The 67,992-nt window shown below is 42.3% G+C and overlaps 1 protein-coding gene across 1 annotated transcript; it reads left to right on the top strand.

Annotated features, from left to right (window-relative positions):
• Positions 1 to 12,972: 12,972 nt before the first annotated feature.
• Positions 12,973 to 46,226, top strand: TMIE (transmembrane inner ear). Its single transcript, XM_088533282.1, has 4 exons — positions 12,973 to 13,083; positions 27,710 to 27,827; positions 41,420 to 41,569; positions 45,919 to 46,226. The coding sequence occupies exons 1-4, from the start codon at positions 12,985 to 12,987 to the stop codon at positions 46,224 to 46,226; spliced, it is 675 nt and encodes a 224-aa protein (XP_088389408.1). The 5' UTR covers positions 12,973 to 12,984.
• Positions 46,227 to 67,992: the final 21,766 nt, after the last annotated feature.

Here is a 67,992-nt window from a genome sequence, read left to right as displayed (position 1 = left end):
GAAGAGCTGGTCAGAAGCTCTGACAAAAGTGTTTCACAGAAAAATTCCTGTTTGTTGAGCCCGAAGTGCTTTGCATGAGCCTTCCTCAAGTCAACAAGAATGTAAACAATACCCTGCCAGGTCAGGCCTGTGATCCAGCTCGTCTGACAGCAGTAATAAGAGATGCTATTCACAAGAAGAACAGAAAATCGGCCACTTTCTGAGGTCCATTCCACTGTTGCATTAAGAGATGTCAAACGCTGCAACAGTAGATACTTCTAGTATCTGTCTATGGACCTATCACCCCCAAATTTATTTCATCCCTTTTTAACTTACACCATTTGCTCCCAAAATGTATCACCAAATAGAACACAGGGTTTCAACAGACAATTCTGCCTTATTTCTTTACGTCTTATATCTGAAAAGCAATCCTCAAAAATCTTATATTGCAGCGAACTGTGAATTAAGTAATTGCAAAAGCAGTAAAGAAACCACCAAGGTCAGAAAGCAATGAGAAGGACCAGGAAGCTTCCGAGTCAGGAAATTTCCACAGACAAAGAGCGTCAGCTTTGGTGCCCGTCCAAGTTAAACTTAGCTGAAGTTTTAAAACAACAATTGATTCCATGAGCTACAATTCCTCCTTCTCTGTCAGGCTCTAATCACATAGCAGTTTGCTAATTTTTAAAGGTCTTAAGCATGCTACTGTTCCCTTATAATTGTGCCTGGGATCCAGGCTTTTCAGCGAGCAACACAGCCACTTGCCAGCCCTTGACCACATTCCTCCCTTGCAGAAACCCAGGAGAGCTTATCAACCTCTCTCCTCCCGACTAATCGGTATGAGTTTCTTTTACTCTATGTAACCCGTGCACGGTGGTTTCCCGCTTGCCTTTGCCAGGCTTGTGCTGCCAGGTGGGATGCGGGCTGAGGTTCTCTCCTTCCACCCAGGAGCACATCCCTGCACATGCCGACGGGCTCCGTACAGCAGCATCCTTGCACAGGAAAGGTAAAGAGGGAGCAGTGGAGGGTTTCACGGCATAGATGAGTGAGCCTGAACCGCGGTAGGAAATAAGACACCTTCAAACCTTCTCAATGCAGAGCCTAGGTGGAACATGGGGGTGGAAAACACCAGTGTGTTTTACACCGCAGGAAAACACTCACCTGCGCAGACAAAATTCCTTCCTGCAGCAAACCCTCCCAAATTTCACTCATACTTTGGAATGCGTTACTCATAACGCGTTGCCTTCAGCAGTCCCGCCAGCCTGCTGAGGGTCATCTTACACCCTTCCTCCAGTATAATAAACAAAACCGAGCCTGCCGAAAGTGTTTTGGGGGAAAAAAACGGTTAAAAAAAATAGAGAAATAACCAGCGTTTATAGCGACATACCTTACATAAGGGGGCCAATTAAAATGCCTCTGCGGGAACTGCTAGAGCAGCAGTTCCTCCGAGCTTCCGAGTCCTGAAATACTCCGGGTTTCCAGCGCCGCCGCTCACCCCACCCACCTCTCCCTCCCACATCCCGTCGCCTCCTTTGCCGAAACACAGATCCAGGCCTGTTCATTAGATGAGACACCCACAGGGCCCAGGGAGGCCGTTACGAAACTCTCGTAAATAGGGTTTCTAGAGCAATCGGTTATTGCTTGCTTTTCTGAGCGGACGTTTCTGGATTGACGCGAGCCATGGGTACTGCAGCACGTGCAGTGAGGATACATTAAAAATGCATATATAACTTGAGGAGGAAAATGACAGAACGCGATTTCTTTGTTAAATGTTCTCGGCTCTCATCCAGGCAATGTCCCTTTTCACCTAGAGAACATTTCCAGGGCCACTTGCCAGACACAGCTCCTGGACTTCTCCTTCCTTCTGCCAGTTGTCCCCGTGGCATGACTCCTGTGCTTGCTAAAATTCACAGGATCCAGACTGAAATCCTAGGAAATGGGACGTTTCCTGCTATTCAGAGCCTGCTGCAGACAGTGTATGACAGGCTGCATGCGAAGCGTGCAAAGCCTGTGCCCAACTCCAATATAAAAGCTTCAGCCACAATCCTCGCTCTGCTTTAAAGGCAAAATAAAATACAATAAAAAATAGAGTCCTTTCCATCTCATCTGTTGGAGCTCAGCCACCATCCCACCTCCTAAAGCTGGAGCACAAAAGCCCTGGATTTTTCCAATCAGCCTACAGTTTGCAAATTCCCACGAGTGCTTTGTCCAAGCGGGAGCAGCCACCGCACACGCACACTCTCCCACATCAAATAAAAAGGAAATATGCTCATGGACAAAAGCCCCACGCCATCCTCTTCTGCTTCAGAGCACACCGGAGAGCTGTAACAAAGCCCCATTCTTTCCCAGATGCTCCAGCATATTACGACTCAGACTCAACGGCTCTCCTCCTCCCCAGTGCTATGATTTCCAAGGACTTTTACAAGCTACTAAAACCCACTGTGACCCGATAGGATCAGGACAAGTTGGTTTAATAGAGAGAGGCCATAGCAGAAGACAGAGGAGGAGTCTGAGTCGTCTTTTGTTCGGAGAGGTTCTCTATTGTGGTGACTTCTTTCCCATTTTGCAGGACTCCCGGGGTCTTTTCAGAGCAGGATGTGCCTGTAACTCACACTCTACCTCAGTGCAATCAATGGTTTTTGCTACATGGGCAGGCAAAAAGCCTATCCATGCACACAGTGAGAAACAACCCAAGGGAAACACAGCCAAGAGAAGGGAAAAGCTGAGCAAGGTCCTTGTGAGCTCATGGCTGGCCTCCTACCTGCTCCTCAGACCCATGGAAAAGCAGAGGACTAGTGATCAGGGCTTAATTACAGCTAGAAACCTTTTGCTTTTTACCCCATGTTACTCTCCAACCCCATCTTTAAGGCTCAGTTCACACCAGTGCTGTTTTAAGCTTGAGAGCTCCAGGCTGGCTCTCGACTTCAACCCTGGTGGACAACAGCAGAAGTTCCAAGACCTGAAACCTGCCTCCTTGCACTTCACCACCACATCCTTCCTTGACGTAGACAAGGGAAGTCATCATCTGTGCAGTATGGGTCTTGGTACTCTCTTACTCATTTGTGGCTTTTCCTCTTCCCCCCAGCTCCAGTCACCTTCACTCCTAGGCACTTCAACAGCGGACTGGAGAGCCAGGATCCTCCTGTATCTTCTGCTGAAGAATTTCATATCCTTTTTCCCATACCTTTCTCCCTAAACATGGAGATCACAGAATCCCAGAATGGTTGAGGTTGGAAGGGACCTCTAGAAATCATCTAGTCCAACCCCCCTGCTCAAGCAAGGTCACTAGAGCACGTTGCATAGGAAAGATAAGGCTCCATCTTCTAGACTACAGTGTTGTGCTCACTCAGCTGACCTGTCCCCCAATCCACAGACACCTCCACTCATGGCATAGCCACCACTGGATCACCACAAGTTGCAGCCTGTAGGATGAAGAGAAATCAGCCTTGCTTTCCCTTAAAGAAATTTGCTGCTACTTAAACAACAACTGAGCCATCCCAGAGCCCAGAAAACTCAAGGGAGCCAAAGCACTCTGTGGTCATCTCCACATTGAGCCTTTAGGACCAGATGAGGCACAGACACGTATGTACACACACACACACAAATACATGTATTTTGGTAAAAAACACTTCCAATTGTTAAAAAAAATGAAGCAAACAAAAAGCAGACACACATCAATAACTGTCACTTTTCTCTTTTTTTTTTAAAAAAAAAAAAAAAAAAAAAAAAAAAAAAGGAAAGCCCTGAATTTGGTCAGAATTAAGCTGGTTGCAACAGTGTTTTTTTTTTTTTTTCCCCCCCCCCCCCCTTCAACGAAGTCAGTGGTTTCCCACAAAAGTCTGTAGAAATCTTCCCTCTCCACTCTGGTTGCCCTCGCATTATCTAACCAGATCTTTATGACCAAAATGGTCTCTAGCTATCTGCAACCACAGATCTTAAGTAGAGAAGACCTGACACCAGTTCTAGCCCAGAGCTTAGGGACCATCAGAAGCACTGAGCTGCCTTCAGCCAGTGAAGCTGCTAAAAGCAGGGTCCTGGGGGGTTTTATGCATCTCCCTCCCTGCTCAACCTCAATTTTAAGTCTGTATTTCCTAATATTTGCAAGTGGCACTCCAGGGAACATGGTTTAAGGCCAGGCTTATCACAGTTGCTAGAAATATGCACTCAAGGGATCAGGCAAAAAAAAAAAAAAAGTTTTGGTATTGTGTCTAAGCCCTTAAATTGACACACAACCACCTGAGGCAGTTCAAAGCATTTGCCCATTTAGAAATAAAAAAACAGGCTTGTAAAAAAAAAAAAAAAAAAAAAAAAAAAAAAAAAAAAAAAGAAACTTGTGAAGAGAGAGTTCACCCTGCTCATCCCACTCGGGATTCTTAGCTGTGAAAGCAGAATCCACCACCGAATCTTGCCCCAGTTTACATCCGTTCAGGAAATTACTCCTTTCCTCCAAATACTGCTTCTCTGAAAGAAGGGGCCATTTCCATGGAATTCACTGTCAAAGCTGGTTTACAGATCGAGTTCCTCTACCGAAAATAGGTCCCATGTATCACCTGTTTTTATAAGAACCGCCTATTCTAGGAAACCGTCATCGTATGACTCAGCTTGAAGAATATCCTGGTTGTGTCAGCTCCACTACAGGGTTACGGAAGCGTGCTCAAGAGCAGCAGAAAACAGCCAGTAGCCTCCCATTCCCACATATTTTATTCAGTGAATCCTCAGCTTTTGCCCACCCCTGCAGGTGTGAAATACTATTTTTGCAGGAAAAAAAAAAAAAAAAAAAAAAACTTCCTAGCAGCATAAATCCTAGTATTGCATAATTTTCTCTTCCCTCCAAAAGGGAGGGTCATAAAAAAAAAAAGTAGCTCCATTTACATCTGCAGATATCCCAAGAATCTCAGATAGACATCAACATCAAGTAACTCATCATGAAAGTTTTTACTCTATAACTCATGTGCCTAGCAAGACCAGAAGCATATTTGTGCATACCATTGGGAAACTGTGCATGGAAACAAGTGCTAAGTGTATAATTATTTATATCTCATGCAAAAGAAGTTTCACAACCTTCTTGATAATCAAACTCCTCCAGGTTCTTTTTACTGAGGCAACAGAAGCTTTTCCTTTAAAGGGTGAGAGCGACTTGCACAGCAGCAGTAATTAAACAGAAAGTACAAGCACAACATTGGCACACGTAATGTTTTTTTCTATATCTGAGCAAGCACTCAATAGGAAACCACTACCGAAAGCAAACACTTGCAGAAATTCTCCAGATTCAAGTCAGGATGCACAGAAGTCTTCAGATAATTTGAGCTGCAAAGAGTCATCTCAATGCATCTGTATTCCTGTCCATGGGAGCTGATCAGAGATGACCAGGGACACAATGTAACACCAGATTAGCTAAGAGCAGGAGGAACACAGAGCAAGTCAGGAGCATAAGGAGGGAAAGAATGGAAAAATCAACACAGTGTACTGCACATCAACACCTTTTCTTACCACACTGCAGTTACCTTGTGTAGACAAGTCCCAGATGGCATTGAGAGACTGACATTTCCCACGAGCTCCAGTCTCTGTGTTTGCTAGAGCAAGAGATCAGATGCACCTAAATATCACAGTATTTATCCTAGACAGGCTGTCAGCCTAAAGACAATCGCTGGAAGTTGGCATGGTCTAGAAATTTCAGCCTTGGTCTAGCTGCCAGATAAACACCCTGGGAAGTAGAATTTAGGACACTTGACCTTTGGCAAGACCATCATACCACCTCTTTGCTATTAGGGAGCAGCTGGCCCTGGTACTGTGTCTGAGGACACATCCAGTGAGAGACCCAGTTCTCGGCACCAGCGCTGCCTAAGGTCCACCACCAGCAGCGACTCACAGCCACTTCTTTAGCTAGTAGAAGCACAAGGTCATCCAAAAGGCATGGACAGACCAAGGACAGATGGCAGTTTTGGTAACTGAAACTTGGCAGGTAGCCTGCACCAGGTAACGCCTGGCTCTCTTTAGAGTAGGGAACAGCTGCAAATAGACAAAAAAAAACAAACAGTAGCACACCGAGGCAAGCCATTATCATAATGGACTGAATATCTGATCTAAGGACCAAAAGATGCCCACGAGCAGCACATCTCCCTGTGCCTGTTAGTCAAGCTGTACCAGTTCCCAGCCCGTCGGACAAACTCCAGCTGTAACAAGGTGGTGCTGAAACTGCATCAGGAGCTGCACCAACTGGTCCCACACTCTCCTGTCCCACTCAGCCTAGAAGATGAAGCTGCCAAGGCTGGAGAACGAGAAGGACATGATGGAGGGGATGGTCTTCAGCTGAATGTGCGCCCCTCAAAAGCAGAGAATGAACGTCCAACCACCTGGCCATAACTGCCCTCCATAGGTCAAGTTCCTGCCTTACTCTTAGGATCTTGGAAATTCCAGATGGTTCACAGACACTTTGGGAAACACTGGGCTCCTCTGCAGTTGCACCAAGTCCTACATCCTACCCCAAAGACACCAGCTCCAGTGTACCTGGGGACACATGGGACAACATGTGCTTACTGCGCAATAAGTGATTCTGAATCATATTCCACAGAAAAAACAGACCAGAAATATCAATCCTTAGAGCAGCTACTTTTTACAATACCAGCCAGCCAGGCCAGGAGAATCAGAGGGACTCTGAGGGTTACTCTTTCTGTAACAACTGAAAGAACAAAGGCTCCTTTAAATAAACATATGATGCCCACTTAGTTGTAAGAATGAAACATGACTCACTGCTCAAAACTATTCACCACTCTGTGGTAGCTGCTGTAACCACAGGCCTTGCTAAAGAGAAAAACAAACACCAGCCTCTGGCAGACAGCCCCAGTTCCATAGGAGCTGTTATGTGTGCAGAAAGCTGGAAAACAGAAAAAAAAAAAGACAAAAAAAAAGTTTTCCTATAGCAGTATCGAAGTCTCATTTTTCAGCTCAAAATAGCTTCTTGCTTTATAGAAAGGTATTTGAAACTGTGGGAGCTTTTAAGTAGTTAGCTTGCAACATGGATAAGTTTTCAGGAAGCTGTATGATACTAAAAAAAGAAAAAAAAACAGCTCTTTTGCTGTAGCGGAATGATTGCAAACCTTTAGGCTCTGAAAATAACAGGCAATTCATCTGATTAGGAGCAGAGAAGTGGCATCAGAGAGTTAAGTACTTAATTGAATGAATCTTTTGGGGCTGCAGGGGGGCAGTATGGGAGCCCCCAGTACTTGATGGCAGAGGGAGACAATGATTTTTTCTGGGTGTCTTTGGAAAGCTCTGAACAAGAGTGGCACAACCCCGGGTGCAATACTGGGACCTTCCTCCCACTCCGTGGCAAACTGTGTCGGATGCCTCCAGTCTGCGGATCAGAGAAATCCAATGGCCAGAGGCATCTGGCATGTGGGGACATGAAAGCAGAGCAAGGGTGCAGAGCTACAAATACATGAAATCCTTGCTGTGGGAGGGTGAACAGGAAAAATAAATAAATAAATAAATAAATAAAAAGATTTTCCAATTTTCTTTCCCCATGGAAAGTGGGGAAAGGAAAGCTCCATGGAGTGGAGCTTGTTAGTTTGTAGCCAAGACCTGTCAGCCAGCTGGATTTTTTTAAAGCTATCTCACAAGAAAGCTGCCTCTTAATTTGAGAGGGGCAGAAAAAAGCCCTCCTCACCTGCAAACACAGGCAGAACATGAGAAGATTACAAGGGACTACCCATCACATGAGCAACTCGGAAGAGTGGATTAAGTCTTGGTCCAGTCTCTCCCCAGCTCAGTTCCCAAATTCCTCCTCAAAACAGCAGGATAGACTAGACAGACACTCCATAAGGCACCTTTACGGCAAGAGCAAGTCCCTGGAGGCACCTCCACCTGCTATGTAACCTGCTGCTAAATTGGTAGACAAGGCGAAGAGCGACCCAAGACGAGGTGCATTTCCCACTGTTGCCACCCAAGACCCTCTCTCCTCAAGGGACCTTCCCAAGGCACCGCACCAGCTGGGTCTGACCTCCCATCAGGGAAATATGATCAATGGTTCAAACAGCTGCAAAACAGCTGGAAACCTCCCGGAACTGTGGGACGTTTCACTGTGCAATAGAGCCCGACCAACTGGGGACACAGAGCTGAAGATACATGGGCATCCTTGTCCAACACCGTTGCAGGGAATCGCACCATCATACCCCATCCCACAGCACGTGCCCCATCAGCATTTTGGCTCCATACACCTAAGAAACAGGCAGTCTTCCCATTTAACAGAGGCACCTGGAGTCTGCTGAGCTTAAAGCGTGTCTGATACCACGGGTCTTTCTTGTCTTAAATGTGACTATAACCTTTCCTAACCCTATCAAACACCCTTCCTGGGTGGAGACAGTGGCACACACTGAACTTCCCCCCCAGTTCCAGAGAAATAGTCCAGCAGCCTTCATCCCTGCACCAGAACCTTCTTGCAGGAGGACCAGGCTTAATCCCGTTGTATCCCCACTGGACCAGCAGCTCAGCAATATCTCCCACAAGACAAGCACCACCTGTGCGGGGAGCAAAATCCTGCCTTACCCTGGGTCGAGCTGTCAGCCCCGGCATGCAGCCATGCGGGTGGTGATGAAGACCGCCTGCTTCAACCCCTCAGCTGCTTTATTTACTCACTTTGTGGTGGGAAAAGGGAAAAAAATAGAATCAAGGAAGTAATGTTCCTCTCCCAAGGTGCACTGCAAAACATTCTTGGTAGACATGGAAACCCCGGGGCAGGCTGCCAGCCCTGGCAGGTGTCCACGTCTGTGTTTCAGCAAGCAACTAGATGCTCGAAGGGCTTTTAGGGAATTTAAAGGGAAACGACAGCCACAGGATGTGATGCAGCTCCAGCTCTCCATATACAGAGCTTTGAAGGGGAGGTTCTAAAAAGGACACGGCTGCAATGGGCACATGATTGTTTCTCCTCGGCACTGCATCTATGGTGAACACACCTTACTCTTCTACGGAAAGAGAAGAGCTGTGAACATCTGGAATTCAGTGCTCGAGGGCACGGAGGTTAATGGGGCTGATAAACGGAGTGAGGATCCCAGGCTCAGGCAGGAAAGCAGACCTTGCATCTTGCCTAAAATCCCACTTATTCAGAAATATGCATTCCAGGTTGGGCAGGGTCATTTTTTTCTGTCCAGACACTGCAAACCTGCAAGGTGCCCAATGCTGGGGCTTCCAGAGAGCTCAAAGGGAAGCGTGGTCACCTTGTGCAGCTGATGACGCAGCAGGGCTGTGACTTGCACAAAAAAGTCACCCAGATTTCTCCTAGCACCGCCCAAGAACAACTTCGTGACGTAGAAATGTGCACAAACCAGATGCACGACGGTGCTCCCCGAGACAGTCTCGCAAAATGCACTTGCATGAGGGATCTCTGCAAAGAAATCCCAGGTATTTTGCCAGAGATGGGTATCAGCAAAGCCCCAATGCAGCAAGCGGCTCACTTCCCTGGTCTTGTGCTCTCCTCGCATTTCCAGACCTGACATCTTTTTTTTTTTTCCCCTTATTTCTTGCAACTCTGCAGAAATGCAGCATTCTCCAAAACAGCATTACCACCTTCTGCAACAACACCAGCACCCCAGCAGTGGGCACAATGATATGCACAGCAAGCTCAACATTTCATTGATATCCCAAGAGGCTCCCAAAGATGCAAGCTAAAAATAAGGAGCTGACAACAAGCTCAGCAGTATCTGTGTTTTTACCAAGATGCTGGTGGTCATCTGTCCATCTGGGACTACATGAGAATTTTTGCTATCTGCTCTGTGATAAACCTCATCCAGCATGGGCTCACTGCTGGTGGGACGGTATTCAGGGAAAAGTCGTTTACTTCCCTTCTCTCTGCAAAGTCCAGTTCCTCCTGTTGCAAAATTCTCAAGTTTTGCAACACTTATTTTCTCTGCACTCCCCCCTCACACCCCACTTCTTCTATTTCCCCTCCCTTCTACAAAATACCCAGCTCCAGAGGACAGATTGCCAAATTAGAAGTACACAGTGTCTTACAGGGAGTTGGCTTGTCCCTTTTGTGAAGCAAAACTTCAGAAATTAAAAGCTCAAAGAAGAGATAGAAGGTCAATATGAAATTTAATCTTTTTAAAATGATTATATATATATATATATTCAATAGATTCAACCCTGTCCCATTCTGGGTATTTTCAGGGCAAGAAGCTGAAACAAGAACAAAGTTACTAAGTACTGCAGTAGGGTCCAGAGGCTGCAAAAAATATACATTTTTTTCCTCCTAAAAGCTAAAGCTATTCTGTTTCAGCAACTCATATTTTAAATAAGTAGTCTGGAGTTTGGAAAGAAAATATCACTGCAGGATTATTTGTGCTATTTTTGCTCCACTCTTGGCAGATGTTTGGTGGCAACATTTCAATGCCATGGCAGGCCTGGTTCATCACTACCCAGGAGGGAGGCACCTGCCTTCCAGCTGCTGGGAAGTTGCAGCCCGACTTCCTCAAATTTATTAAAGGAAAAACAAAACAAAACAAAACAAAACCACAAAACAAAACAAAACACATGAGGAAAAGAAAGAAAGCGGAGTTGAACGCCCAACACATTGGTGAGATGCTAAGAACAAGCTCTGCTTTGGAAATACCACCCCAGAGGTTTAGGCGGATGCGCTTGCTTGGCACAGAGGTGCATTTGCATGGACTTCTCCTTAGCAGACCAATGCTCAGACAATTTATTCTAAAATAAAGCAATCCTCTAAGCAGGAGGTTTAGCAGAGCTCGATTTCTCATGGATTTATGCCCTGTGGTTGGATTCTCTAATGTCTGGCAAGGTGCAGGCACAAAACAGCGCTTCCTATCCCTTGGCTCTACTTAATGCAGATTCTCCAGTGTCTAACATGAATTGCACTTGTGCATCTTATTGCTTTCTCGTGCACGGACAACAACCAATTTAACCTTTTACCCAACAGCATACTTTTTAAATGAAAAGCACAGAAATTTGATATCCGGGAAACCTTTATCTCTTGGACAATTTCTGCTAAAAAAAAAAAAAAAAAAAAAAAAAAAAAAAAAGAGCCAACAATTTACAAAGCCAGGGGAAGGAAGTGAAAGAAGAAACTATCAAGCCCAGAAGCCCAACTTACTTCCAAAGTAATGCTGAAAAGCATTAAAAACAGCTCAGCTTTCCTCTACTAGCTCCCAGGATCTCCAGACACCCAAACTGGATCTTGACAAGGCACCGTGAGACCAGCGTGTACAACATCTATGTGTGATTTTCCTGCCACCACACTGCCACCATCCGTCACGTTGCATAGAGGGAGGCCTTGCAACACGGCTCCCGCTTTTGAGGGCGATTTTCCGAGCACACCAATTTTCCCCATGTACCAGACGTGACGCGGAGCGGCGCAGCTGCCTCCTCCTCCTGTGCGAGCTGGCATCGTGCCACCTCCGTGTGATCCTCACAATCTCATCAGCCACATGGACCTTCCAGCTGGCTTGCCTATTTCAACTCATAAAACGTTAATTTGCTATGGAGCTATTTTTCCTTAATTTATACCTAGTTATTGTAAAGCACTGGAACACGTTTTGCAGGAGTGACTTGGAAAAGCTCAGCTTTCTCCCTGATCTCATTCTCTGTTCACTTACTCCAAATCCCAGGCTTCTCAGGTTAAAGAACACCACAAAAAAAGAGCTATTTTTAGCAAGGAAAGATAGACTTATTATATTTTGTAATAATCGAGATAATCCATGCTTTTTACAAGGCCTTTTATGGCTGAATCATGACATTTAGAAAGAAAATAAGCTTAGAATCTTTGATTCCTTTCTTTTGGGTTCTTGGCAACAAGGTGGAATAGATGCTAAATTTTTATGCTTTTCCATAAGCAGGAAGGCTGGAGAGTATTGGGAACAAATATCCCAACACTTTAAAAGGAATGAAAAAAATGAAAAGAGAAATAAATAAAAATAAAAAACTACACTTAAGTTTGCAGTTCTGACTTATCCATGCTGGAGGTAGTCCAGGAAACCTATAAGGGTAAAGCACATTAAAGCACATCAAAACTGAATGCTTCTTTTTTGTAATAGGATGTCCCATACTGGGAAAAGCTTCTCAGTCCCAGGATGATTTTATTTATTATTATTATATGAAACAAACAGCTGGGAAGCTCATAGTCATGTATTCAGGGCTTGGTCTTCTGTATCCTAAGATTATTAATTTATACATTTTTTCTAAATCAAGCAGAGCAGGCCTCCTCCTAGCCGTGTAGTGGAAGGCTTCATTCGCTTTTTAGATGGAGGGTAGTCCAGCTCGAGGTCTCTCAATCAACTCACACGCATTTCTTGGGCTTGCTTTCTCTAACCAACTCACCCTGACAGTTTTCTTCCCCACCTGCAGGTTGCTCCATGGGCCACAGAGCATTTCGGAGCAGCCCGAAGGATGCCCTGCAGTTTTAGCTGCTGCAATCTCCCTTGCAGATGCTCTTCCCCGTTGCCTCCGGCTCTGCGGAGAGCTCAGGACTTGCCGAGGCTGCAGACTGTAGCAGCACATCCACAAAGTCCTTCAGGGATGAAGGATGCTTCGAAATTCCCCAGGCATCACCTACTCATCTCCAGTAACACTGGCCTCTGCCAGCACAGGGCAGTTACGATGCTGATGATGCATCTGCTTGGCTTACAGCCCTCCTGCATTAGGAGAGACACTTCTCACACCAGGCCAGGAGAAAAAACAAGAGCAGAAGAGCTGGAATCGGGCAGGGAGCTGTAAAAACCCAGGGTCATCACAGGCAGCTTTGCTCCCTGGGGAAAGCAGGACTTCATTCCCAGCGCTCCCGCTCCGCAGAGCCCGGCCCGAGGAGCAGCTGAGCGCTCTGTAAGCGACACCAGCCTCATTAATTAATGACTTCTCTGCTCTGCAAGCGCCAGGCTCCGTAGGAAGGCAGCAAAGAAGGGATGGGGCAGCAGGCAGGCGCTGCCGGCAGACGCTGAGCGCTGCCGTTGTCCGTAAGCTCGGGATACGGCGCGGAGCGAGCCGGAGATACGGCGGGGAAGGAAGATGGCGTGGGATCTGCGCTTGCAGCATCCTCTCTCCTGGGTGAGGTGTTGCTCCCTCTTCGTGTCGTGCTCCAGAGCTGCCCTGGGACAGCTAATCGAGGTAAGGAGCATCTCATTCTGCAGGTCTGGGGCCTGGGATGCTTGGGAATCCTGTTTTTCTTTTTTTCCATGCAGAGTACCCAGGGAGGACAGGTATGGCAGAGAGCAGAGAATTTAAGGTGGCTCCAAGGAGTTAGAGGCTTCTTAGGAAAACACTTGTTGCTTTCTGACAGGCCTTATGCTAGGCCTCTCAGAAAGGCCACCTATAAAATGCAGCCACCTGTAAAATGCTGATAGCTGCTGCTGAAGATGGCAAGAAATTAAGGGCTGCTTTAATCCCCCAGAGAGGGTTTAATTCCCAAAGAGGCCGAAGTCACAGAGTCTTCTTGCACAGTACTGCATGTCCAACACTTGTTGGACACCAGAAATTTGGGAAAGAAGAGCAGGAACAGGCACATGCAGGTGGTCCTGGGCCTGCACCTGGATGTGCCCTTCCAGATTAAGCATTCAGGCTGCATTTCAACTCCTCTGCCTTGCTTCATTTCACCTCATCGAGTCAAACTTTGGCTTCTGAGGTGATGTTCCTCACGCAATTTCAGAACTCATCCCCATAGAACACCTACATATTCCTCTGTCCTGGCTCCCTCTGGCAAGGCCAGGCTGGACCAGAAGGGAAGGGGAGACTTAAACCTGCTGTTATTGCTCCAGGTCTGGAGCTCAGTGCAGAGGTACCATGGTTCTGAGGAGCAGCATAGTCTTACAGCAGAGCTTGTTTTGCTCAGTCCCCTTAGACTTAAGGATCCAACGTGCCCCAGCCTTGAGTATTCCAGAACCCCATCTCTACCTTATCTTCACACTGCTCCTCGTGTCACCATAACAAAACTCACTGTTATCCCTCCTTCTGCTTCTAAAAGAAGTATTGAGAGACCAACCCCAAAACAGAGACACATCTATAATCCACCCAAACAGACCTATAAATGATACATGTGCTGCAGAACAGGACAAGGGGAGACTGGCTAAAGAAACCAGAGACAAAAGCAGTTCCCTGAGCAGGACTGGGGCTACAAACCACCTGCCTGCAGCACGAGGTCGGCCACAGCAGCACCCTGCAAGGGAATTGAGTCAGATTGTAGCATCCACATTAACCAAGGAACCAGCAGGGACCTGAGAGAGGCTCCCATCAGGCCAGCTCTGATCCCTGCAGCTTTTGGTCTGCAGGTTTAAAGCAGCTCACCACCAACCCAAGAAGCAAGAACAGGCGTGTTGGTATCATACACCAGTCCCATGAACTAAATTCTGCCATCAACTCCCTGCCAGTTAAATCAATATCTTCAAATGGGCTACCAAGACATCCCATCTGACCTACACAGAACCAGATTCTCCTGATATAACCTCCCCCAGCAAAATCTATGAGCTTCTTTACAAATTCAGAGTGCTGCAGGGATTTTTTCCAAGCCATTCAGCCTACAAGAGCACTCAAGGTTACAAGCGAGGCAGAACTTTTTCTTACGGAGCACATTTGACAAAACACGCTCCACTGAAGCCAGGATGGTTTGCAGACACAGCGTCAGCCCCAACAAGAAGGGTTTTACTTTCTTGCTGTTTCCAAAACACCGAGACAGAAACCTGAATAAGCAACTTGACATTTTCAGTTTGAAGATAGATGTTCCCTATCATTATGTTTCACAGACACACAATTTGCAGGTTTTGTTTTCAAGCCAATGCAGAATAAAATGTCACAAGTAGGAAAATCATTACAGAACACGTGTAATTTTCTTGTCGGCTTTTCTTGCACCAAACTGCCTTGAAAACCCTGTCTGCTACTACTAACACTTAGGAAGAAGCAAATCTCATCTGAAAAGGCATGCTGCACAGCAGGTTAGCTAGCAGGTACCCCAAAATTAAATTAGATGAACAGACAGTTTCTGCATTAATGAGGGCAGATGAATTACAGTCTGTTCTGAAGCTCTGCAAGGACTTTTTGCTTTAAACAATCACAATGTAGTTATCCTGACTAATTAAATTTATGTTAAGCCAGCCTATCAAAACAAACACAGAGAAAGCTAAATGCACCATACATCGGAATATCTCAGTAAGCAACAAAATGCTTTTTTTCTAATAGCATTCAAAGGTTTCCTGCTGTGGAGATTTCAGTGTATTTTCCATCTAGGAGGGAAGGGCAATAAGAGCCTCTGAATAGTGAGTCTAATTACACTGACAAAAAGCATTGCTCTTTGATAAGGTCTTTAGATGAATATGTGGAGCCCCAGGGTGCAGGTTAATTTTCCAGGGATTTGCAAGCTACTCACTTACCGGGAAAACTTGCGATTAGATCCAGGGGCCACCCTAGAATCATGGGATCGTGGTTGGAATAGACCTAGGCACTTCCCCCTTAAGATGCATTGCAAAGAGACTTCCAGCATTCCACCTGGAGCTGGGGACTTCGCTGCAGGAGCCACACGTCCACATTCAGTTTTAGGGTGTGCAGGTTTGTGAAGACAAATGCCCTAGCAGCTGTATCTAGGTCTCTCTCAGTGCCTCTACACTCCACCTTTAAAACACATGCATGATTATAAAGCGCTTAGACATCACCAGGTGATGCACCTAGAAGTAAGGAAAAATGCTTTTTTTTTCTATTATTACACCAAGATTCTAGCACTAAGGACAAGACCAAATAGCATGAAGCACAGTTTTGTTTTTTGTTTGTTTGTTTTTTCTTGCACAAGATGATGCATGCAACTCCCATAAGATTATATCTTTTCAATGCAATGCACATGCACTGTTCCAGTCCCACCATTCTCCATCATCCCTCCAAGAATCCCAGCTAGGACAAGCTCTGCATTTCAAGAACAAGGCAGCTTACATGGGGAAGGAAGGATGAGGCAATAGGACGGTTCAGGCTGCTACTGCTTTTACCCATCAGACCTTTGATGACCAAGGACACTCTGGAAACAGAATTAGGATAAGTTAGGTAGGAAGGGACATCAACATTTCCTGTGCCTATGGAGTAAAAGTTTCTTCTCACAGATACTGATATAGAAGCTCTGTGATAATTTGAGATACTTTATTGATACCAAGACCTGATAAAACAGCTAGAACGGACCACATTTTCCCCAGTCATTCCCATGCCCTCATTGGTACAATTATCTTCTCATTCCTATCCCAATACTTTTCTTAGTCTTTATTTCTTTTACCTGAATTTTATCCTCTTCTATCTCCCTGTAGAGGCTCAAGAGAATCAGGCTACAAATAAACAGGAAACAACTATAAAGAACACTTAAAAAAAGAGTCTGAAAGCTCAAGCTCAGCACTCTCTATCATTTTGTATCAGGGTACCACCTCCTTTGGGTAGAGTTTAGGACCTTCAAGGTTATCATCAGCTTTAACCCCTTCCTCATAAAGAAAGGGGTTAAGGTGCACCTCCATCTGCTCTTAAGAGGCTTGGACTGAGTGGGAAACTAGAGGGTGGGATAAGAAAATGCATCAGGTGTTTGAGATGGAGCATTGGGTGTAATCAATTAGCCCTTATTGATCCGAATTCTCCTGTTGTCACTCCTTTATTAATCTTTTTCTCTCTATTGCTCTCTACTGCTGGAGAGAGTCCAGCGCAGGGCCACAAGGATGATCAGGGGCCTGGAACATCTGCCCTATGAGGAGAGGCTGAGGGAGCTGGGCCTGTTCAGCCTGGAGAAGAGAAGGCTGAGAGGGGATCTAATCAGTGTATATAAATACCTCAAGGGAGGGAGTGCAGAGGACGGTCATGGTATCTTTTCAGTGGTGGCCACTGATAGGACTAGAGGAAATGGCCGGAAACTGAAACATCAAAAATTCCATAGGAACTTAAGGAAAAATTTCTTAACAGTGAGGGTGACAGAGCACTGGAACAGGCTGCCCAGAGAGGTTGTGGAGTCTCCTTCTCTGGAGATCTTCAAAACCCGCTTGGATGCAGTCCTGTGCCACGTGCTTTAGGTGTCCCTGCGTATGCAGGGGGGTTGGACTAGATGATCTCTAGAGGTCCCTTCCAACCCTAAGCATTCTATGATTCTATGATTCTATGATTCTATGATTCTATTGGAGTTTGCATCTACTTAGTTAGGAGATAAACATCTGTCCTAGGAAACAACACAAGAGAAACACTTCGGAAGCTTTATCAGACCAGGAAATGTTGCATTCTTTTCAATTTCAGGACAATGAGAAAAATACAGAGGATCTAGTCTCCCCTAATTCTAGCTTGGACTCCATGCAAAAGCTGCAGTGCAGGCAGCTTTTTTTTTTTTTTTTTTTTTTTTGAGAATAGAGGAAGAAAATCCTAACCTTCTCTGCTTGTGTTGAAAAGCTTCAGTAAATTGAAGGCTATTAATTATAAATAAATTAATTAAAAATTAAAATAAAAAAGGACAGGTGATAATTAAATGCTCTCAGGTGTTCTGCAAGTTCTTCCACTTTCTAGTTGCCATAGCGTCTTCCAGATCAAACATAGGCAGAGTTCAGTTTATATTATGCTTATCTAGGCATTGTTGGGCATCCTCATTTGTATCCTCCAAGTGAATGCGACAGACATGATGTTAAGTGCAGTAGTCTAAATATGTTTAGATGTGATTTCAAATGAAGGCAGGCAAAATCACCAGGTTGTTCTTGTGGACTCCTGAGGTTGCTTTCCCTATGTGAATGCATGGTTTAACTCAATAGCTGATAATAAAAAGAGCAAATAGCAATATAATATCAAGAGATGAACATGCGGAAGCAATACATAATATTTGGAGGGGTAAGTATTAGTTTTTTTAAGAGGGCATCCTTAAGGAAGGTGTAGATACCGTGATCCAGACTAGATTAAAAAAAAAAAAAGAGAAAATTACAAAGCCTTTTCCTGACAAATTCCACATCACAGTCTAAGAGGGACTCAGAGAGAGGGAGAGAGACTGCAGAGTGTGCAAAGTCACTGGACCCGAAGAAACAAAAATATTGGGAAAAAAAATGGAAATGCTCTCTGCACATCTCACTTCTCTGCAGAGAAATAACTGTTATAAATTATGATCAAATTATGATCTATCTCTTCCTTTAAGCCCATCCCTGTATTATAGCGAGGCCTCTACCTATGGATTCAAATATCTATTATCAGCACAGCTGCTTTTTGGACCTGGTAGCTGGACCTTGCCAGGGATTTCCCACCACCACAGGGGTTTTTGTTGGCAACACGAGGCAGTTTTGCCTGCAGGGAGGTGCTTGTCAGACCGACCCTCTCCTTCCTGCTGCTTGGGAGCTTGTCTGTCCATTTAAAACTCAGCCTGCCAGAACCATCTGTGGCCTTTAGATATGTGCAATCAAATGAAATTAGGAATAAACATGGTTAAGATTTTTTTTTTACCCAAAGCTCAGCCATTCTGCAGGCAAAGCAGCCACACCAGTCAAGACTAATTAGAAGGGACATTTTAAAGAGGCCTCAAGAACTGGTGCCTTTTACAATTTTGATTCAGCTGTTGCTTAATGAAGCGACTAAAGCTTCTGTGTCTGGCAGATATCACCTCTTCCACTGGGGCTGGTACTTCCACAAAACATCACAGTTGACAGTTTGTCTGATTGGAAATAAAGAGCACATAATTATTTTGTTATTAAAAAAAAATCAAGTGTCAAGTTGTTCTGACCTAAAAATGCAACTTGCCTGGAAGCGATTTAGTGTTTTGAGGTTTGGTTAATGTTTTACAGCACTCATGTCCAATGCCGGGTTAGGTTTTGCCTTTTCCTTGCCCTTGGATGAGCAGTAAAGGAAACACCTGTAGGCAACACAGAGATCACTCATTGGGTGCCTGAGAGAGCTCAAAACCCCCTCATCTCCCTTCCCTGCTCCAGGAGTCAAGCAAAGAATTGATTGTCAAGGGCAGGATTTACTTTCTTTAAGCCGGACATCTAAAATTTAAACTCCACCACCTGAGAGAGTCTCCACAGGCTCCCCTTGTGATTGAATCATTTATTCATCAATCTAGATCTGAGTCATTTGCCTTAGACTGGGTTGAGCACCCCTCTAGGGACATGCTGTGTCTTAGCCCTCACAAAACCTTGCAGTAACTAGCTCAGTCTTCACTAGCATCTTCTTAAATAAGCTAAGAGGAAATGCATCTGTCTAACTCAAGGAAACAATACAGCCTGCAGGTGAAAATGTTTAAATATCCATGTCTGGAGCTGGTAAGTGACCTGGGTGACTTGTCTCCTGTCTCCACTGACTCGAATGGAGTCCATAATCACTGCAGCCAGCAGAACCTAGGGAGTTACTAGACCACCCTGTGAAATACTGACATCTGTGGCCCATTTTTGGTATTGATTGTTCCCATGGACCACAAAAAAGGTTCAGCTGCCTAAATTTAGAAGTCTTAACCTTATTTTAGGCACTCCATTGCATTCAGCTTGTTTTCCAGCTGCTGCTCTTGAGAGCACAGATTTACCACAAGTGGTGTTTTAAGTGTTTACCAAGGCCTACATCAATGTCTCCATTAAGTTTAGGCTACCAAATTGAGCTGTAAGTCTTTTTGATATAACATGGTTATACTTTCTTTCAGCCCAGAGACCACTGTAACCTTTCCTGTATTCCTTTCTGTCTTTTTTTCCCCTTCCCTTCTGAAGGTTCAACTTTTCCATCTTTCTGTACATAATGCCCAGCCACTTTTTGGTAAAAGCCCTATAGTTGAGGTCAGCTTTGGGGGTGTTTGCATAGTTTTTGTTGATATCCTCCCATCTGCTTTTCTCCAGAAACACCTTCCCATTGAACTATTATTTTTGTGTGTTGCTGGTGCTGCTTCTTGCCTGCATTTTCTCCATACCCTACACCCTTTTCTATATAAAGATGTCTGCCCTTAAACCTGACATCTTTTGCAGGAGTCTTCTTTAGGGCCTGCATTCTTCTGGAGTCTTCTCTTTAATGCAGCTGCTTTTAGCCTATAAAGTAACGCTCTCAGTATTTTGGCTTGGCAGTTTTTTGGCTTAATGCTAAACACAACTTCTTTATCCATCTATCCATCTTCAATTTAGACCACGCTCACAACCAAAGGCTCCTCACCTTTCGAATTCATCTGTGGTTGATCTGTGAGTACAAGCTTCATTTATTTATGACCATGTAAGAATTGCCTTATCCCTCAGTTCCATCCTTGCTGGGCTTCACCCTTTTCACCCATGCGCAAATCAAAAGCAAAAATCTTGGCATTTATTGCCAAGCACAAATCAACAGCGGCAATTTCCTAAAACAACTAAGAGTTGGTTTCATTAAGATGTTTTTGCCATCGTACAGATCATCTGCAAAAGCTAAGGAGATTAAGGGAGGGACATTCGGTGCTGCACTTTTCAGTCTTCATTCACAGCTTGTGGCTTTTTTCCCTTGCATTTTTGTGCTAAATATGCAACATTTTGAACCAAAGTATTACAGAAAGCAGCAAACAGAAAGTTTTTGTGAAACCAGTGAAAGTGACAGATCTTCAACCCCATTTTTTCTTCTTTCTTCCAATCCAAGTTCAAATCGATTTGATTCCGCTCTGTGTACAAGTAGCCATAAACTGGTGGTGCATTAATCCAAAGATCTAGGCTCTGCTTTTGAGGCACAATTGCTTGTAACTGGGCACCTGGTGTGTCACCTCATCCCTTACCTTAATGTATATTTGCATCTCTTTTCATTCCCCCTACCCGCAATTGTCATGCAGCAGTGCAACAATTCATGCAACCTTGCTATATTTGAATTTGTGATTTAGACTAAAGAACATTTAAACATCTAAATGCGCATATGTTGCATCTCTATGATATTTTCTACGTAAATGGTACAGCACTTGGAGGAGCTCCCTGGAATCCATTCTGTTTCCCAAGGAGCTGTTAATCCATTCTGTGATCTTGAGAAAAATCTCTTAATTTCCTAGCTCAGCTACTCTATTCCCTGCTGGAAATATTACTTCTGTTTAACAAGGGTGATGCACTAAGTGCTTTGAGATCCCCAGAGGAAAGAGTTTAACTGGGAGGGAAAGCAGCAAGGACGTTAATGTAAACTCTGATTTTTGTTTGCTGCTTCCAATTGCATTTTTATTTCCTGTTGTTGTTGCAGTAGGGTCACTTCCATGCAGGGGAGTTATATGAAGAGATGAACACATTCCAGTTGACTGGAGACTTGGCTGGAGACTGGCACTGGGGACAACATGTGGGACTTAAGCCTATATGAGTGGAAAAAACAGAGCTTTCACCCGTTATAGAGGAGATGGTGGATTCTTATTGCTTCACCCTCAAACTGTAATCTAGCAACTTTTTGTACTCTTTTATACTGTATTCTTGGAAGACACTGTGCTTATGATTAATGCTGATTAACAATATGCTCTAAACTTTACCAACCTGCTAGATGTCCTAAGGCTTTGGTGCTTGAGATGCCGTGTAGCTGATCACGAGACAGGGAGCTGGGCTATATGAAGGGCTGCTCTACGTGACTGTAGGTGGGGAATATATGCCTGCAATATATTATTATATTGCTGTCTTCAGAGCTGAGCCTCAGGAGAAAAAAAAAATATTTGTTGAGTAAAGTCTCTCTCCTGTCTCAGGACTCCTCACGACAGATGCGGAGTCCTGATTGCCCAGTGACAGTCAGGAAAGAATGGAGCATCCTGCTACCATGTGCAACACAACCCTGCAAGTGCCTCAATAAAGGAGAGGGAAGAACTATTAGCAATGAGCAGGGCTTGACTGAGCAGGAAATACCTACATGGAAAATCTTGGAGCTTCCTGAACTGCAGGTACCCTTCCTTGGGGTGACAGTAGATTGTTTGAGGGCTTGCTCTGGAAACTGTCTCAAGCAATGGCTACAATTCAGCTTAAACTCATTCCCTCCAGACATCTGCAGAGCAAATCCATCTACTCCCCTATAGAGCAGCTCTGGGGACATTGCTGAAGGACTCCATGTCCCACCAGCCATGCACCTTTCTGTATCCTCTCTCCCTTCTTGATATGTGCTTAAAGCCTACCCAGACATTCAGGTTTTCTGCAGAAACCCCCAGGTTTCCCTTTCTGAGGGGTGTTTTCTTTATACTTTCTATAACTCCCTTTCTAGGATACCCAGAGACAAGCCTGAAGGGAGAGACCCTTTGGGGAGCTCAGTTTTGCAAAAGAGAAAAGCTATACTGAAGACTTCAAAAGAAAGCATCTCTTGTGATTCAGACTGAGGCTATGCTAGAGGCTGACTCCAGTGAGTGAGTTGCTCATAGTAACACAGGAAAGCCTGAGCCCAAACAAGAAATGAACTTATATCTCCAGGGTCTTCTAATTAAATCAAATTTTCAGAACCTAAAATGCTGCCCTGGTTGCTCCCCAGGGCTTTCTCTATTTCTGATCCTTACTTATGACTGCTTTGTAACTAGTACAAAGAAATCCCAGTTTCTAAAGGATCTCCTTTAGAGATAGGTGTTGCAGATTCCTATTTCTTTGACATCCCAGACTCATCTACAAGGTCACACCACTTCAAATAGACTTTCTCCTTCATTCAGCTGTGTTTTTTGAGCACAAAATGCCTGAGGTCCACCCCCTCCACTGTCAAACAAGGGTAGCTGGAACAAATGGAAATGAAGTTGCACCAAGTGGTACCACGTGCCTAAGACAGTTCAGAAGAGAGAAGCTCCGACAGGAATCCTATCCACTACAAATGGAGCGTAAGTGGGATCCCACTGGGAAACAAAGCACTCCAGACTCAGTCGGAAGCATCCTTCATTAGGAAGGGACTAAAATATGGTTCATATTGCACAGACAGGCAAGTAATTGGAGAAGAGCTCCAGCTTCAGTTCACTCTCCCTGGTATCCATTACAGCTGTGTTTTAACTGCACTTTCATGGGCTGAGAAGGAAAGGGCACTGCAAGGAGTCAGATGTCCACGCTTAGGAGTGTTTTAAGAAGTGAAGCATTTTTAGCTTCATCAAAAGGCTGTTGTCAATTCAAGTCAGGCCTTAGGCTTAAATACAAAGCAGTGAACACGTTTTGCTAGCAGCTGCTTTAAGGGGTCATTAGCATGTTTTAATTCTATGATTTCCTGCAACACAACACATCACAAATTCATTGGCTAGGGGGATTGCTAACCTCCGATCTTCTAAGCTGCTGTCTAAGAGAACAATTGTTTCTTGTTGCTGTGTGTCCCCACCATATCTCTACCATGTTCCTGCACCACAACATTGGCCTAGGCAACCTCTCTGACTTTCCAGATTTGTATCATGATGCACAATCAGTTTGACTCTCACCATACTACAGGTTTAGTTTGTGAGCGATAGGCCAAATAGTTTTAAGTATGGCTTTGCAGGAAATTCATAACTCGCCTCCTGGATTTTACAGCAAAATTTCTCTCCTACTATGCACTGACCCAAGATATCTCTCTAGAAGGGGCCCCCCAGTTGCTTCAACATCTGAAAACTTCATCACCTTAAGTATTTATCCTCTCAACGTGGCTATGAAGTGTGGCTAACCCTCCCAGTACCTCCCTGCCCAACATTTAGCTATCGTGAAGGCCATCAGAGCCCTATACAGTTTCCACCTTAAATGGTCACTTTGGAGAACTTTCTTCAACAGAAAGTATGCATCTCTAAAGGTATTTATCTCCAGAATCTCCCTGTTGAAGATGATAATAAATGATGACAGATGTTGAAGATCTACTCAATACAGTAATAAGCTGAGGATGCAATTTCCCTCGTCTTAAGGATCTAACATAGGTCAGATGGACTGCACCATAAATGTAGCTATTTCCTTTTAGTGACTCTAAAGTGAATGTGGGATGATGAGCTTGGACAGAGAAGTCATTACAACAGATGTCAAGAGCCTAGAGAGCACAGAATTGGAGACTTTGGAGCATTTTGGCTCTTTTTTATTGGCTTGATATATAAAAATATATCAAAAGTCAGATGTTTCTCTAAATCAATGCTTCATTAACACTTGGCTTCCACAATAAGATGCAGGCAAAGCTCAAACCTCCATGATGTAAAGAACGGTCACAGTCATCTACGTTGTTGATGAGTCTCATTTCCTTTAAAGCATCCTGCAAGGTGGCTGCGTGGTCTGTAAGGCAGCTAGGTGGCAATCTAGGACTGAAAAAATTCTCACAACTGTCTCTCATGCAGTTGTGGTTGCAGGGCTCTTCCTCTGTACGAGCCAGATCATCGGAAAACCACTTGAAGCTTTATCTTGTGAATCTGGTATTGTCAGCTATCATGGTTATTCTATTTTTCCACACATTTTCTCACTGGCCCCTTGTGCCTCCCTTCTAGGGCCTTTTGAGGGGCTGGAAAGCAGAACAATTTTCATGTTGCATCAAATACACTCCTCCTTATCTAAATCCCATTTTTGTTGTTGATGTTGCTTTGGGTTTTTTGTTTTGTTTTTGTCTTCATGTACCAAACGGGACATTCTCACATCTCCTTAAACTCTTTAAAACATGCTATCCAGAAGGACAACCAGGCTTGATGTGACATCTAGAAGAGGATTTAAGAGCACATTTCTTTTGTCAGACTTGATATTAGTGAACCAAAACATAGAAGAAAGTCAAATTAAAAAAAGAAAAAAAAAAAGTTACTGTCTACGAATGGACAGAAGCCTGGGGAAGTCATAGTCATTTTTCAAATCATAGTTCAAGTCTTAGTTCTTTTTCAAATTCCATTTTAATTATTATTCATTTGAAGTTTGTTTGTTTGTTTTAAAATGAAGAACACAGAAGTTGACTGTTCCCAGAAGCAAACTGGAAATGGAGGAAAACGTACACGTTCAGCTGGGAGCAGGGGAGAGAAGAATGACATTTTAAACTGTAATAACAGAGATATTAAAAAAAAAAAAAAAAAAAAAAAAAAAAAAAAAAACGCAATTGGGGTCATACTCCTTACTTAAATTCCTTGCCAGATCCCAATATGAATGTGCTGAAACTACAAAAGGATCCCATGGGCTATCTCATAGGAAGACATGAAACCGCACCACCTTGCCATAGGGCAGACTAGTAGTGTATTACTGCAAGAGGAACAAGCTGATAGGGAACCAGGACCTTCCTCTTGGACCACAACACAGCTTGGTCACTACATATTTAACACTGCATTTAACATTTAACATACAGGTTAGCTAACTTCTTTGCCAAGAGCGTTATCATAGAATCATAGAATCACGGAATGCTGAAGGTTGGAAGGGACCTCTAGAGATCATCTAGTCCAGCCCCCTGCACACGCAGGGTCACCTAGAGCACGTGGCACAGGACTGCATCCAAGTGGGTTTGAAGATCTCCAGAGAAGGAGACTCCACAACCTCTCTGGGCAGCCTGTTCCAGCGCTCTGGCACCCTCACTGTTAAAAAAAAATTCCTTAAGTTCCTGTGAAACTTTTGGTGCTTCAGTCTGTGGCCATTACCTCTAGTTCTGTCGGTGGCCACCAGTGAAAAGAGGCCAGCACCATCCTCCTCACTGCCTCCCTTGAGGTACTTCTAGACACTGCTCAGGTCCCCTCTCAGCCTTCTCTTCTCCAGGCTGAACAGGCCCAGCTCCCTCAGCCTCTCCTCATAGGGCAGATGTTCCAGGCCCCTGATCATCCTTGTAGCCCTGTAGTTATGCTAAAGAGGAGAGCAGCCTGAAGGCTGCATGTCTAAAGCCTGTCTGTGTGTTTCGCAGTTGTTATTTACACACAAAAGCTGCACTGGAGCCCCGGGTCTAAGCCTTAATCTTGACTGCTCAGCATTGTCTGTGTTGTTTACCCTCTCTGCAAGGCATACACCTTCCTGAATCACATGAATCTCTCATAAACTGAAGATGTGGGTCTCAAAGCCTGAGCTACAGAACTGGAGTTTCTAGTCCAGTCACCACCATTTTGATCCTTTTCTCTTGTATTGTACATGGGAATTGCTGCCTGCACATACTACTGTCATTCAATGATTTATCAATCCTCACTACACCATAGGATGGTATTGGGGTACCTACCCCATAGTAGGTATTTAAATCAAGTGCCCTTCCCCAACTTAAAAGTGAGCCACAGTATTTGTTCTTGTATCAAATCTACATAGAATTTTCCTTCAAAACAGCTCAAGGCAGAAGTAGGGAAGCAGTAATATTCCCCTGTTATGGGGAAGCTGAAACACTGCATGCTCAGCAGAAAGAATAACGTATAGACAGGAGAGAGTCAGGACGTCCCATATCTCCTGGGGACAAGAGCACTGCTGTGAAGTCAGCTGCCTGGAGCCACTTAGGATCTCCTCGAGCATCTGACATTCGTACAGGGGCTGGCACGTATGGCAGGGCCATTGCACTGGCAGCTGGAGGTTACCCAACAGCACCTCGAATAATACTAGATGCCTACATTTAGAAGATGGTTCACATCTTTAATGCCAAGGAGCTTTGAAACAGCACTGCAGAAATGCTTGCTACTCCAGTTGCAAAGTCTTCCTGGCCTCCTGTGAAGCATTGCCTTGCTAGAAAAGGGATATTTGGCAATATTTGTTGCATCTTCAGAGTACAGACACTCAGAGCTTGGACAGGAGCCCACGCTGAGGCGCACATCTGCAGGAGCTCCAGGGCAGGACAACTGGAGGTTTACACCTTTTCACAGGCCCAGATAAGATAGAGCAAGGCCTACCTGTAGGGCTGATGATATGGACTTGGACAGGGCTGCGCCTGCTAGGACAAGTTCCCTGCCACTGTAGCTCCTACAGCAGTGGCCGCAGGTTTGGTGTGGGACAGACAAATCACCTAATCCTTCCTATGCAGCTGAGATGCAAGCAGTAGGGTGGCTGTATTCTGCTAGAATTGCCATGAGGATGAGGGCAGCAAGCAGAGGGAAAATTGAGGGTGTACCCTGTCCTAGCCCTCTCCCAGGCTCCCCCTGGAATCTGGACATAGGCTTACAATCAAGACAGGAGTACATAGCAAGAAGTGAACCAGACCCAATAGCTTTCAACACCAAAACCAAAGCCGGGATCAGGGAAGTAGATTCCCCTCTTCTGCCAGCAACTCTAATAAGTGCCTTACAAGAAGGAAAAAGAGTGGATCAGCATCAGTTGTTATCCCTTAAACAGTTTTTCCTGTCCTATTTGATCTAGCAGTTCTTCTAAGGTTTCTCCAGGGCTCAGCAGTCATGCAGCAAAGTTGCTTCCAGGGTGTCAGAAGCATCCTGCTCCTTCTCAGAGGTCTGGCTGCCAGGACTCTGGGATAGCTTGGAGAGATTGCACCAAAGACCGATCCTCATCCTGTAGGAGCTGCTCCAAGCAGCCAAGGGTCCTGCTGCTCCTGACCCACAGACCTGTCTCATCACCACAAACTTGCCCAGTCATCTGGGCTCTCTTTTCTCTGGCTGTCATCACTCCACCTCCCTCCCCACACCAAAGCAAAGCGGGGTCTTAAAACAACAAAACAAAACTGTTCTAGATACATATCTGCAAAATATGAAGCATGCACACAAAATATGGAGACTTCAGGCGCCTGAGTCTTTAGAAAAATCTGGAATTTTTAAGAAAAAAGGCAAAATGAATTGCTTTACAATCATGAAAACTGGCAATACTTCAGACATACTTTAAATCAGCAAAAACTGTAAACATGAGCTATTTGTTGAAAGGCCTGTTCCCTGAAGACTGAATTGCTGGAGGTCCAGAGAGCTGGAGCCACTAGTTTCCATATTACTGCGCCATTTTACCCTTCCAATTCTTAAACCACATTTATCTTTTTCCTTCTTTCCCAGGCCACCACAGAACCCCCTAAGAAGAAGCCGGACCCCGTGACTTCGGAGACGGTGGTGATCTGGGGGCTGCGTCTCTGGCAGGTGATTGGAATCTTTGCCATCTTTGTCCTGGCAGTCAGTAAGTCGCAATTCTCTGCCTTGCACCAACTAAGCATCTCCCCAAGTAGGACCTCCTCCTGACCCAAGGAGAACCACAGACCTCCTGGCCACAGATGGGGCAGTTTGGTCTTTGGAGTCACAGGGCTACAAAGGAGGGTTAGCTATGGGCAGGATGGGATCTTAGAAGGACCTGGAAGTCGGCCACCATGACTTCAACTGGTAATGCATGGATCACTGGGTCTCAGCTGGTGGCATCTCGGAGCAGATGAGAAGTTGTTGGGTCTGCAGCTTGGACCAGCTCTGACATTTTGACACCTTACCTCTGTTCTAGGCATTTCTTGACATTTCTACTTTTGGATCCACACTTTAGAAGCCACTGGCTCAGACCTGGATGAAAGTCTTCATCCAGCTTCACCCCTTTGTAGATTTTTCAGGGAACAATATTTAAGCCAGCCTCATTGCCCAATGAACACTACTTTTACTAGCAATGGAAGTATCACACAGGAAACTGTCAAAACCTTATGAGAAGAGAACAATGAGATTTCCTGCTTTTTCTTTGAGCCAGATATACTGTCCTACTAAGAAACTAGATCCATTTAATAGAAGCTGCCCTCAGTAAGCCCATTCCCACTTCTCATCTTCTTGCTACTCCCTACGCATCTGCAAAGCGTTTCCTAAATACGCTGCTTCCAGCATCTTTCCAGGAAATGAAGTTACACTGACTTGCCAGTAACTGCCTTGAGTGTTCCCTTTTCCTCCCTGTGGGACAGATGAGCACCTGGCTACAGCCTGGCTGCAGTCCCTGAAGGCAATTACTGTCAGCTCAGAGAATGCCACAAATCCTTACACCTTCTAGGGGGGTTTTCACCTTGCCTTATGCTTTTAGATCCATCTGGATCTCCAAGACATTTGTTTGTTTGTTTTTTCCTTTCTCCCTTCCCCCTATCCTGATTCTGGCTTGTAGTCCTAATTGCTTGTTAAATTAAATTTCACACACTGAAAAACAAACCATTTTAAGATGATCGAAGGAAGGAAGGAAGGAAGGCCTCGAGTGCCTTAGCTTTCTACATCTTTTTTTCTGCTTTTGTTCCTCATTAAGTTTTCTTTGGCCAGTTTGTTTAACTAATTCCACTCATACCTGAATGCTCCCGATTTTTACTGCTTTGACTTTTTTCCTCATCCTTTGTTAGGCATCTCTATTCTCATTTTCCTATGACTCTTCCTCAATTTCTCTGCTTGGAAAAGATTCTTGGGGAGGCTCTAATGGTCTCTCATTCTGGTCCTCAGACTTCCTTTTCACAAGTTCAGAGTAATAGCATGCCATTAAACAGGATTAAAGTTGTCCAGGACTGTTTCCTGGAAGCCAGCAGGCGTGAAATAGCCAGGTCCATAGTTTTTAAATTCTCTTACTCTCCAAAAGAGAGTGATTTCATGCAAAACGCTGGTGGGGAATGATCCCAGGCTCTAGCAACACCAACCCGCAGGCAGCCTGTGATTGGGAGAGCATGAGTTTGCTGGACATGCCACAACATCCTAGTGCCAAACACTTATTTCTAAAGCTCCTTGTTGCTTTTTAAGTTTACTGTTAAGACTGCAGCTAAGGCAGCATCTAGATGTAGCCCTGTTTATTCAAAGAGCTTATCAGGCTACTTTATCTGCTGATATGGTTGAAAAAGCATCATCTGTTTTACCAGAGGCTTCTGTAGGTAATTTCTATGATCCCTTCCTCAATATCTTTCCTGTTATCTTCATTCAAACCAGAAACATTCACCTTTTCCAAGTTAGTATAAAGCCTTTTGCTCAGTTTTCTTTTCTTCTCATTGTCTTTTCTGGGCAGGTAACACACCCTGCACCAAACAAAGCCTCCAGGATAAGTAATCTAAAGGGTCTTTAATTGTTCTCAACCCGTGAGGCGTATGTTAATTCATCACATGCCACAATACCCTTTGCAAACAATTGCTGAGAAACTCTGCAAAGCAAAATAAACACAGCCGAATATTTAACCCAATGGACTCCCTAGCATATAGGGAGCGGGAGTCAAAATTAACATGCGCGAATTTAAAATACAAGTAGACTTGTGAATTTCCCATGCTGGCAAACTAACGTATCAGATTTCACATGGAAATGTGCCATTTGAAGGAAATAAACTAGATTTTCTTTAGTTATCTAAAAAAAAAAAAAAAAAAGAGCTCGATAGCAAGAAGCAAACACCTATGACAGCTTTTCATTCCGGTGATAGCCCAGAAATGAAACTGGCCCTAGAATACAGCATAAAAAGAAAGTTACCACCTAGGTACTTAAAATGATGAAAGTGATTAATTGTGAGATGCTGTATTATTTTGAGGATCTGAATTTATCCAAACTAAACAAATGGAATGTGTGCTATTTAACTGTAAAGTACCATCTGCTTTAAGGTTCCAGAGCCCACTGACAAACCCAGGTGGTTTAGGTTATATATCACCAGGAGTGTTATTTTCTAGGAAATGGCACATTTTCAGCTTGCTGAGTCTTAGCTCTCAGAGTGATTCAATATGAGTGATTCATAGTGATTCAGTATGTTGCAACAGGGGAAAAATATATGTTATACAAAGATACAAGTTTTTGCTCCAAATTAGTGACATCAGCAATTAAGTCAAAACGTGATAGATTTAAACATAACAAGAAGCATTTGACTGCATTTTGCTGTCAGTTCTCACCCTTTTCTTGCCTTTCGCCCCAGCCACATCTCCTTCCTTCTCTGCTCTGCGGTCCCCAAAGCACTGGTGGTTCCCCAGGTTTTCCCAGCCAAGTTTCTCCTCTCAGCAGCAGACACAGGTTTCCTGGGAGCAGGATCTTGGAAGTTCTCCTGATCTCAGCCCAGGTCCCTGGACCACACTTAGCTTTTCTAATGTGACTACAGCTGCAGAAGAGTTTTTGTGTGGCTCCTCTCTCTGGTTGCAGGATCACCATCACCCTCCCAGACAAAGCAGGAATTAGGACAAACAGCATCATCCTTCCCAGGGCCTATCATTGACCCCACTGGTTTACAATCTCTCCTCATTATCAGAGCTTTAGGGCCTTCAAGGTGTGTCTGTTTTGTCTTTTGAATGAGGAATGTGCTTTTGAAGCCAGTGTCCCTGCCTAGTTCACCTACTTTGCATTGGTGGTAGTGGTGGGACACTCAAACTGTATTCCTTCCACATGAAATGGGAGTAAAAGGTTCGCTCCAGAAAGACAGGGTCCCACCATGCCCCCATGGCTGGCGTGCCATGATTGCTAACAGCACCCACACCTGCAGGACGGGGCTAGAGCTGTTCAAATGAAGTGCATCAAGCAAGGGTGGAAGGCTCTCGAGGCCTTCACCTCACAAACCTGCTCCACAGCAGGACTTGCACATATAAAGCTGTTTTAGGAGCGTCAAAATACTCTCAGGAACTTCCACACGATGGCATCATCACATAACAAATGGTGACAAAAATGGCCAAACTTCAAACCTGATTACAATTCCTTATTTAATGAAGAGGAGAAAATGCAATGCATAAAGACTTATGTTGTCAATATTTGTCATTAAACTGCCTGACATGCCTCTGTGGAGCTCTTCTAATCCAGAACAAGTTTTTTTGGCAGCTTACAAGCCATACAGGATGCTTCATAGCTATTAAAAACTAGACTCCAGAAAAGCTGAACTGTTTGCACACTTGCTATTAGAAAGCTTTGCTGCTTCTCCTGACTTCTCCTTCTTACTGTCCCTTTCTGTCCCACAGCCCATCCTTCCCCATATTTTACTCTCTCCATCTCTTTTTTCCATCTTTTTCTCTCTCCATCTTTTCCTTTTCCTTCTGCTCTGTCACAGGATAAAAGTCATGCCACAAATAAAACTACAGGCATTCAGCAGCCCATTGGGGGAAATGTGATTTCACACACACAGAGAGCATTCAGATTGTGCTGGAGGTACAAGTCCCATAGTCATGCTGCTCAATCATTACATGATTCTTACATATCAACTAAAAAAATCAGGAATGCTACGTTTTCTGCTCCAGTCAGAGAAGGCCACATTAGGGCTCATTGTCAAAGCAAGCATACCTCTACATGGAAAACTTGGAAAGAAAGGAAGGAATAAAATCAGGTTTTTCAGGTACTAAACAGAGCAAGTCAAGTCTGCTCTTCTGCCCACAAGATTTTCTAAAGTTGTTTTGTCCTTGGTTAAAGGAAACTTTTTCTTTTAGACATTGATTTAATCGGGCAGAGCAAGGCAGTGTCATGACAGGTGACTTTATCCTTGTTGGGCTGCCTCTCTGCATGTAGCGTAACTCAGCCACACTGGATGCTTATTGGAGTTCTGATAAGACAAGAGACCCGTGGGATGCAGGAGCATCCAGCAATGATGGCTCTGGCATCCGGCTCTCCTCCTAGGAGGAGACAGACAACAGCAGATACCCAAGGGGAGATTCGCTGTCAGGAGGATTTGGTTTGCTCAGAATTGCTATCTTCTTGCTACACCTGGCTTTTGTTTATTTTTTAAGTAGTTTTGCAGAACCTGGGAATGAGGAACTAAAGCTCTGAGGGGATGGGACAGAACCCTTGAGTCTTTCATGACCTCTTTCATCCACAGAGGGTTTTGAAAAATAAATAAATAAAATAAAATAAAATAAATAAATAAAAATCCTTTGAAAACGACAACATTTTCAAAATCCTTTGAAAACTACAGTGCTGTGATCAGAGGATGATCTGGGTCGATTTGCTGGGAGAGGCAGCACCTGAGACCAAGACTTGACCACTGTGCCCTCTGCTGACTTCCTCCTTCTTTCCCCAAAGCTAAATAGATTCCTAGGAATTCAGTAATATTTACTAGGCACCAGCAAAACTGTGGAACTAGATTCTGTTAATTGCACTCGCTTTGCTTAATCTGAAGTGTTAGAGGTTTTATTTACCTACCTGATGCTGGTGTTGAAGTGCAAATACCAAGCAGAAGATTTATGACATTAAATAACCATTAATTTTTGGATAGCAGAATAGCCAGATGTTTCCACTAATTTGCAGAATTTCTAGTAGACGATAGAGACTGGCTCAGGGGTGCTTCACATGGAGATTCTGACAGAGGCTTTGGGCATATATCTTCAAATGCTGCATCACTAACAGCAAAGACATTTTGTCTAATATATGAGATACGCTCATAGGGATGCACAGAATAGTATGTGCAGCTGCAAGGGGAGGAGGGCTTTCTACCATGGGAAACATCCCTTGTCCAAATGGTCATGCATGAGTCCTGAGACAAGCAGTAGATCTTATCATTAGGAAAACATTTTGTCCTGAGTTCAAGGTGCCGTGCAAAATCTTGTTACCACCTGCAATAAGTTTGATTACGACCTTTTATTTTTTATTAAACTCTGTTTCAGAGCTGCTGTGCATTTGTGTGCCTGAACAATAGCCCACACTCCTAAAAGTGGCCACTTTTTTTTTTTTTGGTATTCTGATGAATTACAATTCAATATTCTTGTCTAATTGATTATCTTGATAATAAAGAGCCAATGCTGGTTTTGGTTTGTATGACGGATGGATCTTATCTTAAGTTTCCATTGTTATGCATGTCAACGCACCCACCCACAGGTAAACACACTCAAATCTACTACAAAATTGGCTGCTGTGACCTCCAGTTGCTACAAAGCATTGGAAACAGCACTGCCTGGCAGTGACTTCTCTTGAACAGGGCAACTTTCCAGTCTCACGGAGAGGGCTGTGCACATGCAGACTGATTTGCAGCCTTCCTGGACAAAATACATTCACCACTTGATTAGCTATTCAAGTTCTGATTTATTATTGTTATCATTTCAATAAACCCTCACGAGATTTATTCTCATTTGCCTATGCATGTGCAATTTCATGCTTGAACTCGTGTGGATGCTATCTACCTGGTGTGGGGAACCAGAAATCTCATGCAAAATGCAATTAACATCAACCTAAAGAACATAAGGATTTTGCTAATTCTCGAGACAGAGGTAAATAACATCCAGTAGCCTGCTCGTCAGGTGGTGAAAATTAATGTAAGTAGCAGATACATAATCCTTGCAATTAATTATGAGTTAGGATCTGTGTACAAATGCAGAACTACGCAAAGTTTGTACATGTGTTTGAGGAGACAGGTCTGAATTGCAGCAATTGGATCCAAGTCTAGTTCTGACCTGCCCTAGTCACCAGGTGAGCTGCAGGTCTAGGGACCCCAGGTTTTGTTCCTAGCTCTAGTCTCAAAGAAAAAGACAGTCTTAGCTTGTTGACTCTGTTTAGAATAAATGCCTGACCACAGGCATCCTCCTTGTTAGGCAAAAAGGGTCTTTCTTAGATGACACATTGGAGAAGATTCAGTCCCTTGTGGCTTGTGCCCTGGTGGGGTAAGTGCCCTCCCTGCAAAAACCTTAGAGCTCTCAACTTCCCAAGCTATTGTGCCTGGCATAAAGGACCCAAGAAAGAGACAGGAAGCTTCAGATACCAACAGCTGTGTTAATTAAGGGTTTTGTTAATTAATAGCTCAGCTCAACCCCAGCAGTGTCTAATGTTGACAATTCTTCCCAACCATCTAAGACAGCTTCAGATTAGATGTCTCTGGCAACCAGTGGAAAGAACAATTGGGAAAATTAATCTGTTTAGATGTTTACTTTAGGATGGGGTAAGCTCAAAATAAATACAAAGAGACTGCTGTTAAATCTCTTCTCTTTGTCAGGAGACAGGAGGATGCGAAGAGGAGTGGAAGGAGCCAGACAGGGAGAGGTAACTGAGTCTACTGAAACAAGCTTCAGTGAATATAGGTGGAAGCAAGGAATACAGAACAAATGGACAAAAATATCTAAAAACTATCCTAAACTATCTTTAGAAAACAATGGATCAGCAGTTAAAGAAATCCTTTCAGGATGATGCTGCAACAAGGAGCTATTTGGATATATTATTGGAGTGAGACAGCAGAAGGTCTTTCCACCTCTCCCTGCTGTCCTAGTAAGATGGATATATCTATGTATTAAACACATGCTGAGAAACTGAGGGCTAGTAGAACAAAAAGAAAATACACAAAACAGAACAACTCACCTGTATTCAATGCCTGGAAGCACTGAAGGTCTTCAGGAGTTTCACTGAGTGCAGTTGGTTTAGATCAAAAGGGCACTCGATTGCAGTGCTGAAGGTGGGAGGAAAAAAAACGTACTAAAGGTCTCTTCAGTGTAATAGATAGATGGAAAAGCAGAGTCTGGAAGTCAAAATCACATCAATTGAAATGGGAATTTGAGAAATAAATGTGGCAGGGAGGGTGATTAAGCATTGTCACATTCTCCACCTTTCCCCAGAGTGATGCAGGATTCAGTCTAATACAAATTATTTTGCTGAGGCCCTAACTAAGCATAACAACTTGTGTTGTACAGAGAGGTCAGATGATGTGATCTAATGGTGTGGACAGGCCTTCTTTTCCAGACACCAGGAAAATATCACATGTAGCAGTGTAGTTAAGCTTGATGTCTGAGCAAATATTAAGAGAGCCTTGGCCCCTTGCAGCAGTCCTTTCAGCACATCCTCAGGGCATTTTGCAAAGGTGCACCTGGTTAAAAACGTGTTTCACTTAAAGTCATATCGTAAGTGCAGTGCAGAAGTCCGTGTTCTTTGGCTCCTAGATTTGTTTGCTAGGAAAGCAGCACATAAACAGAGTAGTAGATTTTCCTCAAAAGAAATGTATAGAACAGAATGGAAAAAGACACAGAACTGAAGAGGATCTTGAGAGGGCATCTAATTCATCCCTGACATGGACTTAAAATATATATATATATATATATTTTCATCATCCATGTCTCTCATTTCTATGAGAATGCAGTTCCCTTGGTGTCATCTGAATGTCAGACTGGACCACAACCTTGAAGCATCACTTACCCTTGGAAGGGAAAGCCTTACTCTACCGAACTGTGAGCTCAGGGACTATTGCAGGGACAAAAGGAGCTCAGCAGGAGCTTTGGTAGCTGCATTAGCATCTTTAAGTGATGGGGTTCAGGCACCTGTAACAATATGGTCACAGCAGCTGAGCACTCAGGATGGACCAGTCTGATGAGCATCCACCCATGCCCTGACTAGTTGTTCTTAAGATTTTATGTGCTTATTGAATTTTGCACTATTAAGACTAGTCTGTTATTAACAGCACTGTGAGTTGTTTGGACTGCCTAAAACGTGCTAACCCCTTCCTTAAAAGCAGCTTCCTCCTCAGAGAGCAATTCTCCAGGCTTCTCAAAGAACATTTACACACACAAGTGCTGCAGTCAACTTGCCGTTGAATACATCTGCATTAATTGCTTACATTATTAACAAGAGAGCGCGGCTGCCTAATTAGCTCAGAGGAGCACAGGCTACTTTGCTAAATGTTAATTAAATGCTTCATTGGCAGGCTGTGGGATTTCTTTTTTTCAGCCTCAAAGGAAGTGAACCTACTGCATATTGCAGCCAATTTCCATTCAGTTTATGGAACTGTTTGGTTCTCAATCATAGCTCTCCTAAATTAGACCAAACAGTCCCTGGAGAAGGTATTTCATTTACATATTTCACAGCTCCTAAGAGAGCCAAGTCTTTCTGACCTTCAAATTTATTCTCCAGGTAAATCAGAAGGAACTATATTACAGCTGATGAAGTAAAGTGTCTTTAGTGATAAGAGAACAGAGACCATCATTAGGGTAACCTGGCCACATGTATATTTGTTTTAAGCCAGTATATCTCTTCCCAATTAAAAAAATGTTTTAGTTTAAGCTAGCTGGAGTGTGTATACACACAGTCATTATTCAGCCATAGGCATCCAGTTGGTTTGGGTAGCAATTATGTATTTAACATTTCTTCTGAGCCTGTATTTCAGCTGAGGCTTTCAAATTAGAGTTTTTATGGTGTCATTTTTCAGGTCCCCAACCATTTGCATTATTGCATATGAATATTAGGAAGACAAAGAAATAACAAAAACATGTCATAAATCCAGAAGGGAACAAATCTCCAAGTTCCTTATTTCCCAAGTCAGGTGGGTTTTGCTTGTTTGTTTGTTTTTTAATATTTGCTGAAGGAAGATAAAAGTACCAATTATAACATTTCTTTTGTCATCATAGATTGCAAAAAGTTGCCTACTTTCAAAATCCCATTTCATAAAGGCTCACAATGTATCTGTTTCCTAGCTGAAGAATCACATTTCAAATGTGATCTGAAATAGACAGGCAGAAGCAATGAAAAATGATTTGCCATGTTGTCAGTTTGAATCTTTAGTGTGGATGGAGAACCCCATGTGCAGGATCAGGCCTGAATTTTAATTTAAAATATAAATGCTCCTTCAGAATAGGTGTCTGAATTCAGCCTTGTAGGTCAGAGAATTGAAGAAGATAAAAAGAAAAAAAAAGTGAGAAAGTGATTTTTAGAAGCTGACCAGCAAAACAATCCACAGCATGTTAATAAAAATAAAATACTCAAATTTGAGTTGTGCATTTAGTGGAAGACATTTTGTTATCATAGTATCACAAGGCCATATATTCATAATACAGAAGAGGTAAGATAAAAAGGAGGCATGCAAATGATTCCGCTATATCTTCTAGCCCAAGAAGTTTCCTCTGCTTTATGTAAGTCGATGAGCAGAGAAACCAAGAATAATGTCACCATTTCAATTCTTGATATTGCATGTGTTTATGGCTCTACCGTGATGCTAATGGGACAGTGCTATATCTTAGGGAGATTTCTTTAAGCTCCCTGCAGTGTCATGCAAGCATTAAGGTGATACTTTTCTTAGGCTGCATTTGAGAAGCCTCATCAATGATTAAAGCTGAAATCTGGAATGGAAATGGAGAACTGCTGCATGAGAGAATGAGACTAAATGTTGTTTAGTAGCAGCAAGATTAAAGCGTTCACCTGGGGATTAAGAGATCTGGTGAATATTTAATATAAAATAAATATTCAACACTTGAAGTCAGGTCATCTTTCTGACAGAAGAGAGGCATAACAACTAATTGCAAAGTAACATCCGAGTGAACTGGTCCCACAGATTCTTCATTCTATGGGCCTAGAATCAACAAGTATCATGTTATCACCTCCTGACTGTGTTGAGGTTAATATTCCTGCACATGACTGAAAACTCAGGCAAAATCTTCTGATCTAAGCTATTTTCATTCTATGTATAAGCCCTGTGGATGTTTTAACTATCTTTTTTTATTGCATAACTCTGCATAGACTGAGAACATGGGCCCACCAGCCAGTGTGATTCAGACTAGGGGGTAGAGGGAGTCCTAAACTTGCAAAAGGGGGTGGTTAACTCTCAGAGAAGACACTATGGTCCAATTGTAGATCTCTTGCTATATGGAAATGGACGTTTTTAAACAACAATCTGAGAGCACCATCTTAAAGTCACTGCTCAGTGGTGGAGGGAGGTGCCTCTGCTGAAGCTTCTTCTAGCTCCTTGAAGGCCACCAGCTGCATCATCTCTAACGTGGCCCTGAGCCCAGACAGCCAAACCCCCAACAAGGGTAGTGATGGTGAAGATGCTCTCAGGGTCCTTTACAAACACTTCCAATTTCCCAGGTAGCTTCTAAATAACAAAAAAAGAGGTCTCCTCTTCCAGTGGAAGACAGAGTTAAGGCTGACATGGTCAGTGGCCTAGGACCAATATGGATTACATTGCTTTGCTTTCTGGTTTCCTTGCTGGATAAATTATTGGTAGAGCAAACATCATAACAGCTCACTGCTATGAGGCAGGACACAATATAAATGCTGGTAAGACAGATCCAAACAGCTTCTAACAGGCAACAGATATTTCATTCTTAACTTGCACTAGAGGAGAGTCACCCGTTCCAACTAAAGGAGCAAACGGTATGCCTAAATACAGATCTCTAGGGACATTTGGGCAGCCCCATGGTCCTGTGTGAGACTGGTCATTTTAGGCACTCTTAAAAGTTAATGGGAAAAAACACAGCCACAGGGAATGATTTATCTGGCCTACCTTAAATGTCTGTCTTAAAATGAGATTAATTACTGTGTGGTGATGCCTCATTCTCCCCATAAAGTTAAATGGAACTGGGAGAGACTAGCTGAGACTCTAAACTCTAATTTTTGGGCACACAAAGCCATGCAGATGAATTCCAGCCACACTATCTCATTCATGTGTGTAAGATAAGCAGAAAAGCAAAGGAATCCAGCAGGCAGCAACTCCCCACTAGCAATGAAATGGTCATTCCTCTCAACAGCCTAAAGCTCCTGCATCAAAATCTCATTCTTTTACAAGGTAATAGCACTCAGGCTTATTCTTAACTCTCTTCACGGATAAAGCTGTGCACCAAACAGAGCTTGCAATGGTTGGAAATAGTAATAGTACTATATTATTTTCACATAATCCTCTTGCTCCGCAAGCTGATTATGAGTCATTTCACGTCCAAAGACAACAGAAGTGTATTTGCTTATTTCTATGCTGACCTTAGCTTGATTTCAACCGCTGGATTTTTGTTTCTTTATTTCACCTCATAGCCCGAATCCATCTCTGCTCTCTGTGTGTGGTGTAGCGGGTTTTGGGGACAAGTGCACAGCAAAATCCTGCTGCACCGAACAGCAGGGCAAAGCCAGCCAGGGGCTTTCCAGATGCGATGGGTTACCTACCTACAGCTACCAATATTGTGCAGCCAGTAGTGCCATATGATGCCTGGCTTTCCTTTTGTGAGACATGTAAAAGCTCCATTACCCGTTGCTTGTTCATGACCCTTGCAGAAGAGCAAGGATAAAAGCATTGTGATTGCTTCCCAAATTACAGGTTGCTACAATTTCATCCTGTTTCAGGCAATTTGCTTCAGCTTCAGGGCTCTCGTCCTGTTGTGACATTCAGATTGCCCTTGTGTCATTCCACTACAGCATCTCTGCAGCAAACTGCTTCAGGAGAGAGGGATTTTTGGCATCAATGCTCAGCTAAGGGACAGAGGAGCTGCTGCACTTTGCTTGATAACACTACACCAACTTTGATTAAAACACTAAGAAAACTCCTTTTCTTCTCCTTGGGGGTGCAGGGTTTGAAGGGCTCATGCAGTGCTTGTTTCTGGCTAACACGATCCCCCTTTTCTTATGAGAAGCTGGACAGATACAAAACAAACTTCTAGGGAAGAAAATTTTTCCCACCAAAAGGTCTAGGTGCTGGTATGGCACAGGCCCTCTGCAAAAGAGCTTTTGCTCTTGGCTAATGAGAAGTGCTTGTTCTTGGAAATAAATGTACAGATTATTTCTCTCTTTTCCTTGGATTAGTTTCAAGGGTCTGATAGGTCGCTGATGGTGATATAAAGCCAGCTTATGAGATGTAAAGAAAGTCAGACACATGCTCCTTTCTCATAGCATCCATACAGAATGGGGGACCTCCAGTTAAAACAAAAGACAGAACATGGAAAACTGATCATATGACAACTCTTCATGCAGAATCCCTTTCCATGAGGTAGAGAATTTAACTAGATTTGAAAGCTAGGCTTTTTTTGGAAGAATTTCCCAAATGTTTTAAAGATGTGGGATAAAGGATTTTAGGAAGAAAAAGCAACCCAAAAGTTCATAGAAAATATGAGATCTCATGCTTCTTGACATGTGCTAGTAACCTATGGACAGATAATTTTAAGCTTGCCTATTTCACATCTTCGTTGCCCTTTTTCCTAAAGCTGCAGCTTTGTTGTTGTCAGTGGTGTTCGGTGGATGAACCAGTGAACTGGTCAAGCATGTGAATTCATACAGTCTAAGCAACCAAGCAGTAGCTAATTGATTGTGATAAACTGAATTATGATTAGATTTTCAGATGAAAATTATGAAGTAGTTTATGCGTTTAAATATGAAAGGCAAATATATTTGACTAGATGCAAAGGCATGAACTGCATCCTTAAGTTGTGAGAAGAAGCAAATCCTTTAAACAAAAGCATGATGGAACAGTAAGAACATGAGGTTGGCATTTAGGAACTCTGGATTCAATTCTTGGCCTGCCACAAATGGATTTGGATGAAAGTCAATTAAGGCATAGGCTGAGCTGTTATTGTAGATCTAATTCAAGGGATTGACAATGTTACCATCTCCAGCTCCTCAACATTTTTGACAGATGGAGACCCATAGCCCCAAGGCCTACCTAGCACAAAAAGGGATGGCTAAAATGTGGTGGCAGGAGCCTCCAGTTAATAACAGTGACAACACGCTGCTGAAGGATGGTAGCAACATCTCATTTGTCGCTGTCATTTCCAAAGTGCTAGTGAATATAAGTTCTTATTGCTTTTATACCCGTTCCATAATCTTATAAAGCAGGATGGTGCTTCACAAATCTACAGAGTGGTCTTAAAAATAAACCTAATGACGGTATTGTACTTATGTGCAGTAGTGATGTATAAGGTTTAAGTGAACACTTTGGTTTGGAGCACATATCCAGTCCATCACCTCAACTCAGCTGAAAAACAATACTTTTTTATCTTTGTGTAACTCAGTTCCCTTAAGATATGTGACCATGTCCCTCCGATACTTCCACTAATGTAAATGGCTCTCCATGGAAGAAAATTCACAGAAATTTCTTCCCACTTGAAACTCTTCACTGCGATCAGGCCAAGCTCTGGTGATCTAAACTGAATTCCCTTGCTTTTCTCTCCGCTTTCCCAGTTATCACCCTGTGCTGTATCTTCAAGTGCCGGATTCCCCGGACAAAGAAGGAGATAGAGGCGCGATACGCTCAACGGCAAGCAGCCAAAACGTACGCAGACAAACTGGACACGGTGCCACCACTCAACGAGCTCACAGAGATCCCTGGAGGTACGTCTTGTGCTCACACTTACATGCCAAAACCATCTTCTCTTTTGGGTTGCCTTATGTGTGCATGAATGCAGAGTTCTGTCTTCCCTTAGTATAAATCACAGTGGCTGCCTTGGCACAATCATGAAGGTTTTGTTTGTGGGACCAATTCAGTTAACTTCTGCCTTTTGCATGTGCTATACTGAACTTGCAAAATTTGTGGCAGCAGGCATGGTCATTTAGATTTTAAAAAGCAAGTTTTTTTCCATTGACACAAATCAGTTTTGAAACTCATGATTAAAATTTCCTGACCATCTGATTCATGTTTAGCACCAGTTTCTGGGGGGATGTCAGTATGAAGAAAAATAGTTGCTAGAATTTCACATTACTCATAAGTGGCTTCCCAATGAGACGACCAAGAGTATTTCTGTGACTGGCCTCCCCTCCTCTCACTCACCTTTCCTGATTCTGTACCCTAGGCTCTACCGAAAGTCTCTCAACTCTCTCTGGTCATGTCCAGTCCAGACCTCTCAACTCTCTTCCTGTGGTGAAAGAAGAAGATGAAATGGCCCTGCAAGGAAATTAGGGGGACTGCCTTCCTGTCTCTCTGTCTCTTTGGCTTCTCTTTTCTGTGGCTTCCAACAAGATCCATCACACCTTGGACACACTGCTTCTCAGTTCCCTTTCTGCATTTCACCTCTGTTTTCTCAATTCCTTTCTACCAAGATCTTGCTATTTTTTTTCTTCCCTATTTCCTATGGCTCTGTAGTCTGTAGATTCATAGTAACCTGGATTTTCACAATCTCAGTGATGCTATAGCCATGAAACTGGGGAAAGAGCCACATAACATAATTGGTAAAATTAAACACCAGTAAAATACAGAAATATATATATATATATATTTCTCACTTATAGTTCAGTATTTCAGCAGTGTTTAGCCTCCTAACTATATCTATACTATAAACTGGGGGTGGTCAGACTGTTCTTGGCATCTAAACACAACTGGCAAGAATAAGTCTTTGTCCATACCGTTAAATTGTGTTAACCTACAAAGCAGAATGAAGGTGTCCACATGGTCTACTGGAAATAGTCACTTGACTATCTCGTGATACCAATTTTCATATACCTATAGCAGTCAGTGGAGCTGTTACAATTACTTTACCCCCATCTGATCCTCTGGGCAGGTTAAAGGTTACCCTGTCAAAGTCATAAGTCATCCAAAGGTCTAGTTAACACATGCTTACTTGTATGAGCACTCACACATGGAAGTGAAGGACCATCTACCAACAGATTCCAGGGAGAGTGAAGGTCTGCCTATAGATAGCAGAAAGTCAAATTAACCCATTTGCTACTGTGTCCTCTTCCTGCCTAGCCATTACATCTGGAAAGCCTATAAAATAAGAATTAAAATATCCCAAAGATGTAGAAAAGGTAATTGGCAAAGAGGATGGTTTTGCCCTGGAAGGCTAATGCATTTTGAATCCCTGTAAGCATCCTTCACATCCCACAAACTTGCTCACAGGGTGCCTCCAAAAACTGTCTATTTTGGTGTGAATTTCATTTAAAATATTTTATTATGGACCTGTGAACAAGCTACCAAAGCAAAGCAGTTTTTGAGAATCAGCTGCACCATAAAGACTACCTAAACTTCCACTCCATGAAATGTGTGGGTTGTGTAGATGACTCTCTTCAAAGTTGCAAGACACCTTAAATTATGGGTCCGAGAAGCTGCAGGGAAGGATCCTGGTGGATAACAGGTTGCTGAGTGACTGCTGATGTGGACTAATAGCTTGTGAAAGCATGGGATCTGGAGCTACCTTGTTCTTCATGAAAGAGAAGCAAATCTTAGAACAAGAGTCTGCCTAAGCCACCCTGAAGGAACTGATACCACCAATACCATGTGGGATTCACCTATCCACAAGCAATCTACTCCCATAGATAGAGATATCTGCATCAGAGCTAGTTCTCTAGACCACTTTTATCTACAATGAAAAGAAAAAAGGTTTCTCAAGGATGTGGCTAATTTCATGGTAAGGGGGAGTGCCAAAGTAGAATAGGCAAATTGGCCTTAAAAGTGCCTGTTTGTCCCCAGTGACCTCTAAAAGTTAGATGCAAAAGCTTTGTGTGATCGAATTCACTGGTTTGACTTCCTTCTGAGATTAGTCTGAAGGATGTTCCCAAAAGGGTTTAACTTCATAAATCAGGCGTTTGCAATGGAAAGTATACAAACTTTGGAGTTCCTTCACTGTGCTATTGTTTGCAGCTGTACAGACTGTAATGTTCTGCCAGGTAACTCCACTGGCATTTAACAATCCACCTTGGCTTACATTTTAATGAAATATAATTATGTGTGCCTGTTGACTATATATTTACACCGTAACAAACCCTGGTAGTTGTAGTCAAGGCTGGAGAGATAACACGAACAATTTCAATTATTGAATGGCTATTACATACTTTAAAGGTTTCTGAGTCAAATGCTATTAGTGATGAACACATTATAATGACTAAATACTTTTATTTCTTAGCAATTTTTGATTTTAGCCCTCATTTATGCTGATGGAATATTCTAAATGCCTAGTGGCTCACCTTGTACTTTTTTGAGTGTCATATAGAGCAACACCTTCTTCTGAACACAAATAAAATGGACTTTAGGGTTCTGTGTATAAAATATTATGTACAATTTCCTTCTTTCCTTTCTGTCTCCCATTTTGAGAGATAAATACAGATAGAACTTGCCCCTTGCTCTGAATGGAGAGGTGACATTTGGGTCCATGGTCTGGGAGGGTTTAGTTCACGTGTTCCCTGCTGCTCTCCTGTAGGAAGTAAATGTTCTCTCTGTTTATTTATTTATTTTCCTCCTTTTCTCATGTTTGATGTCAGGATTTCCCCTGCAATTGTGAGGAAGTATCTCCATTATGCCCTATTCAAAGGAATTTCCAGTTTCTAAGACTGAAGGATGATATTTCATATTAGTGTGGGAATATTTCTGACAAACATAAATTCAGGTTTCATTCTTCCATATAATACACCATTGCAATCTGAAAATGATACTACAGCAATCTATAGCAGTGAGAGTTACAGATCTGCTAAAGCAAATTAGATGACAGAGGTTCCAGGTGAGGGCTGAAACCTCTCACTGAAGGATCGCACCAAATTACTGCCCGAGCCAGGTACCTGCCATGGTTCATGTTAGCCTGAACAAGTATAAAGTAACTTGATTTAGCCCAGGCATCAGTTGAAGAAAGCTGAACAATGACCCATCATCCTCCCTTCCCTGAAGGCCCTCACAGGTTTTTGCAAGATCTTGGCTGAGATTAACTGCTCAACAGTGGTAACGTGGTTATCTGGGCACTTATCTCACTTCTGTAGTGGGAATTTTCAGTGAAGGAGGTTGTGAGAAGGGGGTTAGGGGTTGTGCACATTTTCACATGCTTTTGCACAACTTTATGCCCTGCTGGTCCTGAGCAGAGGAAAAGCTTTCCGTAAGAAATATATGAAATCTGATCTGTATTTGAGTGTTGTATTGCAGCTTAAATTGAGAACAGTGCATCCAGCTTTCCACCCAGAAATCCTTCTGCGAAGAGTACCCACTTTTACTAAAAACAAACAAACAAACAAAAGGATAAGGAGTATATTTTTTATATTTCAAAATCCTTATTCAAAATAATTGAAGTCTGCAGAGCCAGAACGCTTTGAACAAAGGCCAAGAAGATTTAAGTAGAGAAATTATAAGCATCCTATATTTAATATATATATCTTATGTGTTAAAACATAATAAAACAGAACCAAATATGCACTAGGGTTGAAGACTATAGACATATGGCATATCGCCATCAATTGCCTATACTGCCATTAATTACAGTAGCAGGATCTAGATTTGGGTCAGGACATAAGCAAAGCCTATACTATAGCCCAGTGCGGGGCAAGTCATCTTCTGCTTGCCTGTGGGTGAAGATTCCCAGCAAAAACAGGCAAATGCAGTATTGAATTACATGAGAAATGTTTCTGTTCCTTCTCCTGGAAGACAGCTCCATGCTGATTGTCATTTGGGGAAATGTTTATGGACTGTGTTCATAATCTTCATGAACCAGGTCCTTACAAGAAACGCAATATCCTCCACAGAGCCACAGTCCAGTTCCTGAAATTACTGTTTCTGCTTTATCTCATTGGTCTGTCTTCTCAAAACAAAGGTATGAAAAACTGCTGAGCAGTGAGCAAAAGGGCTCTATGAACAAATTCCCAGCTTTTCCTTTGTCCAAATTTGCATGCAGGGAGCAGTTTTGTCCTGGGCTAATTTCATCATATACTAACTGCCTTCCTGTTTTCTCTGTTTTTGTTTTGATTTGTTTTGTTTTTCATCTCACATACAGCTCAGGTGGCAGAAGAAAAAAAAGAAGAAGTTCCCACTGTATCTGGAAAAGTGGACAAGGCACAGGGCAAGAAAGACGCCTCCAAAGACCCCAAGAAGAAGGAAGGTGAAAAGGACCAGAAAGAAGGCTCCAAGAAAGAAGGGAAGGATGGGGCCAAGAAGAAAGAAGGAGAAAAGGGCACTGGTGACAAGAAACAAGGAGGTGGAAAGAAAGGTGAAAAAGAAGCGGAAGCAGCAAAGTCAGGAGGAAGCACCAAAACTAATGGCAAAGCTGGTGGGACTGCCAAAGCTGCAGCAAAGAAGAAGTGACCCTGCTAAAAGGCAGTGTTCAGGGTCTTCACCTGACTTGTGGTGGGCAAGGGTACTGTCAAATTGCTGTGGGTAAAGCAGAGGGAGCAGATAGGACATGCTGCTTCCATATATTCAGGCTGAGTGCCACTGGATGTACAGATTTATTACCTTTTAAAGACCGTATCACTGTTTTTTGGGCTTTCTTTTTTTCTTTCCCTCCACCAAAGGAACACCTTGCTATGCAGCACCGTGTGAATAAAATTCACTGTACATTATAACAATAACTGGAAGCAAACTGAAACCTGGAGTGACAACCAGGGCTTTTGATAAGTATCGTATTGCACCAAGGCAAAGATCTAAACTAATGAGAGGACATGGTTCATTTACGATATGTTCTTTGTAAGGACTTCATGTTTTTCGATAAGCACTAATTAGCACTCACCTCCTCCTATTTTCACATGAATTTCTGCAATTTGTGTATGCTAAAGCCCGGTGAATGAAGAACCCAGAACATTTTAAAATCCTAAGTTATATAGTTTCTGAGAGATGGCTTGGATACATGGGAGACACATTTTTTTTTCCTCTTCTGCCTCTTTCACTGAATTGCTAAAAGAAAATCCTTCCTTCATCAAAGACCTGTGAATTTCCCAGAAGACTCATCCACCTTTTCGCCTTTCTAATGAAAGACATGCAAACCAGGTTGTAGGAGATCCAGCACATTGCATCTATGCTGCTGCAGTATTTTCTGTCCTCGCTTCAGCATCACTCCAGTGAGGTCCACAGATGAAGAGAGCCTGTGGGGAGGAAGGGGATGTGAAGATGCTCAGCATGTTCCAACAGAAACTCCGTGTCTCAGGGGGAGCCAGGCTGGGTGCCTGCATGTCTTCCCACTAGCTCTTCCTTCTGGAAACCAGGACTTTTGTCACTCTTCAGCGTGACTCCTCTTCCTCTCCCCTCTCAGTTCTTGAGTTCTTTGCATGAATGGCTTTTCTGCTAACGTGGTTGGTAATACTTTGTCAGTTTATGCCTGGAGGTCAACAGACATCAAGTATTTAGGCTAGCAATTGCAAAATGTGCAAGCTAAGTGGAAATAATTGGCAGGCTGTCATAATGACTAAAGTTCTACTATTACCATCAGGTTTTCTGTCTCTGAGCACACACACTGGTACAGCTTTGTCCACACCTTGAAGCCAAGATGGGGTTATATCAAGTACAGGCTATGAAGCTCACCCTATGGATCAGGTTGATGTTAACCCAATTGCGTTCTGTTCCTGGGGTTTCAACACATGCAGTGAGTTGATCTGTCACTGGCAAAGACAGGTCTCAATCTACCCGCCTTTATTTTCTCTTCTTTCCTCTCCTACCTATTCCATCCTGATAGAAAACGAATCCAACAAAACAGGAAGAGTTTTCTACTCTGTTCATAAGGTCAGTCAGTTCATGGAGGTACCAAAAAGCACCAGAGCTGGTGGAGGCACCTCCCGAGCAAGGATGGGAGAGATATTCACAACCACAGAAATATTTACCAAGAGAGTCAACGGTGGCAGTTCACTGCCTCCAAGGTTGATTTGTCCTGCTAGAGGAGTTTGGAGAAAGCAGGGATGCTGCTTGGTGAGATATTCTGCCCTCATGTGCTGAAGAGTGATTTGAGCCTTAAACCTCCATCAGCTAAAGTGATACCCAAATACATGTGAGCATGTACATTATAAATGCCTGTATTTAGATGGCTGAATCACAGCCCTGCAGCTGATTTTTCAATGGATGAAAGTGAGTTAGATTAGTGGAGATGAAAATCTCCAAGGAGGAGTGTAAGACCTGGTTTCAGATGCACAGAGAGGATCATAGTTCCTGCAGTTGCTCCTTATGTTCCTCAGTTTGGGAAAAGGCATACTCCCATCTCGTCTTCTTTTCAACACACAGACCTTGGAAAATAGAGAGCTTTTAACCTCACAGGAACAAAAGAGACCAAGTAATTGGAGTCACTCCATAAATCAAGGACTTCAACCCAAACCTGATGAACCCCAGACCTTAAGAGCATCCCTCTGTGATCAACGTTCCTTGGCTTTGTCTCCATCACCCTGTGCCTCATCTGACACATGCGCTCAAGTCCTTGCTGTCCCACCACCCTACTCTGTACACTTTAGCTTCTTGCTCTCAAATGTTGCTTGCATTGCATTTGATAAAAAAGGAATTCTGAGCACCTGCAGAAGAGTGATCTAAAAGCCTTGGAGCAAATTCAACGAGGTGTCAGTGTACATGAACACGTGCTTGCTTCAGGGAGCTGCAGAGACTCCTAGTGCCAGAGCTCTTCAAAACACATTGGTTCTAATATAAAAAAAAATCCAGCTCAGACATTCTGTTTCTGTCACACACATTTCTTTTTTCTGCTCACTCCTTGTTTAATTTATTTATTTTACAAGGCATCGGAAAGAAAAGAAATAATAATAATAATAAAATACATTCTGATCAGGCCATGCTCTTTGCTTCTCCCCGGAAGTGTATTTTTAATGCATTTTTGAATACGTTAGCCATGTATTTTGAGCATTTGACTGAGTGCTAATGTCTTATAAAGTCCAGTTCCTGAGTGAAACATCTGTAGGGTGAGATCCAGCTGTGAAGTGTTCAGAAAGGACTGTTTCTGGGTCCTGGGATCGGAAAGATATTGCATGGTGAGGTGCTGTCATATTGCATGCAGTTAGGTGCTTTCTGTTAATGTTACTTACGATCTGCAGAATGTGGATTCTGGCTCTTATTCCCTCAATCTGTACCTATTTGGTAAGACGGAGGAGGAGCAGAGATGCACATGGTCTGAAAGCTCCAGTGATGAAAATCTCTGGATTTTCTCTCTTCACCTCTTCATTAAGCTCATTATCACAGAGTAAGATAGCTTTTTCCTTAAGCCTCTTTCCCAAAGATTCAGCCAAAATAAAATAAAACAAAGTAAAACAAAAAACAAAAAAAAATAAAATAAATGCTGCGTCTGGGACTTCTGGAGCCTTTGCAATAAATCTGAATCAATTTCTGCCAGGATCAGACAAAACATACTTTCTAAGAAGTCCTACATATTTTGCCACATCAATTTGAGTTCTTAGCCATCAAAACAAATATAAAGTTAATTTTAAAAGAAATGTTTCTCCTTGGGTAAGGACCAAATTAGAATCACCTAGGAGGTGTAAATGAACTTGTGTCTTACTGATTGAAGTGATTGATGTGTGGATATAATGATGGGAATACATTACAGGGGGCTTTTGGGAAAACCTCCTAGCTATCCTAGCTTGTTGCAATGTCTCTTGCTGTATTGACCATGAAGAGAACTAAATTTATAGGCATGACTCTAAAACTGCTGTGCAGATTTCCCTATATTTTCATGGCATTACGGTGATCAGGTGGAAGCTGAATGCCAGGTTCCACTGGGTGTAAAATGGTATTTTTGCAGTGTTGCACCCCGACCAGCAGCAGCTCAGAAGCTGTTCCTTGCACCCCAGGATGGAGAAATTGCACTGGGAACAAGTGCATGCACAGCTGAAGCTTTGCAAAAAGAATGATTAATGTCACAGTTGGAGATGTGCTGAATTCTCTGCAAGCCTAAGTGGAACAGCAAATCTTGCATGCCAAAAGCGGGCTTTAGGACCCAAAGCTCAGGCATCTGGCTAGTAATGACATATCTTTTCCTTCATTAGATGGGCTTGGCAGTGCATGTGTGGGAAGGGTGATTGGAAGAATTAAAGTTAGATATTACAGAGTCAGGCTGAAGAACTGTCCAGAACTGACTGATCTATTCCATAGTTTTCCACTAGAGGGGACCCTGTTCTTCCTCTGTAATATCTGAAGCTTGTTCTAAAGGTAGGCCCTACTGAGAGATTTTGTCTTATTTATGGCATTAAACAAAGCCTGGCTTTGATTTTATGTATCCTTCTTAGGTCTAAAGAAGACTCTGGGGGTACCAGTTGACCCCTTGAGCCATCACCCTTCTCCTATAGCAGACTTCCATTGGTTAATAGGGGTAAGAGTGAAGCTGGCATTACCTTAATATCCCAAGAGCACCACTGATGCAAGAGCCATGAGAAAAAAATAATAATTGGCTTTGGTGGATAAAGCTTAAGTTGGCAGAATTAAGTGTCTCCAAGTCTCCAAGGGGTTGCTGTGAGGATCAGGAATTTGGATGACCAGGCTGATAGGAGGGGCTGGAGACATTGGGTTTGCTTTAGTTTCATTCCTGGTTCCTTTGAAGCCCAGAACATGCTGCAGGCAGGTTTATTACCCTCCCTTTTCCACAATGGTTTTGCTTTTAATATTAATAAAAAGCAGCAAAAAAAAAAAAAAAAAAGAGGGGGTTATATTCAGAATTGATCTGTCAGGAGATACTTCACACAAGGTTTATCTGTTGCTAAAAAATGTTGTGATACTTTTTCACCATTAAATTCCATCTTTCTTTGAAGGATGAGACTCTGTGGAGTAAATAGAGCAGCACCAGAGGCTTTTTGAGCAAAAAGATGGACTTACAGTGGCACTCTGGACAAGAACTGTTTTTTTTTTATCATTTTTTTTATTGCTTCCATAATCCTGAGCTGATATTAACAGTGTCTTGACCCTGTCTTCAGAAAGTAAACTCATGAGGTCCAGCTCCTTTTGACATGGAAAACAATTGAATCATATACGTTGCTTTGATCCTCTGATGAGACTCTTGGAGGACAAATGTCCCCCTACCCAACAGGCTACATGTGGAGTCCCAAACCTGAGGTGGACCATAGCAAAGTAGAGATGTTCAAACCAGGGATTTGGCCTTCCAGTGGCCAAAAAGGAAAATGGATCAACCCCCCTTTTCTTTTCTTTTCTCAAGGACCAGAGATGGATCTCTTCGCCATCAAAGGTCATTTTGATGTTACTGACTTGACTGACTGGTTTCAAAGTGTCATATTTTACATGCTTAGAAAAGAAAAGGTAATCTTCAAAAATAGCATTGAAAAAGTCTCGTTTCCCTCTATTTTCCTCTCCTTTATGGTTAGGTGCCTTTGGAGCATCTTCCAGCAAATGCCCCACCATCTCAGCACGCCCACCTGAGCAATAACACCACAAGCACCAAGGTGTGCCAAAGATGCATCAGACAACTGTGAGATAACTCTGACCCTCTTCTGCTTCTAGTTTCATGTGACATTTCACATGATATTGCCCATATTTTTGCACATAGAGACTCTTATGCTCCTAATCTTTTCTGGTGAAACAGAACGCTTCTTTTTCATTTGTTGAGTCTCTGATGCGCTGAGTCCCGGACTCCTGCAGACTGAGAAGTGTCACACAGGGTAACTGGGGCACAAAAGGCAATCTGCTTAATGTCACAAGCAAAGTCGGAGACAATGGATGGGACCTGAGCACTCATCTTGTGAAACAGTTCTTTGTGCACTTTTCCTTCTTAAGATGCTCCAGGGATTTAATCTATAATAATAGTGGTGAAGCCTCCCTGAACTTCCCTATCTTCTCTTACTATAAAACTGCCTGTCAAAAAAAACTTATTTCCAGGGAGGTCATAGTATACAATAGAAATCTTCCCATTGAAGACACAATAGGAATGCATGTTCACTTAAAATATGCTGTTGAAAAACTGAAGAGGTGATAGAGTGCCCTGGAGGAACGCTTTGCTGTAAGGAAAGTGAGGGGAGCAAGAAAGAAGACAGAAAGAGGTTTTTGTAATTTGCCTTTGCTTGGGCTGGTTCTTACTGCTCTCTGGAGTCTGGTTTTGGGGAAGAGAAAATCTCCTTTTACCTGGAGATGGGGAGAGCCCTCTGGAAAGGCATCATTAGGTGTCTGTTCTGATTTTATTGTCTTTGATGCTGTTTCTACCAATGGAAGACCTCTCACCAGCCCCTTGCACTTGGAAACCTCTCTGTGGTTAACCCCAAGAGATCGATACAGCCTGTTCTTCACTGTTCTGAGGGATGGTTTCAAAACAAAACCTCTGCAAGCCAAAAGCCAGCCCCGTGTTTTGTATTTTGCATCAAGGGCCTGTATCCCGCTCCTTGTCCCTCTTGCCCCTCAGCAGGGCTCAGCTGCGGATCCTGGGCAAACCTTTTTTCTCCACTCAAGAGATAGGAAGTAGCTTAGAGGGAGCTTTCTCCATAGGCAGTGCATTCAGAATAGTAGTTTAATGAGTTTATTTTACAGGCCATCAAATATTCCCTGGCTCCACGCTATCGCACAGTGGTGTATCTTACTGATGCCAGTGGGGATTATGATTTTTTTTAAATTCATTTTAAATATCCCTGGAGACTTTTTTAAGGCTTCCTGCAAGAGGACAGGGAGTCTAATACAGAGGGAAAGAAACAGGAACTTGGATTTTTCACTGAAACAGGGCTTGACTTTATAAGTGAAACACACTCGCACTCTTCCCCCACCCTGTCCCCATCCCATTTGCCCCCTCCACAGCCCATAAAACAGACCCTGGGATCAATGCCCCATGTGTATAGAAACAGAGGCTAATCATTTAATTTCTGTGGCTTTCTGTCCGATGAGTCACCAAGCTGGGGGAAGCACAGAACGACTGTGTAGGATGCAGGTCCCATCCTGGCTGGAATGTGCCATCCAGGCGAGTTTTGGGGACAGCAGGCCCATGGATAGAGGGTGAGAATTCACTGAGGGTCACTTGTATTGAGCATTTCTGGTTATTAACGAGAAGGTTTAGCATGTATTTCCCCTTTTCCTCTTTTAGCCAGAAGCATGGAGAGCTGGGGTAAGCTGACCCACTGGGTGGTAGCATTTGGCTGAGGCTCAATATGATGTTGTCCATGGCAGTGCCATCCAGAAAGGTCTGTCCTTGCAGACCACATACAATCAGATAGCCTGAGGAGTACCAATCCTTGAGGCCCAGGGAATGCTCCAGCACTAACTTCATGGGACCATCTTTGCCCTTTGCACAAAACGGGCAATGCTTTGAATGCCCCAGTTGTTTTTTGTGCTTTTGTTTGTTTGTTTGTTTTCTCAAAAATTGCCCTCTCAGATGTATTTGGAAATATAGCATGTCTCTGTGGTTGCCTGTTGTGACTCTGCAGATATAAGTTTGAGGGAAAAAATCATAAAAAAAAAGAATTATCTTTTGGTGTTGTCTCTGCAAGTGGCACCCAGAGATTTTGTGGTAAACACCAAGAACGTCACAGCCTTGTCACCCACAGCAGACCTGGATGCTAACCATGATTCACTCATGTCTCCAGATGCACAATCTGATGTCTCTCTGAAGTCTCCTCTTCCCTGAGCAGGATCACCTTGTGGTGGTTTTCCCTACTGGACTGTCATCCTGGAAATTCTGGAGGAAATGCTAGTGCTTCCTGAAGTGACTTTAGCATGGGAAAGCATAGGACCTTGGTTTCGTGGGAGTTGGCAGCTGGCGAGCAGTTGAGGAGCATGAGACTGTCTCTAGTTTAAGATGAGGCTGGATGGCAAAGCTTAGGGGTCCTAATTTGGTCTGGTTTAGGTGTAATGTGGCAGAGGAGGGGAAATAAACAGGCTTTGGGATTTGACTAAACAAACACTTGCTCTTTCTTCATGCCATGGATCCCACCTCTGAGTCTTGCTTGGTATCCCAGTTGTCTTATTGCATCTCCTTCGTAAGGTGTACACAGTGGAGAAGGTGCAAGAGGAGCTGTCTGGGAATGGGGTAAAGCAGAACCTCATGGAGAGCTGGGCAGCAGTAGGGAAAGAACAAGGGACTCAGAACTAGACCAAGCTGCAGCTTAATCTTCAAAAGCAGCAGCATGCACTAAGGCCGCCAAGGTGTTTGCACTTAAGTCAAGTGTTCCAAGAAAGGAGACACTAAGCGGCCAGAAATACATGCAGGAAAACATCTCGGGTAGAAACAGGGATGCACATAACCAACACATACATTTGACCTGGGTCAAAACCAGGCTAGAGATTGGGCTAACGATTTAACAATACAGGTTGTATCAGAACAATATGTGGTCCATGTCTTGCCTTACCATGTTTTGGTATGCCTACAGTGAATGCTGACAGTCCCAGCTGTTGGTGGAAATTATAGATGACAGAAGGCTTTACACAGCCTTTTGTTGGTCCATTAGCTATGGTGTTTCCTGGGTCTTTGGGGCAAAGCCTTTAATTTTTGTACAACACCCTGCACAGACACACTGTTTCCTATAAACTAGCATGACATGAGCCTTACTGCCCCCACTCCAGGAATATATATAACCAGGAATCTCTAAATGGAGGACTTTGCATTGTTGACGCTTCAGAGTTAATGCTCTTGTGGGTTTTATACACTTTTCAGGGTAAGTATAGTTAAATGGGGTTGCCCATCAAAAGATAGTAACACAAGATTTTCCATGTGCTTACCTATTTCATGCTTTTACATAGTTCTGGCAAGTATGAAACCTAGGTGCTAATTAAAGATGAAGCATTAGCTCAAGGACTGAATAGAAGCCAAGGCTGGATGTGATGAGGTAGTGCTGGAATAAAAGACAGCTTTTCAATACCTGACTTAAGAGAAGATTACTGTCATTTGAGAAAGCTTACCTGGTCATTTTACCTGATGTATAAGAGTTCTTTCATTTATCAAAGACAACAGGTTCAACTCAAAATAGCTAGACGGGCCTTTCAAAAGATGAATCTCGGATTTTATTCAAAAAGCCACTGGCCCCTGATCCCTGCAAAAGTCTTTGTGTGACCTCAGTGTCCAGCAGGAAGTTTTGACATATAACTGATGCCCTACATTTCCCACAGAGTGAGTATTTTAAGAGTTAAGACTATTTCAAGCCTTGGAGGGTCATGTTCCTCATGGAAATTCTTCAAGCAGGGAGAAATTTCCTGACTGCAGGTGAAGGGATAAGTAAAGTGTCTGATTTGAAATTTTCAGACAGCAATCATTCTCCTTTGCAGACATGAAAAATTCAATTCAGTACAAGGACTGGCAAGAATAAGGGGCATACTACTTATGTAAGCAGTGAGCTTTCTTCTGGGAATTAAACCCATAAAATAAACTGCAAATTTACTATAAGATTTAGGTCTAATGATTTACACATCTAGTGAGTTAGAAATTGAATATGAAAGTTTGAAAAAATAATGCTTAAAAATACTGTTTTTATGTTCATTTCAGACTAAAACAAGTCTATTCTGTGAAGGTTGTATGGACCTTTTACACTGCATACAAAAAAGAAAGTCTGTGTAATTTGAAAAAAAATACCCACCAGTGGAAAAAAAGACCTTCAAAACACTCTTCTAGCAAAACAGCCCTATCACATCTGATCCAATAATATAGTTTAATTCTTTCAACAACTTCTTAGCTAGTTTGCCAAATCAGATTGTCCCTCTGGCCAAGAAAATCTGAAAATGCTGCCAAATCTTTTCAGACAAATTCCCCAAACTGCATATTTTATCCTGTTACGTACTGGAAAGAAGCAAACAGAAAAACGACTCCATTTGATTCTATTTACTGAGCATAGATTCTATTTACTGAGTGTATAAGCAACAGTTCAATCTTTAAGGACTTTCAGAGAAGGTTTTAAGGAAAGCATTTCAGAGGTGCAGGAAGCTAATAGCTAAGAGGGATTAAAGAAAATCTGGAGAAAATTAAACTCTTATTTTATTTGGTTCTCCTACTTCAGCTCCACTTAAACTTAGTTTTACAAACAAATTTCAACATTGACACATTTGTGAATAGGAAAGGAGTGGCCGAACTCAGAACTCCTTTTTTGCAAAAGAGTGGAAAATGTGGAAAATAATGGCAAAGCTTTAATGAATTCTGCAACTCGTTAAAAAAAAAACATTACTATGAGTATCTGGGAAGCCTGATATGTCATCTACTCTGTTTGCAGCCAGTGATGAAGGCCTAAGTGGTCCAAACAGAGGTGAGAAGGTGAGGAGAAGCAGCAGAGGAATGGAAAAAATAGACTACAGAGAAAGACGGGGAGGGTGATTCTTTTTTTTTTTTTTTTCCCAAAAACTTTAAATATCACAAAATAGAACAAAGGAACCTTTGTAAGGGTGAGGGTAATGAGCTACTGAAACCTTCTTCACTTTAGAAATTTAAGAACAGGTTAGACAGAAATCACAGCCAATTTAAGTGAAGCTGGAGGGGGGAACTAGATTGACTCTGGGAACACAGGTGGTTTTGGACAGTATGTCCTATGTTCAAACTACAAGCCATGAGACTGGCTTATATAATTTTAAAAAATATTTATTTGTTGTTATCCTCATTTCCTGAGATATTCTGCTTTCAGGGTTCCATGTACTTATTTCCAGTACTTGATCTTCCAGCATAAGGATTATTAATGTATAGAAAACACAACTAGTTTAAAATCCATTGGTTGCAATCTATTCAGTTTTCTTCTATGTGGAGATATATAACTTTTTATTTATACAAATTTTCTGTCGTTCCAAGTGAGTTTAGAAAGGTTTGAATCACTGCTAAAACAAGGTAATGCAATAGTTGGAGAGTTAGCACAAATCTTGGGATCATGATCATCCTTCACCATATATACTTCATATCTGGCCTTAAATATTCATTTATCCTCTCTGCACTGTTGCCAACCACTCTGTAGAAGGAGAAGGAAGAGCTCTGCCCTGTTTCATGAGAGTATTTGTGAGAAACAGTTCACTACCTCTCAGGGATGCAGGAACGACCACCCTGGAAGCTGCCAAGAGAGCTAAGGCCCCAACGTTCTGCTGGTAACCAAAGAAATGCCACAAAATCTAGTTAAAACTAAAGGGGCAGTAGCATGGATTCTGGCACCTGAGAATTCCTTTTCATAGGGATTTCAGGAAGCTTCCAGAGTCGTATGGAAAATCCACAGTGTAGATCTATTGCCCCTCTTTTTCTAAAAATGTCTTTCATTCTCTGGCTTCCCAGAAGTCTGTTTGCCATTTTAGCCGTAAATATTGTGTTCTTGATGAATCATTTCCCTGCTCCCTTAATCACCACGTGTTAGAGGCTGGTGTAGGGTGTTCAAAGTTGCCAAATATAAAAACAAATCATGAGTTAACTCTAAACCCCACCAGCCTGGCCTATAACCAGGAGATACCCTCAGATCGTGAGTGTATATGTACACTCCATCTATGTACTTACATTTTCACATCTTCTGTGATGTGGGCTTCCCCTAACAAGAATAAGAGACTTCATTACTCTGATTTTTCCACATGATGTCCCCTAGGAAAAATAAAGGACTTCTCAGCCCACTGGATGCTTCCATTAAGCATCTTCCATTAAGTTCTGTTAGAATCACTGTTCCCTCCATACTTGTCCTTCACCAAACACAGTAGGACCCTCACTCTTCTTCTTTGACCATGGTCTCTCCTCAAGAGCAGTGTCATCCTTCAGATAGGCGTAGAATATTGGAGGATATGGCATGTTTCAAAACAGGCTTCTGGTACAGTCACTGCAGCAGCAAATGAGCTCCAGACATTGTTTCCAGAGAGTCCTGAAGCATTGTGCTTGTTTTGAGAGATATATTTGGCGAAATAAGGAAAAACAAGATGAATCAGATGGCCAAGAAACCATGCATAACGTTAAAGAAACATTTGAAGAAGAAAATAAAACAGAAATTAACTCTCCTTTCAAACTGGTAATATAAAGGTTTCCTTTATATCTAGACTAATGATAAGAGCATCAAGAAACTTCTGCAGTGACAGAGTTCTATCATCCATACTGTCAATTTTTATTGTCCTTGTCTCACGCCAATTAACATAATTTCAGAAAATACCTGGACCACCTATTTTGATGTTCTCACAGGCCAAGTACTGCTCCTTATGTGCAGTATATGGAGGTATTCTGTTTTAAGCGGGTAAAAGAGTAGCTGTGTGGATGCAGGCTGTGCTGTGCCACTTGGCCTCAGGACCAACAAAAGGCTCTGGCCTGTTTTATTTGTGCATAGAGGCAGCCTTTAAGCTACATTTAGAGTCAGGTTCATATCAAGGAGTGGAAAACATTGAACTCTCCTGGATTGGCTCATTCTCCACTTTTCTGTTTGTTGTTCTGCAGACAGGGCCCATAGAAGCATCGATCGTTTCTTTGGGCTGTGACAGATCCAGTAGAATATTTTGTTTTATTTTATTTTATTTTATTTTATTTTATTTTATTTTATTTTATTTTATTTTATTTTATTTTATTTTATTTTATTTTATTTTATGTTATTTTTTTACTGTTAGATTTTTGTCCCTCCAAATGAATCATTGATATTGGACACTCACACAACACCATGAAAAACACTTTATAAATGTCAGAGATATTATATATGCCAGGCATTAAATTCACTATCTTGAAAACAGATATTCTCCAGTCAAGCACAGAACAGAGTCAAGCAGAAGGAGAGTATTTTGCATAACCTTGAACTTTAAAGGTAAGCACAAAGCGTCAGTACTCAGTTGAGCAGAATCTCGAGAACTTTGAGAGAGACACATTTTATTAAAACAGCGCTGAAGAAAGTTGCTGGCTGAATCAGGAAAACTTAGAAGACATCCTTCATGTGTATGCTTGGTGAAGGTGTGTGATTCAAGGGTAAAACACTGACAAAAAATAAAAATAATGAAATACAGTGTCACTTGTTAGAAAACTTAGCCTCAAGTGGAGACTGGCACCAAAGCAATTTAAAGGTGCTATCAATTCTTGTCTATCTGTACTGATTTCTATTTACAGTTCTCACACCTGCTTTTCATTCTATTTAATCTCCTGTCTTTTCGAGGGTGAATTTCTTTTGTTTGTTTATTTTTAGCCTAGTTTTTTTTTTAATCTGGATTTTATAAAGGATATCTTGACTCTTTTCACTTGGGAGGACAAACATGTGTTTTTCAGATATGAGTTTTCAGCCCAAGTCACACGAAGGGGAGAAGTTAAATGGGAAGGATGAGTAGTGGGAAAGGTCAGAGTAGAGAGCCGAGGGTCATTTGATTATGAAAGAAAATAAAACCTGCCATAATGGATCCAAATAGCAATCCATTTCTCCCAGAATCCTGTCTTTGACAGTGGGCATAAGTAAATACTTTTGGAAATAACACATTGCATCAAATCTATGCAACACCTCCCTTTAATCCCCTAGCCTCCATCAATTTTCACCTTTGGGACTTTCAGAGCTTGTTTCTCTCCCCTGATTTTTCCAGTGCTACCTGGAACTCAAGAGCATTCAGCATCCACAGTGCCTTTTGGCACGAAGATGTGCAGATTAACTGCCAAGAACCATTTTCTTTGGCTTTTTTCAAAACTGTTTCTGTGGCCTTCATTTCTTGTCCTCTACTTCTTGCAATGGAGAAATTGATGTAAACAGAACCTTTTGCAAGATTCTTAGGGTTTTTGAGCTCTTTCAGTTCTTTTCTTACCAGTCTGAAGAGGCACTCCCTCATCTTACCCGTATTTTGCCATACATCACAACTGTAAACTCTTATTCCTGCTGCAAGTGGCTATGTCAGTTGTGCTCATCATTCCCCAAGATGCTTGCTACCATGCCATCTGCCAGAGACGACCACCTTTGCATCCTGCTAGGATGCAAGTGAGAATACCTGGAATAATAGTGTAAATAGTTAAGGCAGTCATCTGGAATTATGGCTGAAGGATACAATCACTCCAAATTTAGGGCTTTGCAAGTAAGATAGAAATATTGCAGCCATGAACTCTACCAGCTCAAATGTGTTTAAACAATTTGGGCAGCTTAAATTTATACCTGCAGGCTTCACGGCTCTCCTACAGTGGAGATGTAGTGTTGGCATATGAGCATACAGCTGAAAGAGACCCTGCAGGCCTGTCTCATTTAAAAGCGATGTGGTCATGAGTCCCTGCACAATCTACATCACAGTCGTGCTGTCGAGTGATCTGACAGCACGCAGACATAGTTTCAATGACTACAAAACCACGGCTTTGGATTGCTTTTGCCCCAAATGGATGGGGAAGCAATTGCACTCATAATATTCAGTGGGCACGATGACAAGCTATTAGAAAGGGTGCATAGGTGTGATCCCAGTAGTACCTGGCTGCCCATAGCCGTGCTAAAACCAGCTCAGAAGTAGGAGGGTTACCTTCTTCAAACTGATAACAGAGCACATAGGGGTTTTGCTGTGAACTTTTACTCTTGTTTAAGGCTCAGAGGCCAATCCTGACCCTGTGTAAGTCAACTGAACAATATTAAAGCGCAGTTTTGCAGGCGGACAATTTCTGTTCTGGCTATTGCAGAACAGGCTCCCAGGTTCTCAAGTGAAAGAAAAGTTTTGGAGTTTGCATGGGCTGGAAGGGACTCATTTTTATTTATCTATTTGTGCTGCCCTGGGGAAGAGCATTTATATTCCACATCCATTTTAGCAGCTGATTTTTAGAGCTGTTTCTTTACCACCGCTTTACCAGCACTTGTTCATGGTATTTATCGCTTCACCCCCTGGAGATGCTACCAGTTATTGACATCAATAAAATCTATCCAGTTACTAAAATGGAGGAACTGTAATATTACAAGTAAAAATATATTTCCCTTGGGGAAAAAGATAGTAACTTGACATGAGTATAATGGAGCCTGAGAGCAAGAGAGGAAAGAATATGATAAGTAAATAGTCTAACTAGGTAAGATCTCATGGAAAGAGAGTGAAATACAAGGTAAGACCTCTTTTAAGATGTAAATAGTACAAGTTTGGGAAAACTTGTCTCCTTTAAGAATAATCTTAAAAGTAATCCCTGACTATATTTAAAAGAATATGATGGACCTCTCTGAAAAATTTGCTATAAAAGTAGAACTGCTGAAACCCATGACCAAGTATCCAAGAGATTTCAAATAAGTCAGCCCAGAAACACTCTTTGCTGAAGAGCATCAATGTGAATGAGAAGGGGAAGCTGAGGAAAAGAAAGCTCCATTACGAAGGTGCCCCTTGCTTATAATCCCTCATGATCAATGCTACGAGAGTCCAAAGAAGCCTCCCAGGAGGACTTGCCTGCCTCTAAAAGCCTGACCAGCCATGTAGGGAAAATGGTGGTTTTCCTGCCCTAGAAAGGGCTCAACAAAGGGAATTAGCAGATTTACAGAACTTTCTGTGTTTTTCTCTGGCTCTACTTTGCTGGGGAAAGGAGACCACCTCAAGGAACCCCCAAATTTGAGTACTTCATAAACTTTAAACACTGCGAAAAGAATGACAGTGTATGCTTGGGTCTGGGTTGGGGAGGGAAGACTTTTAACTCTTTAACCAGAGATGCAGAAAAAAAATAATAATAATTTAAGCAAAACACCAGACTTTTGTATTCAACCTTTAAGCATTAAGTGCTCCAGCTGTGTGCTTTAATGTCACCATTCCCCTGCAACCTTAACAAAAGGAAAATAGCCATGATGAATATCATCGATCTCTGGGTGCAGATGCGTTTCCCCATCCTTCGTTCCATGTCAAAGAGCCTTCACAGGCCAGAACAAAACAACCTTCACGTAAAAGTGTAGCCATTCATCAGAAAAACAGCTTGATAGAAATGGTGAAGTTCTACATTCTCTCCCACTCTCTGGTTTCACTCAATGGCTTCCAGATTGCATCCATTTGGTTTATAAAATGAAACATGTCCCCCTCCCGCCCCCTAATTACCAGGAACACAAATTCAGTTTTGGATGAAAACCTTTTGTGTGTGCCTCTTAAGTCCTCCCCAAAAGATCTGCCGTTGGAATATGGCCAACCATTTTGCTGATGATGCATGAGCTGGAACCGAATTGAGATGATTTTTCCATTAACGGCTTTGGCTCTGCAGAGCCGACAGGAGTAAAATATTAGTTTTGCTTGCTAAAGAATCCACTATGACTCAAAGACGCAACAAAATAGATCTTTGGGGAAAGGGGCTTGCGTTCCTAGAGAATCACTTTCCTAACTATAACCATACCAGTTCTCAAAGCTATATGCAAAAATTCTATGTATCTTATTACAAATAGTCAAGAATCCAAAGGTTCAATCCTCCAGAAGGCCTTGAAAGACTTGGAGCAAGCAATTGAGTATTCTGTCAACAAGGCAAGCTTTTTTTCTTACATAAAATGTTATTCTTGACTAAAATACAGATTAAAGGAAAAACAAAAACAATGGGGTTTGGGGCATTTTAATGGGTTTTAAGGAGTCCTTGACTTCATTAGAAAAGTGGTGTGACAGAAGCTTTTTTCTTCAGTGAAAGACAAAGTGCATTTTGAGTGCCTACTAACCAGTGAGGTTACAAGTTTTGTCTAATGGAGACAAAGTGGCACCAAGGGTTTGGAGATCTCAAGGTAGCCCAGAAGGAATGAGTATTTTTGTAACTACTATCGTATCAGATTACACAGAAATATTGGGTGGTGTTTAATAGAGAGGTTATTAGCACCTCTTTTGGTTTGTTTCCGCCAGGTTTAAGAGGAGTTCACAGATCAGAGAAAGGCTGAGGTTCTGAATGATCACTATATACAATATAGTGTAGGACATTCATATAACCTAAATAATCCCCTATGTCCCCCTCCTTCATAATCAGGAGAAGGAAAAAAAAAAAAAAAAAAGAGGAACTCCTGGTGGGCCGCATGAGACTTCATGAGACTTCAGACTGATTCTTCTGTCCTTTGCACAGATATGTCACTCCAAAAAAAGTCAAAATAGAGGAGCACTCAGAATGATATTCATCCACTGGGGTGAAATAAGCTGTCACGTCTTCAGTTCCACCAAAATTCAAGCTTTGACCTCAGGAAAAGGCTGTGCTTTCCGAAAGATATGGCTGTGGTCCTGAAAGAGTCTACAAGTGTTTCCAAAGAGGACATGTGACAAGGCTGTTTTCAAGAGTGAGTTCACATTTGGGTTTCACTGGCAGTGTAAACATGCCCAGTACAACATTTTGCTATTGTCAACCAGCTGACTTGACTGAAGAGTATCTTATCTACAGTGTTATGCCTTTATAAGTGAGGACGTTTTCCAGGCATCGCTGTGTGACTATAACTAAATCATGTAACATAATCTTCTGGAAATTCTGGTTCATCACCCCTTCTATCCAGGAAAAGACACATAGGGATAAGAAAAGGTACAGAGTAGAGTAGCAAAGACTATTAAACGTCCACTTCAGAAGAGACACTATTCATTCTTCAGTTTGGTAAGTTCATGAAAAGGCCTGTGAATTCATGAAAGGTGATGAGGTGAGAATAAACGAATAGGAGCCACTACCACTACATGAAGTACTACATGAAGTGAAGCTCCAAAGTAGACCTTCAAAAAAACAAATGAAAGGAAATCTTCTTCTGCCAAGTTTATATCCTGTAATTCATGGTTGCAGGAAGCTGTGGAGTCCAAGCATACAGAAAGGCTTATAAAGCAACTAGTCAAAATCATGGAGGACTCATCTCAGTGTATTACTAAATACAAGGGTCTGAATTCAGCTTCCAGACCAGGAAATTGTTGAACCATGGAAAGACAGATCCTGAGAAGTTATTCCAGATACATTCCCTATGCTCCCTGTTTTTTCTACTCTTTCTCTGTGCATTGCCTTTTAGGACAAAATAGTAGGCTAGGTAGATAGATCTTTGCCCCCTCTAAGCGGAGCAATTCTTACATGCTTAGACACAAGGCTGGCAAGTCAACAGGACACATAGACAAAGACTCCCTCTCAAAAGCAACAACTTTGTTCTTGCTGCCACTGAGGCATCAGCTGTAAAACAGCTGCTTGTCTGCCACCCAAAAGGTGATAGTCTTATTAACTGCAAACACTTTGGATCTGGTAAGTAGGGGAAGTCTTTAAGTAATAAAATATCCACTGAATCTCTTCCAGCCTGAAAGAGATGCAGAACAACTAGTAGCCATGTCTTTTGTCCTAATTAGTTGGGTCTGCATGTATAATGTCAAAATTTTACTGCTTTGATGCCTTCTATTCCCATTTCAGCTGAAAAAATATTATGAGGGGGATCTTCCTCAAGGTACTGCTTCATTTTCTTTTCCATTTGGAACATAAGGAACCTACGTATTCTAATATATTTAAGGCAACATAACAGGGCTCTTTCAGTATGCTGTCATCTCTTTAGGAGTGTGAGTGCAGATAACTGCTAAGCTTTATATGGAAGAGTTTGACAAAGGTTAGGTTAAGACTGACTGATCTTAACTCACATCTCACAACAGCATAGAATTCATCTGGGCATGGAGCACCAAGAAATGTTCCAAGAAATTTTTTTTTTTTTTTTTATAAAGTAAATTAGGGTTGAAAGGACTAATTAACCTTCTTAAATTTATTTATTCTTCTTAAATTTATTTAGTTTGAAGTGCTGTACTTTAAACTATAGCAAAAAATGAAAAAGCCTTGTTGTGCGTTTCAGCTTGACTGACATTGCTGGTACTTCTCTATGCAGCTTGTATTCTAATATTTGTTATAACTCCCTTTTGAATAGTTCTTTTCCATCCCCTCTCTGGGAGATTGTTTCACTGTTCAGAAATCCATGCTATTAACTAGATTGCAAGGAGTATAATGCAATATATATAATGCACTTTTTGCAAAAAGTGTGAGTGGCTGAGTCAATTGGTTCAGAGATTCTTCCTCTTCTCCTGAGCCTTCCATCCTACCAGGTGCCAGAAGCTCTTTGGGAACTGCTGGTAGTGAGATTAGCTCTTTCCTTTTAGAATAGGGCAGCTTGAATTTGCTTGCACTGGTTCATTTTAAGAACTTGTCCATGGACAAGTTCTTAAGCTGGTCAAACATAACACATTCCTGTGGAGCTCCAGGATCTGCTTAGGGTTACGAGATAGAAAATGTGTACTGGGAGGTGACACAGAATAGGATAGTCACATATTGTGACTATCCTGTTTTTTTTCAAAATTCAATTCTTTTATTTTCAATGTATTAAATACAATTTATATCCACTATCTTGTCTAGGGTCATGTTCAGTCTAAATCCAAGCGTGGCTTTTAGGGCTTCCTTGTTGTTATCGTATCTACCTGGGGCAGAGTGTGGTAGTTTCTTCATCCTGTGAAAGCTTGTGGGATGTAGAGGAAAAGGGGGAGGGTGTCATTCTCAAAGCTTTGAGACAGCAAAGAAGAGAGATTTTGGGCCTTGCTAGAAATTACTAAGCATGGTGATCTTAGTGAGTTCCAATAAAATTCTCAGTTTTATTGTCTGGCTTTAAAAATTAGAAATTAGCTTCTTAAAATCGTATCCTATTACCATTCCACTGATAGCTGGAACTCTTCCTCTCCTGCTCGCCTCTGGGAGCAGCTTGGACAGCTCAAGTGCCTTTATTGAGCCAAGGCAATAGTAGGCAAGTCCATTTTTTTTTTCCCTGTTCATTCCTTTTCCCTTCCCTTAGTGTGATGAGAATGTTAATGCTTTCTGATGCCCTTTAGAACCAAATTCTGCTACAGCTTCACAAGTGGCATGTTTCTGACACTGTATATGAAATCTACCTTGGTTAGTGACAGCCATCTAAAAGCTCTGAGCTAGTCACTTGAGGCTGCCTCCAGAATCAGACTCAAAAGGCTTATTCATCCTACTCTCAGATAGATGTTCAAAAAAGGTAAAATATATCTTCCACTCAAACAGACCAATGCCAACTCAGTGCTTATGAAATCCCAACCTCATTTGTGCTGGAACAACCCATTGAGGGAGTAAATCTTGGTTTATATCAAACTTCTGTTCTTCACTTTGAAGGGTTATTTTAATGGACACAGTTTCCCTCATGAAATTTGCATAGTGGTCCCTCAGCTGGAAAAACAGGGCAGCAGGTGAAGCAGGAAGGTCTCAGGCTGTTTCTTCCACCCAGAACAGATATTGTATGAGTTCCTGCTATGGATGTGTCTGGGCAAAGGTGGCAAAGATGAAGTTACAGTGTTTGCTGAGACCAGTTGATACAAACAGCACTGGTGGCAAAAGGACATCCAGGGCACAGAGTCATGGAATGGTTGAGGCTGGCAGGGGCTTCTGGACATCATCTAGCCCAAATCCCCTGCTCAAGCACCTAGAGCATCCTGAGACGTTCAGAGAGTAACTACCTTCTGAAAGACATTTTGTAGCCCCTAACAACCCTGAAATTTGTTGCCACTAACTTCAATGAGTCTTGATTGATCATTGACATGAATAATCATTCTACTCAGCCTGCAGAAACCAGATTTTTAGAAAAGGCTCTCCCCATGTGGGGAATCATGAAGGATAGGCTTTATCCAGCCTGAGAGAGTTCAAATCCATATAATCTCTTAATTAAATGGAGTGAAAATGTTCAAAATGAGGGAAGCATCTGTCCTTGCTGTTGAAACTTATTGCACAATTTTCAATAGACAAAGGAAAGGAGAAACTAGAAAGCATTTGTAACTCAACAGAGAGGATTCCCAGAAGGGTGATCCCCGATGGAATAGTTTCAAGATTTTTTGGATCTAGTGGTTGTCTGATGTAAAACATAGAGATATTTCAAGGATCATTTGATGCTTTTATCTTTGGCAATTATAAGCAAAATACCCAATGGAAAACATACTCCAGCAAAAATTATGTGTAATTATCAATGTGCACATATGTGAAAATAAAATCAGATATAGAGTTCAATCTACAAAACACCATACAAATTGCTGAGAAGTTGCTTAGAGATGCAGCCTTGTCTTTATGAGCTCGTTGGAAATATTTAAATTAATGCACAGGCCAAGAGATACTTGAAATGCATCTCATTACATACCTTCGCACAGGCTCTGTCTGATATGCATTAGCTTTCAGCTGTAATGCAAAGTGGAATTTTTTATTTATTCATTTATTTTTAAGTGATTAAATCATAAAATATAAGAGCTATCCAGGATGGGAACACAAAGAAGAATGAGTACCTCTGCATTTTTGTTTGCATAAGGAATCAATGACAACATGAGTTTCAAAAGAAAGGAGGTAAAAGAATTAAGGAGTATATAAATTCAAAGCACAAGCTGATGTGTTAGCAACTTTTCGTGTCTCTAAATAAGCAGTAAAAATTTTCTGCCAGAATCAATTAATCTAAAGAGCAGATGTTATCATAGTTATGAGCCATATTCTAGACTCAGGATATCTGCATGTCTGTATTGGTACAAACAGCTTTATTCAGCTGCTTAAACATTAGAGGTTTAGACCAGTGGTCAGATGGGATCATCTAGAGCATTTCAAAGGGGCTAGAACTAGATTTCTACCTATAAGCAATCACATCTTTCCTAGATGTTTCTTAACTGTAATGGCAGATTAGTTAATCAACGCACATATGATCACTTAAATTAGGCATTCTAATCTGTATAATGGTTCCCACCTTTAACTTCTATGTGCCAGAGTATGCTGACATAATTATATGTGAAAAAGTTATAAGTGTTATGAAATTAAAAATAAAAATGAGATGTTCCTTGAAATCTGAGAAAGATGGAGAGCATACTAAGGCTGGTCCTAGTCATTTGGGTCATAGAGACAAGATATTTCCTTCAGAATGAAAAAACACCTGTTACTTATTTAAAGAACGTTGTTGTGGAATCAGCTAAAATTACAGCTAAAATCATACCAGATTTTAGAAGAAACTTCCTAACCATTAAAATGGAAGAGCAAGCCTCAAGAACACCTAGCAAAGCTTACCATTGACATAAAGTTATTTTTCTGAAAAATCTCAGCATTTATCCTTGCTTTTAGGATTATTCATGGAAATAGAGTGGCAAAGTAGTTTTCCAAGGCGTAGCAGTAATAGCAGGTAGCAGCATAAATTCGACAGATAGGCATAAAATTAGAATGAGAAGCAGCACTCCATGGTACACGTAGACATAATTATCTAAAGGGAAGATGGCTGCCATACAGCAAAAAATAAAAAAATAGAAATCTTGAGGGAAAAGAGCAGAGTTTATTACATCAGGAGTTACAGAGGAACAATCAAATCTTGAATCA

This window comes from Tinamus guttatus, unplaced genomic scaffold (genome assembly GCF_059628265.1).
Source record: "Tinamus guttatus ecotype Peru unplaced genomic scaffold, ASM5962826v1 Tinamus_guttatus_pri_ptg000490l, whole genome shotgun sequence".
In the NCBI taxonomy this organism is placed as follows: domain Eukaryota; kingdom Metazoa; phylum Chordata; class Aves; order Tinamiformes; family Tinamidae; genus Tinamus; species Tinamus guttatus.
The sequence above is the reverse complement of the archived record's forward strand: the minus strand, read 5'-3'. Positions and strand labels throughout refer to the sequence as shown.

Excerpts from the sequence above, each read along its gene's own strand:
- TMIE (XM_088533282.1), top strand. The coding sequence starts at position 12,985 with ATGGCGTGGGATCTGCGCTTGCAGCATCCTCTCTCCTGGGTGAGGTGT. Across the intron at positions 13,084-27,709 it reads CCCTGGGACAGCTAATCGAG|GCCACCACAGAACCCCCTAA; the intron begins GTAAGGAGCATC and ends CTTCTTTCCCAG. Across the intron at positions 27,828-41,419 it reads CATCTTTGTCCTGGCAGTCA|TTATCACCCTGTGCTGTATC; the intron begins GTAAGTCGCAAT and ends CCGCTTTCCCAG.